The sequence below is a fragment of the Rhinichthys klamathensis genome, unplaced genomic scaffold, assembly GCF_029890125.1.
Source record: "Rhinichthys klamathensis goyatoka isolate OS25496 unplaced genomic scaffold, OSU_Roscu_1.1 h1tg000009l_1, whole genome shotgun sequence".
Classification (NCBI taxonomy): domain Eukaryota; kingdom Metazoa; phylum Chordata; class Actinopteri; order Cypriniformes; family Leuciscidae; genus Rhinichthys; species Rhinichthys klamathensis.
The window spans coordinates 79,700-151,788 of NW_026606562.1; the positions used below are offsets into that span (position 1 = coordinate 79,700).

Below are 72,089 nucleotides of genomic sequence, written 5' to 3' on the forward strand. Positions count from 1 at the left end.
AAGTGTTTGCATTGTTACCCAATTGCTAGGATGATCTCAGCGTTTTATTGCATTTTTTTTTTTTTTTTTTCAGTTACTTGGCGCTGCTAAGCAGTTTCTCTGGTGTTTTCATTTTTTTTTTTTTTACCATCAGTGTGTGGTTGCATTAAGCCCCTGCTAATGTGTTGTCAGTGTTTTTATTGCATTGTTTTGTGGTTTCTAATGGGTTATGGGTGGTTGCTAGAGTAATGCAGTTGATCTCAAGTGTTGAACAGCGTTGAACGTTCAAGGTCTCTCAGCGTTGAACGTTGAAGGTGTTCTCAGTTGTTTGTAGAGCATTGCTGTGCAGTAGCTAGGGTGTTCTGGGTGATTGCCAGGATGTTGCCAAGCAGTTATTAAAGTGTTTTTGTGCACAGTGTTTAGGTTACCAAGGTGTTCTGGGCAGTTGCTTGGCCGCTGCTAATTATTTGTTGCTGTGTTTTCAGTGTTTTTATCCATAGTTTTGCAGTTGCCGGGTGTTTTTAGTGCATTGTTTTTGCAGTTTCTGAGGAGTTATGGGTCGTTGTTAGAGTAAAGCAGTTGCTGTTCTCAGTTGTTTGTCTAGCATTGCTATACATTAGCTAGGGTGTTCTGGGTGGTTGCCAGGGTATTGCTAAGCAGTTACAAAGGTGTTATCAATGTTTTTAGTCCATTGTTTTTTAAGGTAAGGGTGTTCTGGGTGTTTGCCAGGGTGTTCCTCAACAGTTGTTACAGTGTTTTTAGTGCATGGTTTTTAGGTTACTATGGTGTTCTGGGTGGTTTCCAGGGTGTTGCTAAGCCGTTTTTCAGTGTTTTTATCCATCGCTTTGCAGTTGCCAGGGTGTTCTGCGTGTTTGCCAGGGCTTTGCTGAGCAGTTGCTAAGGTGTTCTCTGTGTTTTTTTAGTTTATTGCTATAAGGTTGCTAGGATGGTCTGGGTGGTTGCCAGAGTGTTGCTACAGTAAGATTGATACAGTGTTTTTTTTATCCATCATGCGGTTCCTGGGGTGTTCTGGGTGGTTGCCATGGCATTGCTAAGCAGTTGCTAAGGTGTTCTCTGTGTTTTTAGTGCATTGCTATGTGGTTGCATTCATGTCCAGTGAGACTGGGGAAATATTCTTCACCCCAGACGTTACATATAAATATTTTGTTATTATTGTGGCAGAGGAATGGCAGCATCCTTTCATTCATTCACAGAATCTGTTGGAAAGAGACCCTGGATATCCTAACATAGACTCAAGCACCCTGCCATCAGCCCCTGCCAGTCATCAGTGTTGCCATGGCTACTGTATAATCAGTTGTGCCATTATTTATGCTATTCAATTGTACCCTTGATGTACATTTAATATCAGTTACTTTAATAATTTTGCCAAGTATTAAAATAAGTGATGTTAAATATCTTACAAGTATTTTTCTCATGTACTGCTTTAACTCTTTCATACATGAATTATGACAACCTCAGTCAGAATTTTTAGGGCATGAAAAACAAGATAACTTTTTTTTTTCTTTTTCTTTTTTTACATACATTTTTTTAATAGATTTTCAGATATCCACTTGAGTGGACAATGTGCGCTTTTGGTTTTAACTGAAGAGATACTGTAATAAACATAATACAGTAATAACAAAGTGATACTGTGTGTATTTAACCAACCAATTAATACAATTATATAAAAATTATTTAAGTTCCAGATTAAGAACTTCATTCAAGTTGAACTTTGACATCAGAACATGAGGACGTGATTCCATCAAAGATCTCTACAACCGGTGAAGGTCCAACTGTGAAACCCAATGCTGGCGAGTATGCTCACGCTCCCTACAAGAGTACCGCCATTCACCCTTATTAGCTGATCATTCTGACTATGTTCTCAGACTGATATCTACATTGATCTATTGATGTTTTCAGACTGTGGAAAAACTAGTGACCAGGTGTTTTCAAATCTCATCTGAAATGTGAAGCATTACAAGTAAAATGCATAATGTATTATAGATTACTTTCTGATGTAACGAATAAAGCATTACAAGTAACATAATCACATCATTTTTCTGATGTAACAAACAAAGCATTACAAGTAACATAATCACATCATTTTTCTAATGTAACGAATAAAGCATTACAAGTAACGTGCATAATGTAATCAGATTACTTTCTGATGTAACGAGTAAAGTAACGCATTACAAGTAACATGCATTACATAATTACATTGCTTTTTTAAAGTGTAGATAACTGCAAATTGCATTAATAACATATACACTCACCTAAAGGATTACTAGGAACACCATACTAATACTGTGTTTGACCCCATTTCGCCTTCAGAACTGCCTTAATTCTACGTGGCATTGATTCAACAAGGTGCTGAAAGTATTCTTTAGAAATGTTGGCCCATATTGATAGGATAGCATCTTGCAGTTGATGGAGATTTGTGGGATGCACATCCAGGGCACGAAGCTCCCGTTCCACCATATCCCAAAGATGCTCTATTGGGTTGAGATCTGGTGACTGTGGGGGCTATTTTAGTACAGTGAACTCATTGTCATGTTCAAGAAACCAATTTGAAATGATTCGAGCTTTGTGACATGGTGCATTATCCTGCTGGAGGTAGCCATCAGAGGATGGGTACAAGGTGGCCATAAAGGGATGGACATGGTCAGAAACAATGCTCAGGTAGGCCGTGGCATTTAAATGATGCCCAATTGGCACTAAGGGGCCTAAAGTGTGCCAAGAAAACATCCCCCACACCATTACACCACCACCACCAGCCTGCACAGTGGTAACAAGGCATGATGGATCCATGTTCTCATTCTGTTTACGCCAAATTCTGACTCTACCATCTGAATGTCTCAACAGAAATCGAGATTCATCAGATCAGGCAACATTTTTCCAGTCTTCAACTGTCCAATTTTGGTGAGCTCTTGCAAATTGTAGCCTCTTTTTCCTATTTGTAGTGGAGATGAGTGGTACCCGGTGGAGTCTTCTGCTGTTGTAGCCCATCCGCCTCAAGGTTGTGCGTGTTGTGGCTTCACAAATGCTTTGCTGCATACCTCGGTTGTAACGAGTGGTTATTTCAGTCAAAGTTGCTCTTCTATCAGCTTGAATCAGTCGGCCCATTCTCCTCTGACCTCTAGCATCAACAAGGCATTTTCGCCCACAGGACTGCCGCATACTGGATGTTTTTCCCTTTACACACCATTCTTTGTAAACCCTAGAAATGGTTGTGCGTGAAAATCCCAGTAACTGAGCAGATTGTGAAATACTCAGACCAACAACCATGCCACGCTCAAAATGGCTTAAATCACCTTTCTTTCCCATTCTGACATTCAGTTTGGAGTTTAGGAGATTGTCTTGACCAGGACCACACCCCTAAATGCATTGAAGCAACTGCCATGTGATTGATTGATTGATTAGATAATTGCATTAATGAGAAATTGAACAGGTGTTCCTAATAATCCTTTAGGTGAGTGTATATAGCTACATTTTTTTACATCCAAAAAAAGTTACTTCAGCTGAAGTATTATTAAAGTCCCTGTAAAGGCAATTTAAAAAAAAATGCTAAACACATTATAAATGTTAGAAATGTATTGCTAAAACATATTACAAAGACTGTGAACTGTGAAGTACTGAATTGTGGAGTTAGACGGTTAAACAGTTTTTCACCATTGATATTTTACGGATTTTTTGGGCGGGGCTAAAACGGGGCTCGATGACGCACTGGAGCCCTTGAGCTCCTGGACACGCCCCTACTTGATGACGCACTGGAGCCACTGAGGCTGTCCGCTCCCCTAACAATAGGCCTATTTCACAAAAATGGCCGCCGAGACCGGAAGTAGGGTAAACTCTTTTCCGGTGAAAGCCATAGACAGGGTGAAAGCGCTAGCAGTTACAGTCGGAGGACAAATGCGGAGATTAAAAGCGGTTGCTTACCTTTTTATGTTTCAACCCAAAGAAGAAACAACCCTATTGATCACTTCACAGCTTTTCGTGTTTTGCGGGTTTTCATGGGAGAAGTTAAATCACGCCAGACGCGTGTGAAGAAGGAAGCAGATGTTGAAATGGAGTGTTGATGCCGGTTCGGGACTGATGCCCTCCACAAAACATGTTTAAATTGCACTTGATTGTTATCCGATTTGCACGTCATGCACTTTTTTTTATTATTATTAACTGTTGGCAAATTAAAATTGTTTGTAGAAGTTGTTTTCTGTAACTTTCTTTCCCTTTTACCTGGGTGCGCTTTGCCAGGCCTGTTTACTTGTGCAAGCAAGGGCAGCTGGGACATTTATTAAACGTATAAAATACTTTCCAAACCGTTACATATAGTCTTATAAATTCAGACGTTTGTGATATAAAAAAATAAACATATTGGAATAATTTTTAAAGTTGTTTGAACACGGAGCAGTTTTTCCCGTGAGTGGGACTGGAAAACCCGGAGTGGATCAGGAGCGGAGTGAAAATAGAACGCTTCTGTGCAGAGAGGAACGGGCTTTTGCTCCAGTCCAGGCTTTGATCACATCTCCCTAAGCGGGTGAACACCTCGTACTTCCGACCCATTCGAACTAAAATTAAGACATTTATTACACTATTTGAGAAAAAAGCATATTTACGGCCTTAAAATAATGAAAAGGGTAATTTAAGAAACAGGGGGAACCTGATATTAACGGAAGTCCGTCGTAGCGACGGATAACTTTAATCCCTGTATATATTATTTAGTGTATTGAATATAAAATTACATTATATATTAGTAAATATATTCTCACATTTTTAAATATATGAAAATGACTTGTTTCTTTGTAAAAAGTGACTTGACATGTTTCATTCAATATATTGTAATATATTAACACCATATATTATTCTGTATGTTTTCAAATATACCGTACTGTTAAACCATTTCATATATTGATAATTCATATATAGGGAATATTTTCTTTTCATAAGGGGACCCCAGACAGTTAAATATTATTTTGTAACATGATTTTTTTTTAACAACATGTAATATCAATCACTTCATTCATGTTTTTAGTCTAACTATTTTTGTAATTTCATTATTAGACATAGCAACGTGAGATCAAATTCACTGTAAAGATGTACAATTCTTAGTTTCATTCATGGTAACATGAAAAAAGGAGCCATAATCTAGTGGAAGATTACTGCAATCTCCTGGACTAACACTTAATAACATGATTTTTTTTTTAACAAAAGCCACTAGATTTCACTCATAGCCTACAATCAGACATCATTTCAATTTATTTATTTATTGTTTTTCGATATATTAACGTTAAATGTGAGCTTAGTCATCAAGTGTCATGCCATTTAAATGAATGGAACTTTTTTTATGTGAGCACTAACCCAGATAGCAATGAGTCGGCGGACCACCGTCGGTTCTCCGGCGGCAGTAGAAGCGTCAGAATGGCGACATCGCAAACACGTTGGACGGCGCACCGCCGGCGGCAGCCGCTTTTTAAAAGCGGCAGCCGCCTTCCTACCGCCTTCGTTAAGCGGCCGGCCCGCGGGCCAACCGCCGTTCCGCCGCGCTTTATATTGAAGGCCGTCCTTCCGCGGCCCGCCGGAGGCAAACGCTATTTTCGAGCGCTCTGCCGCCGCTTATTCTGGCTAGATATATATATATATATATATATTTTATTTATAGCATGCAGTTTATCAAGAATAATGATTGCTCAAACCAGACAAATTTACAATTGGCATTTTTATTCCACGTTTCAAAGTACAGTAACTGTCATTTAAACAAGATGTTTCAGATCACTGAAACATAACAGAAAAATAAATCAATATACTAACATGCAGGTTTCCAATTCAATTTTGGATTCAAAAGGCTGCAATTACAACACTTACAATAAGTTTTCATATAAAAAGGACAGCTCTAGGGTAACAAATTACCAGTAAACATTATGACAAGTAAAGAGGATATTTGATACCAAATAATGTGCAAGATACCAAATAAATAAAAGTATAACTACATTTACAAGCCATTTCTAACAATATGATAAGTGGTAGTAATTTATAGTAAAGCTCTGGAGTAGAATAGGCCATTATAACGGCAATGCTGACCTGTGGCACAAGGATTTACAAGCTTTATTTGAAAAAGAAAAAAAGAAAGTAATTTCCACAGTGAGTGAGTGTAGTCTGACACTTCTGACTTCTTTAGGGGTCTTGATTCTACTGACTGCAAGATAAAGAAAGGATTCCAGTTGTCAGTGATTCTGGGGTGTCAATAGTCAGTCTAGTTTTAAGTGGTCGGCTGTGGGTCCCTCTCAGCTGTGCGGCGCCTTTTTCTGCCTTCACGGTCAGATGCTCCTTTCAGGTAACGCGTAACGTTAACCTGGACCGCCTCATCAGTGCATCCTGGGTTGCCGGGTCCTTCCGGATGGCTAATATAGAAAATACAGATCTGTCATTTAATTTGAATTGCATGAGGACAATAGGACACATACACATCTACTTAAATAAAAAAAAAATATCCAACTTACTTTGAACAATGGTCTTCAGGAACATGTCTCTAAAACATGCTTTATCCCCTACACCAAGCTGAAAATCCAAAAAAGTGTTACAAATTACATTTCTCTGAAGCTTCTCATAAATAAATAAAAATGTGAAAGGCTAAGGATTCAGACTGTAATATATGCAGTATACAATCTTAAATTTTACTTTATATCTAGGTCTACTACATGTACAGGTAGCCCCAGTGGGAATTAAACCGACAGCCACAGGTGCTGTTTGCAAGTTGTACCTAATTGCTCAGTGCAAGCAAACGTCTTCAACATTGTTTGTTGAACTTGCTTCACCTGCTCTTGAAGTAAGATTTTACAATTCGTATTTTTATATGTAATATTGTAGTGTTTATTATAAATGATTTATCTGTGCACTTCATTATTCTTTTAAAATTCATGTAGCCTTATAATCTTTAATCAAATACGTTACCCTTCCCTCCCCCTCGAAACGACTTCTCTTCTCTTCCGGTCATGTGCTATGGCGCGAGGGCGTGGCAACTCCCCTCAAACCGTGCTATGAGCAGAGATGGAGAAGAGGAGCGCTAGAGTAAAACCCTGCCCTCCGTTCAATATACCGTTTCATTTTTAAATACGTCACAACACTGGAGAAAAGTCGTTTGTAACTTCCGGTTCATGCCGACTTCAAATAGAAGCAATAGTTTCCAAGACAAAAAACTTCACAAATAACATCACTTACTTGTACTCAAACTCTTGGCTCTGTGAAGTGGAGTCTGGATTACTGGGGAGAAACCTGGTTGCGAGAAAGAGGAAACAGAAATTTGAAAATCTAACAAATGGTATAGTTTAGTGGCAGGATCACAAATCCAGCATAACAGCAATAGATTTTACATACCAGTTCAGCATTTTCCTGGTTTTCTGGAATCGATGCATCTTTCTAGAGTTTTTTTTCTTGAGACTTCCAAGATTCTAGAGTAGGGAATAATGAATGAAAGAGTCAGTTATCCACAATAAACAGAAAATAAATTACACAGATGAAATACAGGAAAATCAAATACACAAGTCAGACCCATTTACCTGCTCCCTTCATGAACTTAAAATGATGTTTCTCCCAGGTGCTGTGTGGAGGTGTGCAGAGGATGGCTAAATTGTTGCCTTCGTCTTTTTGGTGAGGTTAAATGGGGGCCAATGGCACATGCTCTCGCTGAGCCACTCTTGCGGAACCACTGCAAATGGCAGATCCTCCTCGTTGATAAACTGAACAATGTGAACCATCTAAAATAGAAGAACATTTTGCATAAAGTATACTTTTTGATTAATTTCCAGCCAAAATCAATAACATTAAAATGCTCACCCCTTCAAAAAACGAGTCATTTTCACAAGTGGATCAACAGAAAACCATGTTCAGACAAACACAATCATATACATATACACACATATATACATATACACACATATATACATATATATACATATATATATATATATATATATATATATATATATATATATATATATATATACACACACACATACATCGTTATTTTTGTAAGAAAACACCAAAAGTTAAACTTTCTAGATGTAAAGCTTTCTTTCTAGATGTAAAGCTTTGGCGATCTACTGTAGCTAGATACATTTCAACATGTCGAACATGCTTGAATTCAGTGAGTAAAAAAGGCGAAGCAGCATGTGTTAGCTAACACTGTAAGTTAATCTAGACTAGCAGCATGGTTGTCGAATCAAACAAAACATCATTATGTTTAGTTAGAAAACAACACAAGTTATACTGATCAGTCTTTCTTGTTGTAAAGATTTTGCTAACGTTACCATTCCCACGTGGGCGGGAGAATTGTCCTTCAGGATTTGGTTACGTAAGTTAGTTAATTATTCGACTGACCAATACTATCTTAAACCACATACTGTAGTACTCACACTTGCATAAACATACGTAAATATAGTTAAAAGAAGAAAAGAAAAAACTAACGCCAGGAAGAAACTAAGTAACGTTAGCTATGTCAGAAACATGACGAAAACTTTGTAAACAAGGCTAACTTACTAGCTTGACTAGTAAGGCAAGAACATATTTGAAAAAGCTGAACTAAAAATGTAAAAAATGAACATAATATTGCGTTACACAAAAAGGAAAAATGTACTTACTTTAAAGATCGTAGTCAATGACTAGATAGGATATCCTCTCCAAATACTGAAATCGTGTGACGAGTGGCCACTGTTGTGTTGGTAAATCTGCTTCCGTTTTTTAGGTACTGCCCCTCTCGGCCGGTGGAGGTACTTCTCTGTTTGTGCTTTAATACTTTCTTAAACATTTGTACAGATTGCAAAACTCGCAATTGCAAATTAATCCCTTACCTGTAAAAGGTAAAATAAAAATAAAAAAATCGAGCTTGTAAAAAAATGAAAGACATAAACGAAATTTCCTGGGGTGACAGAGAGACTAAATATTTCTAAATATTTCACTTTATCTTTCAGGTCAAAACAGGGATTTTCATGTTTATTATAAATATTAGGCTACCATGGTTGCAAATTAATAAAAAAAATCTAAAGCATACCCAAGCTTTTGGCCAAGTTGCAGATGTCTTTCACTGTTCACTGATTTCAGGCATTGGTGAAAAGTCTAACTTCATCCATTTATTCTGCTAAATTGTTCATACCATGAATGAAATATTTATTTTAAAACCTAATCAGAATCAGAAAGATATTTATTGCCAAGTAAGTTTAACAAAAGGAATTCTTTTTGGACTATTTGTGCATCTCAATTGTGCATAAATCAAAGAAATGTAAAGAATTGTAACCTTATGTGAATAAAACAATATATTTTACATAGGCCTATCACTGAATCGCTTCAGAGTTTCAACGTAATTTAAATGTATTTTCCTAAACCTTATCATGGAATCAGACTGAGTCAAATCTGTTATAAACCCTAATGACTTTGGAGCAACAACAATAACAAAATTTGATATAATTCACATAATAATTATAATCGCTTTAAATGTGAAAGTTAAAATGCTGTCAGTTCCACTCATGCCAATGACATGGCTGGTCGATTTCAATGCGGCTTGCCGCCAGCCGGCCGCGGTTCATTTAGACGGCGGCAACCGCCAGAGAGAATGAAGTCGGCGGCCCGGCGGCTGTTCGTCGGCGGCATCTCGCAAGAAATGGGAGTGACGTATTCGGCGGCAAACGTTTCATCTCCGCCAGCGGGGCGCACCTATAGCCGACAGTTTGGGGCCGGCGGCAAAAAGAAGCCGTGCCGATATTTTTTGCTATCTGGGAAGCAAACGTCAAGAATTTGTCCAATTTCGATCTTTTCACAACTCCCTGAAAACTATCAACAAAACGGACAACATCTGATATTCTTACTTTTGTCAGATAACGTTATATGAATGACTTAGAGAGAAAACAAGCTGTTCAAAGTCCATTTTAAAAATAAATGAATGGCGATCGTAGCGGGCGGCAGCGCGACCAGAAGTCTTTTTGCCGTCTGTGTCTGGCGTGATTTAACCTCTCCCCAGTTGTTCCATGAAAACCCGTAAAACACGGAAAGCTGTGAAGTGATAAATAGGGTTGTTTCTTCTTTGGGTTGACATAAACACCATAAAAAGGTAAGCAACAGGACTAAACCGCTAACAGTTTCCGCATTTGTCCTTCGACTGTAACTGCTTGCGCTTTCACCGGAAAAGAGTTTACCCTACTTCCGGTCTCGGGGGCCATTTTGTGAAATAGGCCTATATAGAGCACATTCACATCAGTTTTGCCGCTCAATCGTGAGTTACGGTCAGTACTATTAGTTACTACAGCAGCCTACAGATTGCTCGCTAGCTATGCCTTCGTCACAGAAAAGCGTAATGTTAGGCCTACTACCTGGATGCGATCACCGGATCACATACAAAACAGATCGGTGTCCTTATTTAAATTTCCGAAAAACGATTACATCAAGAAGAAGTGGATTAATTTTGTGAAGAGCCAACCTTGATGGAGAGCTGAGGATCACTACCAAAACCCGCCTCTGTAAGTGATCATTTTACACGGGATAGTTTTATAAACTTTCGTCGGAGACAAGACAACTGAGACATTCACTGATAATCCGTTGTTACCGGTGAATGGGGCCGAACCGACTATCTTCTGACTCGGCATTCATCCTCCCGTCATGGCAGCTTTCCCGCGAGTGGGCGTGGTTTCAGCGCATGCAGTGGACACGCCCCCAGCGTTTGAGAGCAGAGACTACTGCTCATTTTTTCAAGATTTTGATAGCTTATTTTATGTACTTGCTGGCTTTTTTTATCATTCAAATTTGGCAGGGTGGCTAATAACACATTTTTCTGTGGTGTGACAAACTCAGAACACATACAAAATTTTGACTATACAGGGACTTTAAGAACAACAGTCACATAATTTAGCTGAAATATAGTGATGCATGATGTCCAATTTAGTGGACAGATGATTAATCAGAATTTCCTCCCGATCTAAAATGTAACTACTTTTTTTTTTTTTTTTACTTGCAAAATTATAGTAATTATAATAATCAACTTGGCATTTCTGGCATTTAGGTTTGGAGAAACAAAAAATCCACATACAACGGCTTGCCACTTGAAGGCAATGTATAGGATGATGCACTGTAGTGGTTGATGTGCAACTATGCCATCAAAACACATGCATGCATATGCAAGAAAATGCTTTTTTTATATATCTGTAGTGACCTCTGTGCATGAAAGGGTTAAACAGATTTCCATAACTGTATCTTTACATTTATTTAAGTATGATGCACTTACTAATTACTCTGGTCCTCTATTATGCACATATTCCACACATCATACAATGCATATTTTAAACATTTACAACCTTATTTTATCTTTTTACAAACAAAACAAAACATCTTCATTTTGGCTGTCATTTTAATGATGAAATTATATAACAATGAGTATAAAACCAACTAAATATTCCGTGTTCTGGATATGACACATTTAAATATCCATTAAGATGACCTGGAATGGCATCATGGGCCAAAATGTTATCTGATGTATTTTATACATTTAGTTCAAGTAGACTTTGTTGATAAACTGATCTTAAGCAAAATGAGATCACAAACCAAGTGCAAGAAAAATATGAAAAATAGGGAAAATCTGATGCTGACATCTAGTGGTGAAATACCAATAATTTTATTTGGATATTCTCATACACTGATACCAGCCACTAATATTTGATTTAAAAAGAGAAAGTTTGAAAAATAATAACAGATTGTCAAGCAAAATATAGTTATGTATGCCTATATTCATATATATTAATGTATAATTAGTACACACTTTTAGCATTACTTAGGCTAAAATGTTAACATTGATTATTAATAGATTAAAAAAATTGAAGTCTGTTCACATAATTCTTTACTTGAATAGGCAAGGTCACCTAAAACTAAATTTAGCTACATATTTGATTTACAGAACACTCATTCACCAAAGATTTATATTCATATTTGATATGCATTAAGCATTTACATGCATTATCATGTTTGGGTGCCCAAAGCTCAGACAAATTTATTCAGCAAATGTTATTCATCATGAGAGCCTCATGTTTCTGGGAATAAATATTTGGGGCAAGGTCCCCGCAATCACTCGCACCCCAGATGTGTAAAATCTCCAGGCAAATAACCTCCAGCGTGTGCGGTGCAGATGTTGGACTGGTGCACCAGTGCTCCGCCATATAAGCGTTTATGGTCTGACTGATAGTATAGCCCCATGTTCAGACTTAAACCAGTTTACGAATTCCATTATGCTAAGCCCGAGCACTCTCACCGCTGATGAATGATTATAAAAATACATAATCTCCCGTGGTACCATCATTGCACTATGACAGGGAAATTTCATTCATTCTATCCAATTTTTCCCTTATTTAAAAAAGAAATTACTGGCCGCCAGTAATCAGATATACAGGCAGGCTGTTTCTGGAGTTAAGCCCAACTTCTATTAGGATTTCGTCTTCTCTCATTTTTAGGAAACACGCGTACACACTGAGATACTCCAGGGCTCATTTGGCCAAGCCCCTTCCTTAGTTTCAATGGTTTTAATGCGTTTATATGCTGAAATCCATCTTCAATATTTCCGTCAGAGTGCTGACAGTCTTAGATGCTGACAAAAAAAATCATTATTAGTAAACTAACAATCTAATAGCATTTCCTTTGTGGAAAAAGAAGTGCACTTTAGCTTACTTTTACTTGATCTATATACTTTAAAAGAATATACTTCAGTGCAAACTGAATGTAATGTTTGCAGACACTTAATTGCATGTTAATTGCAATTACATAAAAATGTATTATAGGTTACATTTATATTAAATGCAATTAGCTGAACTTTAAAGTGTTTTCTGGCACACTTAAGTAGGACCTAAGTACATCTTTATATACAATTTCATAATTTACAATTTTTCATAATTCCTTCTATTGCCTTTAAGTTAAAGTGTTGCTGAATGAACTGACAAGCATGTATAGTAAACTAAAATATACTTTAATGTCATTTCTATTGAAACTTGAATGCCATATATTTAAATATATTTGTAAATTTGTAATGATGAAGTTGCAATTTAGTACATTTTAAATATATTACCTTTAAATGTAATTTCAGAGAACACCAGTGTTGGGGAAGGTTAGTTGTAAAAGAAAAACCTTGAAAGTAACTAACTGTGTTACTTAGTTCCTTTGGTAACCCTAAACCAAACCCTCATCCTAACCAGAACCCTAAGTACATGTATTAAATTAATATTATTTAGTACTTAAATGTATCACTGTAACACGGACACCTTAAAATAAAGGGTAACCGTTTATTTTTTATAGAAAGTTAGTACATTACATTTGCGTTACTTTTTCTCACCAGGGCTGTGCTTGGTTACTTTATTTTAATAACTAAGATTTTGTTGCAAATTTAAAAGTAATGCATTACTCTCTTGTTGCTTGAAAAAAGTAATCTGATTACATAACTCATGTTACTTGTAACCCCAACACTGGATAACACACCACAGTTCAAATTATAATAAATGACTTTTAGTGTACTTAAGTGTACTTATTTAAAGCATGACAAAAGTTTATTATACATGATCATTTAAAATGAACTTTACACAAAAAAATTGCATTTGAGTGCACATATTTATGTGTGCTAAGAAACGCAATCATGAAAGTGACTATTTAAGTGCACTTAAGTGACCTTTTATTTCATTAATATTATATTATCTGGTACAGGGTTTTTTTTTTTTACAATATACTTTCAAGATTTGAAGTACACTAAGGGAACATTCAATACAATCAAGTGCACTTCTTTTGCCCAAGGGTGCATCTGCTCTGGCTCAAACACACCTCAATACTTCTGTCAGAGCCAGACATTTTCAGCTATTCATTTTAAATGAAAATCCTTTGTTATGCAAAAACGAATGTCTTATTATTATTATTATTATTAAATAAACTCGATTCACATTTTCTCAGATTTCATAACACTTTGGTATTGTTGCATGTAAGTTTGTAAACATCAATATTTTGAGCTATGCCCATTTTAGAGTATGTAACTGAAAAAAAATATATCTTCCTCAGTGAAAAATGATAATTATTTTCTCATAATCAGACAAAACTGAAGAGGGTGACACGGGAGCGAGCGTATCTATTAGTTTGTGCCCCGCACATGTCCAATTTCTCTTCAATCTGTGATGCATTTTTAGCTATAATTGAAAATTAGCCGTACATCTTTTTTTTGGGGAAGGGTAATTTATCACGGCCCATTGTTCCTCCATGACACTTTAGCCCAGCCGCTAACAAGGCTTCGGGAGCCGAGGGGTTGAGCCATGACGAGCAATTCTGGTGTACGGATGCATTTTCCCTGCTTTGTTGCTAATTGTGGCCTCCTTTCTATTGAATAGTGAGTCGAGTAAAAGAGCTTGTTGGCTCGATGCAGTGGAGCTCTCCGGCCCTCTCCGGCTATTATCAAAGATACTCTTGATCTTTTCAAAAGCAGGAAATAGATTTTTTCCCTCCTGTACAGAAAAAAAAAAAAAAGAAGTAATTTGCAATGCATCCATTAGTTCTTCATTAAAGCAAGATTAAATTGCACTGCAAATCACATCTGCCTTTGGATGATTAAAGGGTGGCATTTTATAGGCCAAAACTAATTACTAGTCCAAATGAATGAGAGTAAAAAAAACAGGCATGTTTTTACATTAGATAGTGTGGCTTGTAATTAGATTGAAGCTAATTCCACTATTTCATCTCTTTTAATGAGATGAGACTGTCCTCATCTTTCCCCCCGTTTTTGTCGAGCCACACTATAACGGCTCCAAATGTATAATTTCGATAATACTGAGAGTTTATAATAATGAAATTTTCCAAGTAACCTGCTGCAAGGTTCCATCTGGTATTGAATTATTACACACGGGAAATGAGGGGGAATGGTTTTAAGGTCGTGAAATGATGTTTCCAGCCGGGATATAACCACATGATGCTGTCAGAGGAAGCCTCTTGTTATGCAGCTGGAATGTGTGATATGGTGGTTGCTCTGTCATTGGTTGCTAGGGTCTTCTGGGTGGTTGCTAGGGCACTGCTAAAGTGTTGTGCATTGTTATGTGGTTGCTTAGGCATCCTGGTTGGTTTCCAAGTTCTGGGTGACTACTAAAGTGTTGCTAAGTGATTGTTATGGTGTTCAAGGTGGTATTTGTAGTCGATGCGATGTTTTGGGTCAGTGCTAGAGCATTAGTAGACCGTTGCTAAGGTGGTCTGGGCTGTTGCTGTGGTGAGTGACTGGTAAAGTGTTACTATGTGGCCTATACAACATTCGGAGTTGTTAGGATATGTCGGATTTCCAAGGAAACTTCTCTTCACCATCATCAGTCTGCAAGTTTGAGTTTAGTTGTGCTAAGTGGTTGCTAGGGTGTTGCTAAGTGGTTGTTATGGTGTTCTTGGTGGTTGCTAAGCCACTGATATGAGTTGATAAGGTGTTCTGTGTGGTGTTCACCATGTTTGCTAAGCTTTTGCTTTCCGGCTGGAAGGTATAATGGGTAGTTTCTCGATATTTTCTGAGTGGTTAAGGAGGTGTTCTGTGTGGTTGCTAGGGTGTTGCTAAGTGGTTGTTATTGTGTTATTGGTGGTTGCTAGCTTGGTAACTGATATTAGTTGATAAGGTGTTCAACTTCATGGTGATTGAAGGTATAATGGCTGGTTATTCTAGCGATGCTGAGTGGTTGCTAAAGTTATTCTGCGTGGTTGCTAGGGTGTTGCTAAGTGGCTATTTTAGTGTTCGGGTGGTTGCTAATGTGTTCAAGGTGGTTGCTCTAGCGTTGTTGAATGGTAACAGGGGTGTTCTGTGTAGTTGCTAGGGTGCTGCTGAGTGGTTGTTTTAGTGTTCAGGGTAGTTGTTAAGGTGTTGTTGAGTGATAAATAATGTGTACTGTGTGGTTGCTAGGGTGTTGATAAGTGGTTATTATGGGGTTTGAGGTGGTTACTCTAGCATTGCTAAGCGTGCCATTCAAAGTGGTTGCAACATTGTTGGTTACTAAGGTGTTCTGTGTGGCTGCTAGGGTTATACTAAGTGGTTGTTATCACGTTCTTAGTGGTTGCTAGAGCATTAGGTAGGCCTAATGATTGCTAAGGCTTTGCTATGTGGTTTAAGATATGATGAGTGGTTGCTAGGTGGTTGCTTTAGCATTGCAAAGTGGGTACCAAGGTGTTCTGCATGGTTGATAGGGTGTTGCTAAGTGGTTGTTAGGGTGTTTAGTTTTATGGTTATTAGTGGTTGTTCTGGGTGGTTGCCAGGGCTTTGCGGCTGCTATGTCAAAGGTATGATGCCTGGTAGATTCTATGGTGTTGCTATGTGATTACTAGAGTATTGGAGCATTTCTAACGGATTGTTATGGCGTTCATGGTCATTGGTACTGTTTTGCTATGAGGTTGCTAAGGTGTAATGGCTGATTGGTCTAGTGTTGCTAAGTGGTTGCTAGGGTGTTGATAAAAAGTTGATGGTTGCTACAGTCCTCATGGTGGTTGATAGAGCAATGCAGTTGGAAGGTGTGATGGGTAGTTGTTTGGGAATTGTTACTTGGTTGCTAGAGCATACGTTGATGGTTGTTAGGGCACTGCTAAAGTGTTCTGCATTCCTATGTGTGCAGGGTGGTTTCTAGTGTGTTCTGGGTGTTTCTATGTGGTCACTAAGGTGTTTTGGGTGGTTGCTATGGAATTGATAGTTGATAAGATGTTCTAGGTTTATGGTAGGGCATTAGTAGACTGTTACTATATAGTTCTGGTATGTTACTAGGAAATTTCTATGCAGTTGCTAAGGTGCTGTGGTGAGTGATTACTAGGGTGCTACTAAGTATGTATTTGATACAACATTCACGCTGGGCGTTTGCCAGGATATTTAATACGGTTGCTGTGGTCCTCTGGGTGATTTTTAGGGCATTGCTACGTGGTTGCTTAGGTCTGCTAGGTGCATTTTAGCTATGTGGTTGCTAGGGATTTCTGAATGAATGCTAGGTGGTTGCTTACTAGCCAAGGTCAAAAGAGCCGACACACAAGTCTATGATATTCTGCTCTTTAAATATGGTGCAGGTCGCTCCTTCAGTGTAAGTATATCATTGTGCGGTTGTTGTTGTTGTAGTTGTATAATCCACCAGGCAAAAAACACAAGTGTTCTCTTAGAAAAGTAAAAATGCCTCATTATTTGAGGTTCAAGTCTTTGTTCAGATAACACACCCAAAATATGAGCCGCCTTACTAATGATTTAATAAATTCCCTTAATCACATAATCTACAATGATTGAATTGGTTAATCTGCTATTTTTTTCTGCAATAAAGATACACCAACTCATGCAAAATTCAGCTCAGTAATGATTAGAGTGGAAAAGAGTTGACTTTCCCTAAATGTATGAACATGGCATTTTCCCCAGCAAGGCCCAGACTACCTTTCCTTGCAAAAAAAAAAAAAAAAAAAATGCAGTAGCACTAATTTTTACAGCCGGAATTGCCCCATTTCTGCTGAAGCGAGATTTTGCGCCACAGTCCGCAGTCGTTCCAGGAATCCAAACCTCATAAGGTTTCAGCAGAAGCTTATGCTAAGCTTGTTAGTGTTTCTGATGCCACGTGTGATAGCGCCACAGAATTACCATAAATCAGCAGAATTAACTATGATCTTCAACGGCGTGTTTAAAACTGGCCAACACAAGTTTGCAATATGCTGCACAGAATATTATGATAACAAACCATTCTAAATGCCCATAATCTGCTTATGTCCGGGGTTCATATATATTCCGAATTAGCACTTTTCCCCGTCCCACACATGTTCCCGCACAACCACAACAGACGGAAACATGCACATTTAGATATAAAAACAAGTTTTTAGATGGCACAGTTTTAACGTCGACACACATGCGATAACACATAATGTAATATGTTTCTGCTGGCTGTTAACAAGGTTTGAGTTTGGAGGCGGTGAAGGGGGAGCGCGACTAATGATACAAAGGACGTCCTGCATTTCATCAGATCTGAATCCTAATGTCACTTTAACTCGGAGCAAATGAATCTGTGCTGTAATAAGAAGCTTCCAGAATTAGGTTGGGGTGGCAGAAAATTGCAAACGGCTGGCACTTTTATCTTTGAATTTCACTTGTGCACAAGCCTTCATACATTATTTGGTTACATTCCATCAGTGTGAGGAATAACATTGTGAAAATTGTATGCATGCTAATGATAAATAGAAATTCACCTGCTTTACGATAAAATGAGTTTAATTTGTCCATGCCCGGTGCCGACCGGCCTTTCATAAATTACTTATGCACAGCTATTATTAAAATAGGGGGGAAGCAAATTAGAAAGTGTTCATATCTCTGCACTGGATTTAGCCCAGAATCCGGAGTCAGCACTTTTTCCTCCTCCCTGTCTCGGAAATTCTGCTCTCTTGAAATCTCCATCCTCGTTTCTGCGTTTTCTATAGCGCTGTTGAGAGTCTGTGTTTGCCAAATTAACCCAAATCGTTTCCAGGGTACAAGTGTAATGCAATTCACAGACTTTTCTAAACCTGTACATATTCAATCGCGTTTGAATACATTGGAGGGCGCTGTACAAAATGTCAGCGCTCAGAAAAGCGTGTTTGGCGCTAATCGTGTTGCATCATCGGTTATTGCCACAACAACAAGCCTGGAGACGCCGCGCAAGGACGGCACAATATCTGCTCATTTGCATAGTGATTTGTTGCAAGTGGATTTGCTTAGTGTAATTTTTCTTGAGTTTGATGGGATGCTTTTTTTTTTTTTTTTTTTGGAAAGTAGTTTAAACTGAAACGTATGAATGCACTTTTTAAAACGTGTCGAGTAAAGTAATGTTTCGCTGATAAGAAAAACATTTCAACAAGAAAGTATCCTTCCTTTGAATGCGATGTCACTCATTTTTTCTTGATCTGATTTAAAAAAAACAGCGTGAATGTACGTACCTTATGAAGAACGGTGTTCTATACAACACTCTGTGCAAAAAGATTTCGACTTTTTTTGTTATAGTTTTTCTTTTTATTTATTTTACTTTTTCCCCCACTTTTTGCTGTTTATCAAATGCACAGAGAGAGAGAGAGAGAGAGAGAGAGAGAGAGAGAGAGAGAGAGAGAGAGAGAGAGAGAGAGAGAGAGAGAGAGAGAGAGAGAGAGAGAGAGAGAGAGAGAGAGAGAGAGAGAGAGAGACTCTGACTGAATCTGACTATTTAAATGGTCAGCAAGCAATCTCATTGGCTGCAGGATCAGAAGAGGCCAATCAGCTTGTCCATGTCGTAATGATGTGATTGCTTGCAGATTGCATGTAAAGGATATATTCCGTGCAGGTTTACAATAAGCTTTACAATAAGGTTCATAAGTTAACATTAGTTAATGTACATGAACTAACCATGAGCAATACATTTGTTAGGCCTACTGTATTTGTTAATCTTTGTTAACATTAGTTAATAAAAATACAGCTGTTCATTGTTTGTTAATGTTATAGTTCACAGTGCATTAACTAATGTTAACAAGACTTGAATAAAGTATAAGTAAATGTTGAAATTAACATTAACAAACATTAATAAATGCTGTATAGGCTACGTGCAGTTCATTATTAGTTCATGCTAACTAATGTTAACTAATGAACCTTATTGTAAGGTGTTACCAAAATATCTTTATGAAATGTATGTTTTTTCTCCAATACTCTTTGGCCACCACTAATGGCACCCTTTTATTCAATACTTTTTGCAACCTCCTTTTGCTAAGACAACAGCTCTGAGGTTTCTCCTATAATGGCTGATGAGTTTGGAGATGAGCATTCCTCCACACAGAAGCTCTCCAGATCCTGCAGATTCCCAGATCCATGCTGGCGCTTCTCCTCTTCAGTTCAGCCACTCATCTTCTATGGGTGCAGGTCAGGGGAACTGAGGCGGTCATGGCTGAAGCTTCGTGCTCAGTGACACAGCTTTGTGTTGATTTTGTTTGTTTTGGATCGTTTTCCTGATGGAAGATCCACGGCCCATTATAAGATTTCTATCAGAGCCCGTCAGGTTTTTTTTTTTTTTTATCTGTTGGTATTTGCTAGAATTCATGATACCATGCATCTGAAAAAGAAGTCCAGGACCTCCAGCACAAAAAAAAATAGGCCCACAGCATTATAGATCCAGCAGTGTATGGGCATGGGGTGCTTTTCATCCATTTGCACCAAATCCATCTGGACTCGAAGACTATTTTCTGCAATTCTCCATCTGTGATCCGGGGAGAGTGTTTCGCCACTCTTCGCCGTGCATTACTACATGAATACGCCGTGCCTCTTCCCGGCAGATTCGTATCATCTAGTCGATTGAGTCTATTGCCCTAATGGTGGAAATGCTTTAGCCACGCACTATTTTGCTCATCAATCGTTTTTCAGAACTATATTTCTGTGGTTTTACTCATTGTGATGAATGATTAAGGGAATTTGGCCTTTGTGTTTCTTATATTTACTCCTGTCATGGCTGGACAATGTATCGTCACCCTGGTGTGCTAAAAAAAATGTAAATATGAAGGAGAATATTCTTCAGAGATATCATTTCTATAGGGCACCAACAATAGAGAAAAACGTTTAAAACATGTATTCCATAATCACCCCCTCCCACACTTTCCATTGTTTTACTTTAATGAAAGATTCGATTTTTGGGATTGTTTTAATGAATAATCAAAAGTAAACAATACAGATTATTTTCACATCCTTCTTTGTTTATTTGTACCAAGGGTGCCAATAATTCTGATCATAAATATTATGTAATATTAACTTTAGCCATTTCAAGACATAATAGCCAGCCATTTTTATTTCAAAATGCCGTCAAAAGTGGCAAAATATTTCCAGTGTGTTTTTCACTATATAATTCTATTAAAAACAGTAAATAATTTGAGATGCGGTAACAGAATGAACTAATGTGACGGTAACACGTGTAGCCCAATGTTTACACCTTAAACAATCACAAAGTTTGTGTTTTAATGTCTATCTCGCCACACATAAACCCACAAAGGACGGATGAGATTTGGTTCTCTGAAGTTGGCAAAGCAAAATGATTCATTCTTGCTATTTATATCTAATGTATTCCTTTGTCCGGCCTTTACGTTCGGATTTTACTCATTTTCCCTCCGAACATGAAGTCATGCTCCAAGAACTCGGCGGTCCTTCCTTTAGTTTAACCAGAAGACGTCTTTTCCCTGTTTCAGCTGGAATTGAAAGCCTCTTCATAGTCAGCATGTTCCTCCGTCTGATTATCCCCTCAGAGAATAGCTTCATACAAACCAAATTTCTCCTCTGAAAGGACCTGTCCAGGTTTCCATCACTGAGTGCATGGCAGAGGGGGATGATGGGTAATTCCTGGACGGAAAATCTGCCATTTCATCAAACGCAGTCATGTCTGTCCTGAAGGCCCAGACTCAAGGACTAGTGGACCTCTAGAGCCATATGTGCCTCTGCTGCATATGTGCTCACATTCATATTGATCACTGGCCCCAAAAAGTATTAAGTCATGTTTACAATTTCATGACATTAGATACACATATCTAACTGGCATTTATTAAAAGAAAGATGCTGCAAAAAGAAGTGCATGTAATTGTGTTGAATGTGCAATCGTAGTTTTTGACTCGCAGATAATATATTAGTGAAGTACACTTTCAAGACTGAACACACTCAAGTTCACTTTTACAAATTTAGCTAATTTCAATTGAAATCATTGTTTTAATAATCTTATGTATTGATTTAAAGTGCAATGATTTTGATGTGTTGACTAACATACTAAAGCACGTGTAAAGCACTTGCTTCTAATTTTGAAATTAAATTAAAATGTATTGAATTTTGAAATGTATTGAATTGAATTTAATTCAAATGTAATTACATGTGTGTAAATACATTACACACAAGTTTCAGTAACACTATATTTTACAATGTCATTGTTACAGATGTTCCATGTAGTTACTATAAATTATGCAACTAAACCTAATCTTAACCCTACAGTAAGTACACGCAGTTACTTACTATATTAATTACAGTATAACAGGGACAGCTTCAAATAAAGTGCAGTACATTCGGCTGAAACTTTAACCATTTACTCAAGTCCTACTTAACTGAGCCGAAAAGCACTCTAAAGTTCAGATAATACAATTCCACTTATTTGCAATTAAGCATCACATTACTTCAGTATATTCTTTAAAAGTATATACATAAGAACTTCTTTGGAAAATTTCCAAACAACAACACGCCAATGTATGAGATCAAACCGACTGACTTTCTTAATGCACATTCATAGTCTTTATTTAATTCAATTTCTCACTTAATTTAAAATGACCAGTGTGTATTGCATCTTGAGCTTAATAGAGTGAGCTAAGATGTGTTATCACAGCACTATAAGAGAGCAGACGGACATTAAAAGCCATTCTAGAGGAAGCCCAGGGTTACACTGCCCTCTGATGGACTACACACTGTATTTGAGAAAAAGATGGCATTTTGAATTAATATTTCATGAGTACAGTGGCAATAAGCTAGAAACAGTAATCCGATAAATACCTCAAATGTTACTATAGCACTTTCTTTAAACTACATCATTGTTTTTACCCAAGTCATGCAGTTTGTCTCGTGTCTTAAAAACCTAAAAAAGCTTTAATAATGTTTGCTTTTTATTCACAATATGAATCAAACATGGGTTGAATTTTAAATCATTTCAGTTACTTATTGCTGGACGCATTTCTAATATCCAAACCAAACATGTTGTCTTTTGAATATTGCTTTAATTGCACTGCAAAATCTAACATTGTTCTTACTAAGAATTTTTAAGTTAACTTTACTTAATGTCTAATAATTTGTTGAACTTAGTTAAAATTTCTTAGTAATCTGTACTATTTGCATGCTATGCCTTTGTTACTCAGAAAAACCTATTAAACATTACTTGACTGGTTTGGGTACCATTTTGCCAAAGCAAAAAAACAAACAAACAAAAAAACAGCCGGGGCAAATGGTTTATGAGGCCTTAATAGACCTTTCACTCATTTCTTCCACTTCTGCGGTCATCATTCTTATTTGCATTCGCTCATTGTGCAGTCATCTTGAATATTATTGTCAATACACCTACAAATTTTAAGAGAACATCAAAATTCTTTAGTTGACTTCATAAATTCATGTTGATTTATTGTGATCACCATTATTGTGATTAATGTTCCCTTTGGTTGGGCACTTGGAACTTAATTTATGTTATTGTAATTATCTTCCAATTGATGCAGTGATGCAACATGAAATCACAAATATTTGATTTCAAAGGAAGTGAAGTAATAAATATTATATATATATTTATACTTAAATTATTTCCATGTTATGAATGAATGTATTAATTATAACATAGCTATATTTCATGTATAATAATGATCTTTTAACATTTTATTGCTAACACTTATGGCATAAATCTTTCATTGGGTTAATATAATCCCTCTATATTTGGACGATATCTTGTAATTTTGCTTGAGTCACACACAGACTTCAACATTCAGCATGCAAACCACAACAGTGGTAACAATTGTTTTTTAAAATAATTGAATTAATTAGACCATTACAATTTTATTTGCTGTCTCTTGTCACTATAACCCCAATAACGATAGCAAATAAAATTGTAATGGTAAAACAAAGCCAAAAATAGTAAAACAAAGCAATTCATTTATTCATGCCGCAATGCACTCGGAGTACGCTTCCTCAGATCACAGATAGAATTAAGTTGACAAAACTTAAATGGATTAAGTAAGAATAACTTGATGCAATTAAGTTATGCTTACTTGATGAAATTAAGGCAACGAGTTTGCATAATTAAATTAAGTAAACTGAACTAATTGTTTTTTACAGTGTGGTTATATTTTAGTGTTTGAGTATTTATTTGTAAATCCCTTAAAACCAATATGAAAACCCCCAGAGTTAATATAATTACTGACTGATGTTTGTGCTCTTGTTCTCCCTCCAAAATGACGCGCGTTTCTTCCTTTGGGTATTTAATACATTTCATTGAGTTTTAAAAATATACATAGTTCAGTAAGTATACCAAAAAGAGCAATAAAACTAACCTCAAGTTGACACACGTTAGTTAACTGTAAAGTATGGAAGCTTGTTTCCGCCACTGAATAAAAAATAAAAAATTGCGACTTTTTATCTCACAATTGCGAGATATGAAGTCAAAATTGTGAGAAATAAAGTCGCAATTACGAGATACAAAGTCGCAATTAAGAGAAATAAAGTCGCAATTGCGAGAAAAAAAGCCAGAATTGCGACAATTCTGACTTTTTTTCTCACAATTGCGAGTTTACATCTCGCAATTCTGACTTTATATCATAATTGCGAGTTTATATCTCGAAATTCTGACATCTTTTCTCAGAATTGTGAGATATAATCTCGCAAATTGCGAGTTATCAGGCCAATTGTAAGGGGGGAAAAAGACTAACTTTTTTCCCCCTCAGAATTGTTTATATCTCACAATTCTGACTTTACAACACGTAATTTCGACCTTTTATCTCGCAATTCTGACTTTATAACACGCAATTGCGATTTTATATCACGCAATTCTGACTTTATATCTCGCAATTCTGACTTTATAACACGCAATTGCGATTTTATATCACGCAATTCTGACTTTATATCTCGCAATTCTGACTTTATAACACGCAATTGCGACGTTATTTCAATCAATTCTGACTTTATATCTCGCAATTGCGATTTTATATCATGCAATTCTGACTTTATATCTCACAATTGTGAGAAAAAAAGTCAGAATTGTGAGATAAAAAGTCGCAATTACCTTTTTTATTTTTCATTCTGTGGCGGAAACAAGCTTCCATAGTAAAGTGCCATTGAGCAAATAATCAAAGATATAGTTGTTATAAAGATATAGTGTTTTAGCTTGACCAGAGCATATTTCTGAAACATCTGCATTACAATTTCGTGTGCTAACCTCGAACTTAAATATGGCTCATAGAATATCCCATTCCCAGTCAAACCCTGACCGATTATAGCATCAATATTCAAGGAACATCTACACAGTCGCACTTGTTTGCTCATTACACTTGTTTATTTGAACAGTACACTGAAGGCAGTTTATAACACTGGGGCATCATTCGCACCACACGTTTTGGCCATTGCTCTTAATGTTTTCAGGCTGCTTCACCCAAAGCAAATTTAATCAAACCTGAAATTATGAAAATAAACAGTTTTAAATCAACTTAATCTATCATACAGTTAAATCACTATAATTGAAACTTAAACCTGCTAGTACTAGTGTTACTCTCGCCACATCGGTAAGAGAATGGGACTTGAACCCTAAAGAGCGACTCTTTTACTACTTCGGCTTTTTGTCCTTCTTAAATTCGGCGATTTGACTAAAAATGTCCACCAAATTGGAAGGAAGATCTTTCTTGAGGCTTCCGACCGAAGAGCGTCGCTCCTCTTGACCGCGGCTGTTTCTCTCCGCTCTCTCCATCTTCTCGTCCCCGCTTCGCTCCGACACGCAGCGGTTTCTGCCCTGCGAGGAGCACTCCTTGGAGTAGCGGTCAGATTGGTGAGAGTATTCGGATTGGCTCGAGGAGGAAGAATCCCTCCTGCTTCTGGCACGATCTGCGGTGCCGTGCGTCCCACCGTTTGCATCCGCTCCTCCCAGTCTAGACCCATCTTTGACGTTCTCCGGACTCCTGTCGGTAACGTCTTCAAACCTACCTCTCCCGTCTTCGCTCCGGCCTTTTCCCCAGGGCTGTTCTCCTTCGCCGAGGAGTTTGGTTATGGACTGTTTCTGGTTGATGTAAGAGGCCGAGGTGTTCGCAGGAGCCGGGAACCAGTCGTCCTCGAGCGTCTTATCGCTACAAGACGACACCCTCCGCTTGTGTTTCTTACTGCCGTGAGACGAGCGCCGGCGCTTGTGCTTCCGTTTCTTCGACTTCTTCCGACTCGTTGAAGGGGAGTCGTCGCCCGTGGTTGAAGACGAGTCTGAGGACGTGGAGGAAGAGGTCGACCGCTTTCTTTTCTTCTTCTTAATTCTACATGGGAGCAAACATCACACTGAAACTCGCATGGGACATCAACAGTGATTAAAAGAGTAAAACACAAGAGAGCTCTTACCTTGCTTTGATGGACGAAACACTCAGATGGTCACGTACACAATGCGAAGTGTTTAGAGTGAGAACACATGTTTAAATCAGGGCTAGGCGATAGTTTAATAATGTTCACATTTTGAGGATATTCAACATGCATCTCATTAGGTGACGCAGCGAAGTCATTTTATTTTTTAAATCGAAAATTTTTAACCGGACATTAAACCAGTCATAGTAAAGTTCTTGGTCAACGAGTCCACTTTCGATATTTCAGCTGAACACATTTTTTTGATATTTCTACCCTAGCACCATTTTCGGTCAGCACGTTTTCAATTGATGATTTCAGTTCTCCAAAACTATGTCGGCCGAAACAGAAAACAAAATGTCGTTGATTATCTCCTAAAAAGGACACATGTCAGGGTCTGGGCAGATTAGATGGTGAGAGAACAATCATTCCTTGTAGAAAACATGTACTAATCACAAGCAAGTGACAGAACTGATTTACACCAATTAAACTTACCAACTAAAATGCTTATGTTCCAAGTTTAAATCAGAGGGGCTAATAAAATATCCAGTAGCACTTTATTTTACAGTCCTGTTCCCCATGTACATACTATGATGTACTACTACTTGTATTAATTACACTGACTGGGTAATAACTAGGTACTACCCCTAAACCTAACCGTAACACATGTTTATTACCTTATAATACCAGTGCTTTCTTAGGCAAGTATCCTGTGAGCACACGCACTGTAAAACAAAGAACATCAACCTAAAATCCTCATATTTCAGAGTAGAAAAACAAGATAGGACTGTAAAACTACTCTGACACAATCTTTTGGAAAAATAACAGGCAAATAATAATTTTATTTAAAAAAAACTAAACAATAATAAGTGCATTAAAATCATCATGGTGTTTGTAAGGTTGCTTAAATTTATATCACGCAAATATAGGGTGAATATTTAGGTATATTGCCCAGCCCTAATTTAAATCCTGGACTTAAGGACCAAAATTATCGTTTTAAAATGATAAAAATTCTGATCTCAGTCCATCCATTGTTTCCCATAAGACATATGTACATAAGAAACCACAATGCAGATTTAATGTAAATTTAGTTGTTAAGGCTGTTGACACCAAGAACAATAATGCTAAATATATCACCGTCCACATTATTATTAGCACAATGCATTTATGACTTTATATGCTCACTCTTTAAAGTGGGGTGGATTCTGATTGGCTGGCAATGTTTTTATAATTAATTAGCCTGGGAAAAATAAAAGATTCTCAAAGTTATTCCAACAATATCAATATCGTTCCTCTGTGTTGTTGTAGTGTGGACTACACTATTCGTATAGAATTAGAACGATTATTAGAACGTAATAGATATAGTTATTGTCTTTGGTGTGAACAGGACTTTACTTCCTGATTTCGAATGAACAGTGTGTACGTGACCAAATATGTGCTTGACAGGAATAAGAACGTGAATCAAGATGGTGGTGTTGACATTACCTTTTCTCTTCTTTTAGGATTTTACGCAATTTCTCTGCACTTGTCTCCACGGTCTTAGATCTTTCCTGCTCTTTGGCAGCTTCCTGTTCTTTCAATTTAAGCGATTTCTTTAAAGCAGTTCATTTACAGGGTAAAATTGGAAAAATGATCAGGAAATTCATCAAGCATGCATGCGTGCAGCACACAGGACGAGCAATTTCACACAAGTGCCGTTTTCACACCCCAAGCGAAGTATTCAGCGTCAGGATGTTAAGCAATGACAAAAAAGCGAAAAAAAAAACATTTTTTATATTCAGCAAGATGCAGTTACCGTAGTACCAGGAGCAGAATACAAACCAAAGGTGGTGGGGTTTATGTCCACATGGGGAAATTATGTCAACCCAGTGCAATCAGGGTTAAAGGTCCCATCAGTCAGGTTTCACAGGTCCAAGATCAGATAGATACATAAATAACAAAAATACTTCATCAGTACTTCAATACTTATCAGTTGCAAAACCTCATGCAAGTTTGTTTTTGATAACGAAAAAGTAAAAATGCAGTGTATTAAAGTCCCCCTGTGGTGAAAATCACGTTTTTAATGCTGTTTGTGTTTTTAATATGCTTTAAGACAAACCGTGTGTAAATTCATAAGTCGACAGCATTGCTGAGTATTTCCTCCTTAAAACTGCAGTGAACCAAAGACAGTCTCAAAAACACGGTTTGAAATCGCTGGTGTTTCTGACGTCACAAACGACCTTGTAACCAATCAGATCAACGTCTGATCGTCAACCAGTGGATCTCTGAGCTGAGTGAGTGAGTGGAGGCGGGGCTCATTTGCATATTCATAGAACCGCGCATACTAAATGAGGCAAGGGTGTCGAGTTACATTCAAGATATTTTAAGGCATGAAGAGATTTTGTTCAAGGAAAGAACGCTTAAATATGTCATTTTGGTGATTAAAGGTGATTTTTAAGATTTATAAAATGATTGACTACAGGGGGACTCTAACACATGTCCCTGAAATACTAGAAGCTAACTGTGGGATTAAATCTGCAGCGGCAGCCAATCATGTATTAGTGCCGGTCAGGTTTATCCAGCTCACCTGGATGCGTATCTGAAGCTTCTCCAGCGCCTCGGCTGCCTCTCGAAACGTGTCGTCCAACACCACGGCTCTTTTGTACAGACCCTCGGCGGTCACCAACTTCTCTTCCTCTTCAAGTCTGCGCAGAAAAGATCAGATCAAAACTAAAATGATTATGAAACTGCTAAAAGGATGCACAGGTGTTAATGCATATTGATATCAATGCAGTGAGTTTTCCAAGCCACAATGTCTATATTGATATTTGGCAAATATTGTCCATAATAATGTAAAAAAAGAGTGTTGCTGATGTTGGGGCATTGCTACGTGTCGTGTTTTGGCAGCATCTGGGGCATTAATATTCAGTTGTTAATAATATTAAAGGCCCCAATATACTACAAGCGAAATTGAAGAATGAAATGGTGTGGCGACGAACAAATTTATAGTAGAAATTGAAGTGTAATTCTAATTGAAAGCAACACTAACACGGTTTATTTTCATGTTTAATACTGTAAAGCTGTTTGGTTTAAAGCAATGTTTTTACCCCTAAGCGAAGAACAAAACTAAAAATGTTGCTGAAATGTTCTTAAGAGTCTACTTCCAAGTCTATGTGACATGCAGGTCACTAGACAGGGCACTTACTCTTCATCTGGAGTTACACTTTTGAAGTGTAATTCTTACAGGTAGGGGTTTGTTCAAATTATAGGCGGCTGCTAGGGTTTTTTTGGGTGGATGCCCAGTTCAGACGAGCCCAACCCAAGTCTCGATGATACTGCAATTACACTGCACAGTTTAATACACCACTGATGGAACAAGCGAGCATCCCCGGCATTTCCAGAAGTGAAGCAAGAGCAAGAACAAAAGCAGGCACGACACTTATCCGGGAATCTTCTGAATAGATGTTCCCCTTACAGAGACGTACTTATGAAAACATAACCGGAATAATCACTTTAATTGTGATGGGCATGTAAATGCGGTTAATGCTACGCCACAGGCGGGTTGGGTCTAGTCTGAAACGATCACCTGCCGCTCAGGTAATGAATGCAAGGGAATTCCTACAGGTGAATCACACATGCATTCTTGAGATGGTTTGGGATTAAAAACATAAAATAAATGCCATTTAGGGGCATAAATGCCTGACAGCATAGTGCGTCTTCAAAAAAAAAAGTCAAAACATTGGATCTGATCATTAATTTGGCCATGTAAATGCAGCGCAGATAATGGTAAAATCACTGTTTTCCACTGAAGAACTAGAGTTTGTTGATGACATACTGTCCTCCTCTTTCCACTAGCGTCTGGCAGAGGTATTTCTTAGCATTCCTGTGCGTGGGACAGCTCTCCAAGGCCAGCTCAAAGTCACCGATAGCTTTCATCAAGCTTCCTTTGGTTGCATATCTACAATAAAATAAGAACAGCTTCAGTAATGATGCAACACGAGCCAGAAACATGAGTCTTTATATCGAGGTGTTGTGACTTACAGCGCTCCGCGAGCCACGAGCGCCTCCACGTTGTTGGTGTCGATCTCTAAGGCCTTGTTGTACTCGTTCATTGCGTCTACGTGACGACCCGATTTGAAATGGTCCACACCGGTTTTAACACTATAATGATTTGAAGAAATGATACGGTCAGTTCTAGTTTATTGAACTTAAATATTTAGTAAATGAAAAATAAAAGTCATTAAAAAAAAGATAAATAAATTCTTAAATTTGTACTATTTGCATATATGCTTGTTTATGTGAATTTATGTTTCCAACTTAAACAGCATTTTCAAGAAACATTTCAATTTATTAACTGTAGTAATAACGTTTTCCTTGAAAAACCTTGATCTTAATTTAAAAAAATATATATTCACTTTAAAAAAAGGTTTCATTAGTTAAACTAACAATGAAAAATAGTTATACCGCATTTATAAGTCTTAGTTAATTAAAAAAATTACTAATACAGTTTTTTTTATTAAAAGTTGTATTTGTTAACATTAGTTAATGCCCTGTGAAATAACATGACCAAACAATTATATGTTTTATTAACTAACATTGACAAAGATAATTAAATGCTGTAACAAATATATTACTCACTGTTAGTTCATGTTAGATAACACATTAACTAATTTTAACAAATGAGACCTTGTTGTACAGTTACCAAAAATAATTATATATTTTAAAATAATAAGTTCCTTTTAAAAGTAATGCATTACAATAATGTGATACTCCCTAAAAAAAAAGTAGCTAATTGCATTAGCTACTTTTCATGGAAAGCAATGCGTTGTTAAATTTGTTACTTTTCACCTGGGCTGGGACTTGGTTATTTGTTTTTAATAACAACAAAACAAGTTGTCCTTCCAAAGCAAAAGTGAAACTAATAAAGCCTCATGCTGAAGAAAATGGTTTTGTTTATTAGTATGGTTGAACTGAAGGTCATCGAAGGTCAGCAACAAAGACACTGGTTAATAAAGTGAGATTAAATAAAGTATATTTGTGTTGATTAACATTTAATTATTTCAGGCTTGCATTATATACTGAGTTTGCATTTCACTGTTTTTATTAATTTTGAGGAATACCGAATCTGTTTCTTTTGCTATCTGATCATGTACTGTAACTCACATTAGTTTAATGCATTTACCCCCAACACTGATACTGAATATCATGAAAATATTTGTTTTACACAAACCAGGTTAGGGTGTAGAGAAGGTTTAGGGGTTAACATCTGTTGTAGAAATATGTAGGCGATCAGCACTGAGATTGACATCAGTAATGAGTAATTTATGATATAATATATATATATATATATATATATAAAAATATTAGTGCTGTCAAACGATTAAAATATTTAATCGCGATTAATCGCATTGATGTCATAGTTAACTCGCGATTAATCGCACATTTTTATCTATTCTAAATGTCTCTTGATTTCTTTTTGTCCCATTATTTTTTCTCATTTTAATGCTCTTATCAACATGGAAAAGTGGATCGGCTTGCTTTGTGCAAATGTTTTTTATTGAAAACAACATTGGCTGTGTTCAATTTCACACTAACATTCTCACTTGGAGCAAATAATCTCTCACACAATGTAACACTGTCCATCAATAAAAGGGTGAAAGAAATACTGACGAGGTCCTGATATTGACGAGGGGGCGGAGAATTCGCATCAGCTGTGTGTGTGTGTCTGTGTGTGTGTGTGTGCTTGGCCATCATCAAGTGGTATTTCAGACTGGACGTGCTGTGATGATGATAGCTCAGTTCACAACGACTAAACACACAGATCACTTTGGTCTTGTAAACTTTCCATTCAGAATCTTATTGGCATCCATTTCGGCGTCTCGCGCTCGTCATCCACTCAAAACGTAACGTTAACCAACTATTTGGCCGGCTCGCAAGCTCAAACAAGTGTGTGTGCAGCGTGCCTGTTGTTTTGTTTCCGGTGTAGCTAGATCCGCTTGCGCTTTGGTCGACGAAGCAACAAAACGTCCTCGCGCATGCCGCGTCCTGTTGCAAAAGCATGTGAAAAAAAACTACAAAGTTTGCTAGGCCAAAAAGACCATTAATCGCGTGATAAAAAAATTGACGCCGTTAAAATGGGTTCACGTTAACGCCGTTAATAACGCGTTTAACTGACAGCCCTAATATATATATATATATATATATATATATATATATCAGTAATGAAATCTTTAGAATCAACTAAAGAGTTTGCACTAAGAAGATTTGAGAAATAAAAATCACGCGTCCACTACGCATTGGATTGAATGCAGTAAGTCTCAAAAACTTTGTAAAAACAAACCATTTCAAGGCCCAGGATACAGATTGCTTCTTCCGAATAGCTGTTCCAAAATCCTCTTCTTTGAAGCGCTTGCTGTACATATAATAAATCCATTTAACTGAGAAAACACCAATGCAACTGGGAATGACATAAGTGTGTAAGAGAGAACATACCTCTGAAGCCCCCTCATTAGTGAAGGAGTTTGAGTACCACTTATTCCCAGCTTTCCCAGGAGGTAGTCCACATTTAAGGGGTTGGACAAGCCAAGCGAGTCGTCCAAAAGCTTCTCATAAGTCTCGTTGCAATCCGTGGCCACGTTTTCACCCCGGCTGAAAGAGTGGAAGTAACAATAAACAACAGGAAGTCTGAGATACATGACTAAATGTTCGTTTTCTTGATTCAACATACGTATAATGAAGAGGAAGATCTTCTTTGCTTATGACACCCAGTTTGACTTTATTCAAGTGAGTAGCCAGCGAAGAGGAGTACAGGGATAGCGTCAGCTTCTCGTGGTAGCGGTCAATGTCCTTCACCCCAGCTGTGGCATAAACATCACTTTATCCAATCTAATAATCCGTTTATATACTAATATAATCACTGATCTTCCTTTTTAAAAAGAGTTAAAAAAAACACCATACCTCTGATTAAATCCCCAATCTGGTAATAAGACAAAGGATCATCATGATTTCCAGTCGAAGGCACATTTCTTACTGGACAGAGGGCCTTTTGATAGACAACATTAATTTTTAGAATCGCATTTGACTGACATATGGTTTCATATGGGCTTGAAAAACTTTTACACAATTTTTAGCAAAAGTTTCCATTTAAAGACTCAAGTAAAAAGTAATATATTCCTTACATTTTACACTTAATCAGATGGAAGCTTGTTTCCGCCACAGAATAAAAAAAATAGAAAAGACAACTACGACTATTTATCTTGCAATTCTGACTTTACAACTCGCAATTATGAGTTAATTATGAGCAAGACTTCACATTTTTGAGAAAAAATTCAATATAAACTTATTGTTGAATTTGTGAGTTATAAATACAGCTCACAATTCAGATTTTTCTTTATATCCCCACAATTCAATTTTTTTAACTTTACTGTGAAGCCAAACCCCCTCATGAAAGAAGAACGCCGTCATGTTTACAACAGTGACGATGAGCGCTTATCAGGATCAACTAAACGCAGGCTTTTTTCACGTATTGTTGCAGTAAACACAACACTCTTGAATGAGTAATTTATTAAGATGCACGCCGCTCTGTTGTCATAGGGAAATCAACATTTTCATTAACATGAAAACTGTGATTGGTTGATTTACATGTCAGTCAGACGTCCTCTTGGCCAATGAAAGCTGCGATAGAATCCAGATCTTTGATATTTGATATATATAAATGGATATCCCTACTGACAACCCTATTTGAGAGTAGTTTAGCCTATATTATTTTTTGTTATGTTTTTTCCTCAGGATTGAGATTTGAAATAATAATTGAGATCCAAGTGTCCTTTTTAATTATTTTATTACATGGTGGAGACACGCTTCCATATAATCATTAATTGCAAAAAAGGATAGCATAAAAACATCATGAATTCTTTATTAAAAATACATCTGTATTTGGAATTCTGTTGCTGATGCATTACTGGTGTCGAATTACACACTTTAGAGAAGAAATAAATGAATCAACTCAACCTTTATCTCAAGATCCTCGATATCCCTCTCCAGTCCACCAGCGGTGCAGAGAAGCGTTACAAATAAACCGAAGTCTCGTACTGAATTGATCCTTCCGATAAGCATGTCTCCACGCTCCACGTCCCTGTAGAAGAGCTCACGCCTCTCTTCAAACGACACCTCCATGAACTGCTCCAGCGGGGGCATGATGGCGTACGCCTCTGAAACAACAACACACTCAATCATTAGAGAAAGAGTTTTAGAAGTATTTCCTGGTTGCTCATTTCCATACAATTAAAGTGAATTGGGACTGGGGCTGTCAAGCTAGCTACAATGGAACACAACACATAAATCATAAAGACTACTTGGACTTTTGGTGCCCATTCACTTTATATGGAAAAGAGCGAACAGGAGTAGGTGACGGGTTTGGAACTAAATTAGTGTGAATAAATCTTTTTGAGAGAAATATTCCTTAAACAGAAATAAGATTTTGAATTTCATTTGAAGGTAATGATGACAGTCCACCTCCAGATTCCTCCTGCCATTCATCTGCTGGTGTGGATGATTTCCATGATGGTGCAAACAGAAGATCAGCTTTCCTTGCTATGTACTGTTCCAGAACAGGACTTGTATCTTCTGTATCCCTGTTTTAAACCAAGAACGACATCCACCAATCAGAGATGTCTCTTACACGTGAGTGTGTGTGTGTGTGTTTATTTCTTATAGTGTATTTTAATTATAGTATTTGAGACAGACCCCTGGGGTATAAATGATAACAGTAAGTTAAAATAATATTTCCCATCAAATTATGTAATTAAAGTAAACAAAAAAAACTTACTTAAATTGCATGACTTCAGATGTGTATGGAAGGCCATTTCTGCCACATAAGAAAACAAAATCATGCTTTGATAAATCATAAAACTAAGTTATACTTATTAAAAAAAAGTCGCAATTCTGACGTACTAAGTCGTATTTATGAGATGAACAGTGGAAATTATTACAAACCAAGTCATAATTCTGACATAAAATAGTTGAAATTATGACATATTAAAGCGAAAAATGAAAATTCTGACATCATTTACTCACCCTCATGTCGTTCCAAAACCATAAGACTTTCATCCGTCTTCGGAACACACATAAATATATATTTATTTTTTATATATATATATATATTAATATTTTTGGGAGATTCTGTCAATCCATTGACAGCTACGCAACTTTGACGCTTCAATAAGTTCATAAAGAGATCGTAAAACTAATCCATATGGTTTAGTACAAATTTTCTAAAGAGACTCGATCGCTTTATATGATTAACTGATTAAATTTAGGCTTTTAATCACATATAAACATGCATCAACGCAAACATCAGTTATAGTAAGCAGAAGCTCAAGCATGTTCGCTTGACGTGCGAAAACCAATGAGGTTCATTCTCGTGTTACGCAGCACGTTTGAGCTTCAGCAAGAGCCAATGAGGTTCATTCTCGTGTTACGCAGCACGTTTGAGCTTCAGCAAGAACCAATGAGGTTCATTCTCGTGTTACGCAGCACGTTTGAGCTTCAGCAAGAACCAATGAGGTTCATTCTCGTGTTACGCAGCACGTTTGAGCTTCAGCAAGAACCAATGAGGTTCATTCTCGTGTTACGCAGCATGTTTGAGCTTCAGCAAGAGCCAATGAGGTTCATTCTCGTGTTACGCAGCACGTTTGAGCTTCAGCAAGAGCCAATGAGGTTCATTCTCGTGTTACGCAGCACGTTTGAGCTTCTCCAAGAACCAATGAGGTTCATTCTCGTGTTACGCAGCACGTTTGAGCTTCTGCAAGAACCAATGAGGTTCATTCTCGTGTTACGCAGCACGTTTGAGCTTCTCCAAGAACCAATGAGGTTCATTCTCGTGTTACGCAGCACGTTTGAGCTTCTGCAAGAACCAATGAGGTTCATTCTCGTGTTACGCAGCACGTTTGAGCTTCAGCAAGAGCCAATGAGGTTCATTCTCGTGTTACGCAGCACGTTTGAGCTTCTCCAAGAACCAATGAGGTTCATTCTCGTGTTACGCAGCACGTTTGAGCTTCTGCAAGAACCAATGAGGTTCATTCTCGTGTTACGCAGCACGTTTGAGCTTCTGCAAGAACCAATGAGGTTCATTCTCGTGTTACGCAGCACGTTTGAGCTTCAGCAAGAGCCAATGAGGTTCATTCTCGTGTTACGCAGCACGTTTGAGCTTCTGCAAGAACCAATGAGGTTCATTCTCGTGTTACGCAGCACGTTTGAGCTTCTCCAAGAACCAATGAGGTTCATTCTCGTGTTACGCAGCACGTTTGAGCTTCAGCAAGAGCCAATGAGGTTCATTCTCGTGTTACGCAGCACGTTTGAGCTTCTCCAAGAACCAATGAGGTTCATTCTCGTGTTACGCAGCACGTTTGAGCTTCTGCAAGAACCAATGAGGTTCATTCTCGTGTTACGCAGCACGTTTGAGCTTCAGCAAGAGCCAATGAGGTTCATTCTCGTGTTACGCAGCACGTTTGAGCTTCTGCAAGAACCAATGAGGTTCATTCTCGTGTTACGCAGCACGTTTGATCTTCAGCAAGAACCAATGAGGTTCATTCTCGTGTTACGCAGCACGTTTGAGCTTCTGCAAGAACCAATGAGGTTCATTCTCGTGTTACGCAGCACGTTTGAGCTTCTGCAAGAACCAATGAGGTTCATTCTCGTGTTACGCAGCACGTTTGATCTTCAGCAAGAACCAATGAGGTTCATTCTCGTGTTACGCAGCACGTTTGAGCTTCAGCAAGAACCAATGAGGTTCATTCTCGTGTTACGCAGCACGTTTGAGCTTCAGCAAGAACCAATGAGTTTCATTCTCGTGTTACGCATCACGTTTGAGCTTCAGCAAGAGCCAATGAGGTTCATTCTCGTGTTACGCAGCACGTTTGAGCTTCAGCAAGAGCCAATGAGGTTCACTCTCGTGTTACGCAGCACGTTTGAGCTTCTGCAAGAACCAATGAGGTTCATTCTCGTGTTACGCAGCACGTTTGATCTTCAGCAAGAACCAATGAGGTTCATTCTCGTGTTACGCAGCACGTTTGATCTTCAGCAAGAACCAATGAGGTTCATTCTCGTGTTACGCAGCACGTTTGAGCTTCAGCAAGAACCAATGAGTTTCATTCTCGTGTTACGCATCACGTTTGAGCTTCAGCAAGAGCCAATGAGGTTCATTCTCGTGTTACGCAGCACGTTTGAGCTTCAGCAAGAGCCAATGAGGTTCACTCTCGTGTTACGCAGCACGTTTGAGCTTCAGCGAGAGCCAATGAGGTTCATTCTCGTGTTACGCAGCACGTTTGAGCTTCTCCAAGAACCAATGAGGTTCATTCTCGTGTTACGCAGCACGTTTGAGCTTCAGCAAGAGCCAATGAGGTTCATTCTCGTGTTACGCAGCACGTTTGAGCTTCTCCAAGAACCAATGAGGTTCATTCTCGTGTTACGCAGCACGTTTGAGCTTCAGCGAGAACCAATGAGTTTCATTCTCGTGTTACGCATCACGTTTGAACTTCAGCAAGAGCCAATGAGGTTCATTCTCGTGTTACGCATCACGTTTGAGCTTCAGCAAGAGCCAATGAGGTTCACTCTCGTGTTACGCAGCACGTTTTAACCAATGAGGTTCATTCTCGTGTTACGCAGCACGTTTGATCTTCAGCAAGAACCAATGAGGTTCATTCTCGTGTTACGCAGCACGTTTGATCTTCAGCAAGAACCAATGAGGTTCATTCTCGTGTTACGCAGCACGTTTGATCTTCAGCAAGAACCAATGAGGTTCATTCTTGTGTTACGCAGCACGTTTGATCTTCAGCAAGAACCAATGAGATTCATTCTTGTGTTACGCAGCACGTTTGATCTTCAGCAAGAACCAATGAGGTTCATTCTCGTGTTACGCAGCACGTTTTAACCAATGAGGTTTATTCTCGTGTTACGCAGCACGTTTGATCTTCAGCAAGAACCAATGAGGTTCATTCTCGTGTTACGCAGCACGTTTGAGCTTCAGCAAGAACCAATGAGTTTCATTCTCGTGTTACGCATCACGTTTGAGCTTCAGCAAGAGCCAATGAGGTTCATTCTCGTGTTACGCAGCACGTTTGAGCTTCAGCAAGAACCAATGAGGTTCACTCTCGTGTTACGCAGCACGTTTGAGCTTCAGCAAGAGCCAATGAGGTTCATTCTCATGTTACGCAGCACGTTTGATCTTCAGCAAGAACCAATGAGGTTCATTCTCGTGTTACGCAGCACGTTTGAGCTTCAGCAAGAACCAATGAGGTTCATTCTCGTGTTACGCAGCACGTTTGAGCTTCAGCAAGAACCAATGAGGTTCATTCTCGTGTTACGCAGCACGTTTTAACCAATGAGGTTCATTCTCGTGTTACGCAGCACGTTTGAGCTTCAGCAAGAACCAATGAGGTTCATTCTCGTGTTACGCAGCACGTTTTAACCAATGAGGTTCATTCTCGAGTTACGCAGCACGTTTGAGCTTCAGCAAGAACCAATGGGGTTCATTCTTGTGTTACGCAGCACGTTTGATCTTCAGCAAGAACCAATGAGGTTCATTCTCGTGTTACGCAGCACGTTTGATCTTCAGCAAGAACCAATGAGGTTCATTCTCGTGTTACGCATCACGTTTGAGCTTCAGCAAGAGCCAATGAGGTTCATTCTCGTGTTACGCAGCACGTTTGAGCTTCAGCAAGAGCCAATGAGGTTCATTCTCGTGTTACGCAGCACGTTTGAGCTTCAGCAAGAACCAATGAGGTTCAATCTCGTGTTATGCAGCACGTTTGAGCTTCAGCAAGAACCAATGAGGTTCACTCTCGTGTTACGCAGCACGTTTGAGCTTCAGCAAGAGCCAATGAGGTTCATTCTCGTGTTACGCAGCACGTTTGAGCTTCAGCAAGAGCCAATGAGGTTCATTCTCGTGTTACGCAGCACGTTTGAGCTTCAGCAAGAACCAATGAGGTTCATTCTCGTGTTACGCAGCATGTTTGAGCTTCAGCAAGAACCAATGAGGTTCATTCTCGTGTTACGCAGCACGTTTGATCTTCAGCAAGAACCAATGAGGTTCATTCTCGTGTTACGCAGCACGTTTTAACCAATGAGGTTCATTCTCGGGTTACGCAGCACGTTTGAGCTTCAGCAAGAACCAATGAGGTTCATTCTCGTGTTACGCAGCACGTTTTAACCAATGAGGTTCATTCTCGTGTTACGCAGCACGTTTGATCTTCAGCAAGAACCAATGAGGTTCATTCTCGTGTTACGCAGCACGTTTGATCTTCAGCAAGAACCAATGAGGTTCATTCTCGTGTTACGCAGCACGTTTGATCTTCAGCAAGAACCAATGAGATTCATTCTTGTGTTACGCAGCACGTTTGATCTTCAGCAAGAACCAATAAGGTTCATTCTCGTGTTACGCAGCACGTTTTAACCAATGAGGTTCATTCTCGTGTTACGCAGCACGTTTGATCTTCAGCAAGAACCAATGAGGTTCATTCTCGTGTTACGCAGCACGTTTGAGCTTCAGCAAGAACCAATGAGGTTCATTCTTGTGTTACGCAGCATGTTTGATCTTCAGCAAGAACCAATGAGGTTCATTCTCGTGTTACGCAGCACGTTTGAGCTTCTGCAAGAACCAATGAGGTTCATTCTCGTGTTACGCAGCACGTTTGATCTTCAGCAAGAACCAATGAGGTTCATTCTTGTGTTACGCAGCACGTTTGATCTTCTGCAAGAACCAATGAGGTTCATTCTCGTGTTACGCAGCACGTTTGAGCTTCAGCAAGAACCAATGAGGTTCATTCTCGTGTTACGCAGCACGTTTGAGATTCAGCAAGAACCAATGAGGTTCATTCTCGTGTTACGCAGCACGTTTGAGCTTCAGCAAGAGCCAATGAGGTTCAGTCTCGTGTTACACAGCACGTTTGATCTTCAGCAAGAACCAATGAGGTTCATTCTCGTGTTACGCAGCACGTTTGAGCTTCAGCAAGAACCAATGAGGTTCATTCTCGTGTTACGCAGCACGTTTGAGCTTCAGCAAGAGCCAATGAGGTTCATTCTCGTGTTACGCAGCACGTTTGAACTTCAAGAACCAATAAGGTCAAGCACGTACGGTTGAGCTTTTATGTTTACTGATTAATGTGAATAAAAGCCTAAATTGAATCTGTTTGTCATGTAAAACAATCCCGTCTTTAATTTTTTTTTACTAAACCGCTGAACAATCTCTTTATGAACTTTTTGAAGCTTCAAAGTGGTTGTTGTGTAGCTGTAAATGGAGGGACAGAAACCTCTCAGATTTCATTTAAAAAAATCATTTTTAAAAAGAACCAAAGTCTTACGGCTGTGGAACAATATGAGGGTGAGTAAATGATGCAATAGTTTTCATTTTTAGATGAACTAACTCTTTAAGTAATAACTAAAAGCTTAAAAAGTCGAAATTATGAGATACAAAGTCGAAACTATGACTTTCTATATCATAATTATGACTTTTTATGTCAATGTTTTCTTAAGTGGCAGAAAAGATTTATATTGTAGTAATACAAGTCATATCGTATGGACTACTTTTAAGCTGCTTTTAAAGCTGCAGTCCGCAGTTTTTCCTCTTTGTCGCCATCTCCGTTTGAAATCTGCAATTGCAGTCATTCGCGGAATTATCAACTTTAGGTGAGTTGTGCCTCGGCACGGCACAGCGCGGATGTATCCAATGTTTTGAGGAGAATGTGCGGCTGTCAGTCACCGTGCCGGTGTGGATACTGGCATTCAGAATCACAGATTCTACTTTTTGGAAGTATGACCAGCATAAGAGTTTTCACCGGAAAATGTCTGAACAAGTGAGTAACATCCACTTTTTTTCTTCTGACCAACTAACTGAAAAAAAGCATTGCAGTAAATCACGCTGATTAAATCTAACAATCGCTTATCATATCACGTCAAACCGTGCAAATTTTACTTTGTTCTCAAATTGTTAATGTTAACAACATTAGCATTGCGTGACTACATTTAAAGCCCTTCAGATATTTATCCGTGTTTTCGCATGGGCCGGTTGCAGTCTTTTGCATTTTACAACGGGTGAATCTCTAGTTGTCACTGGTGATTGTTGTTTGAACCTTTCTAGATCCGCCATCAAATTAATAAGTTTAATTATATCAAGTGCTGTGAGAAAAGGCTATACAAATCCACACGCAACATAGCCTACTAGCCGAGACTCTTCTTTATGTGTACAGATGTGACGTAATGACTCAATATAGTCTACTAGCCAAGACTCTTCTTTATGTGTACAGATGTGACTTAATGACTCAATATAGCCTACTAGCCGAGACTCTTCTTTATGTGTACAGATGTGACGTAATGACTCAATATAGTCTACTAGCCGAGACTCTTCTTTATGTGTACAGATGTGACGTAATGACTCAATATAGCCTACTAGCCGAGACTCTTCTTTATGTGTACAGATGTGACGTAATGACTCAATATAGTCTACTAGCCGAGACTCTTCTTTATGTGTACAGATGTGACGTAATGACTCAATATAGCCTACTAGCCAAGACTCTTCTTTATGTGTACAGATGTGACGTAATGACTCAATATAGTCTACTAGCCGAGACTCTTCTTTATGTGTACAGATGTGACGTAATGACTCAATATAGCCTACTAGCCGAGACTCTTCTTTATGTGTACAGATGTGACGTAATGACTCAATATAGCCTACTAGCCGAGACTCTTCTTTATGTGTACAGATGTGACGTAATGACTCAATATAGCCTACTAGCCGAGACTCTTCTTTATGTGTACAGATGTGACGTAATGACTCAATATAGCCTACTAGCTGAGACTCTTCTTTATGTGTACAGATGTGATGTAATGACTCAATATAGTCTACTAGCCGATACTCTTCTTTATGTGTACAGATGTGACGTAATGGCTCAATATAGCCTACTAGCCGAGACTCTTCTTTATGTGTACAGATGTGACGTAATGACTCAATATAGTCTACTAGCCGAGACTCTTCTTTATGTGTGCAGATGTGACGTAATGACTCAATATAGTCTACTAGCCGAGACTCTTCTTTATGTGTACAGATGTGATGTAATGACTCAATATAGTCTACTAGCCGAGACTCTTCTTTATGTGTACAGATGTGACGTAATGACTCAATATAGTCTACTAGCCGAGACTCTTCTTTATGTGTACAGATGTGACGTAATGACTCAATATAGTCTACTAGCCGAGACTCTTCTTTATGTGTGCAGATGTGACGTAATGACTCAATATAGCCTACTAGCTGAGACTCTTCTTTATGTGTACATATGTGACGTAATGACTCAATATAGTCTACTAGCCGCGACTCTTCTTTATGTGTGCAGATGTGACGTAATGACTCAATATAGTCTACTAGCCGAGACTCTTCTTTATGTGTACATATGTGACGTAATGACTCAATATAGCCTACTAGCCGAGACTCTACTTTATGTGTACAGATGTGACGTAATGACTCAATATAGTCTACTAGCCGAGACTCTTCTTTATGTGTGCAGATGTGACGTAATGACTCAATATAGCCTACTAGCCGAGACTCTTCTTTATGTGTACAGATGTGACGTAATGACTCAATATAGCCTACTAGCCGAGACTCTTCTTTATGCGTGCAGATGTGACGTAATGACTCAATATAGCCAACTAGCCGAGACTCTTCTTTATGTGTACAGATGTGACGTAATGACTCAATATAGCCTACTAGCTGAGACTCTTCTTTATGTGTACAGATGTGACGTAATGACTCAATATAGCCTACTAGCCGATACTCTTCTTTATGTGTACAGATGTGACGTAATGACTCAATATAGCCTACTAGCTGAGACTCTTCTTTATGTGTACAGATGTGACGTAATGACTCAATATAGCCTACTAGCCGATACTCTTCATTATGTGTACAGATGTGACGTAATGGCTCAATATAGCCTACTAGCCGATACTCTTCTTTATGTGTACAGATGTGACGTAATGGCTCAATATAGCCTACTAGCCGAGACTCTTCTTTATGTGTACAGATGTGACGTAATGACTCAATATAGCCTACTAGCTGAGACTCTTCTTTATGTGTACAGATGTGACGTAATGACTCAATATAGCCTACTAGCCGATACTCTTCTTTATGTGTACAGATGTGACGTAATGGCTCAATATAGCCTACTAGCCGATACTCTTCTTTATGTGTACAGATGTGACGTAATGGCTCAATATAGCCTACTAGCCGAGACTCTTCTTTATGTGTACAGATGTGACGTAATGACTCAATATAGCCAACTAGCCGAGACTCTTCTTTATGTGTACAGATGTGACGTAATGACTCAATATAGCCTACTAGCTGAGACTCTTCTTTATGTGTACAGATGTGACGTAATGACTCAATATAGCCTACTAGCCGATACTCTTCTTTATGTGTACAGATGTGACGTAATGGCTCAATATAGCCTACTAGCCGATACTCTTCTTTATGTGTACAGATGTGACGTAATGGCTCAATATAGCCTACTAGCCGAGACTCTTCTTTATGTGTACAGATGTGACGTAATGACTCAATATAGTCTACTAGCCGAGACTCTTCTTTATGTGTACAGATGTGACGTAATGACTCAATATAGCCTACTAGCCGAGACTCTTCTTTATGTGTACAGATGTGACGTAATGACTCAATATAGCCTACTAGCCGCGACTCTTCTTTATGTGTGCAGATGTGACGTAATGACTCAATATAGTCTACTAGCCGCGACTCTTCTTTATGTGTGCAGATGTGACGTAATGACTCAATATAGTCTACTAGCCGCGACTCTTCTTTATGTGTACAGATGTGACGTAATGACTCAATATAGTCTACTAGCCGATACTCTTCTTTATGTGTACAGATGTGACGTAATGACTCAATATAGCCTACTAGCCAAGACTCTTCTTTATGTGTGCAGATGTGACGTAATGACTCAATATAGTCTACTAGCCGAGACTCTTCTTTATGTGTGCAGATGTGACGTAATGACTCAATATAGCCTACTAGCCAATACTCTTCTTTATGTGTACAGATGTGACGTAATGACTCAATATAGCCTACTAGCCGAGACTCTTCTTTATGTGTACAGATGTGACGTAATGACGCAAAGACATGCTCGAATCTCCCGCGGAAATCCACCAGTACCACTGGAATTAAAAACATTATTACAAGCTTACCGTTTTGAATCGAGCTAAGGCAAGCAGATAGTTTTGAACACTGGCTGGTTATGTACTGGCACAAAATTATTAGAATAATTTTTAACACAAAAAAGTTACAGACTGCAGCTTTAAATATAATAAAGCTCTAGTCTCCATTCACTTTCATTGTACGGAAAAGAACAACACGAACGTTCTGTTAAATGTCTCAATTCGCGTTCCACAGGAGTAAAAAATACATGTCATTCATGTTTGAAACGACATGCAGTCGAGTAGCTAATTGATTAAAGAGCATTATAATTATTCAATTATTTTGGACAGAATAGCTATTTCTTTAAGTACGTTAGCCTAACGAGCTATTTATAGGGACTTGGGGTCTCAACGCAAACATGATATAGGGATCAAATGAAGCATGCACAATGATCAGAAACGACTCTTACCTTTGGTTAAGAGTTTTGGTGAGATCAGCAGCCACATGTTTAAAGTCTGGGTTTTCATTCTGTTCACATTTTAACAGTGACAACAGGTTTTCACCATGATACGATACAGATTGTCTGAGCAAATCTCTCTCCATTATAAGTGTCTCCAACACCACATTTTCACACTAAATGTGTGCAGAAATATCACCCAAATATTAACACAGATAATAAAAGGAGAGGATCTTCAACTTAACTGATTGAGTAAGTAACTATTAACTATTAGCATCTGTTAACCTTTCAGATACTAGCTGAAACCCCGACAAAGATTGTAGAGAATAACACTGTCTGAAATTGAGCAGAAATAGCTGCAACTGTAAACGTGTGCCTATGCCAAACGCGAGACGTGGAAACCGGAAGAGAACCGGAAAAAGACTTTACTTCAAACATTTTTGGACATTCTTAAAGATATATCTTTTTTTAAATCTTCGAAATTGCATTAAAATACAGCTTTTTAGAATGTAGTTTGCTTCGCTTAAACGGAGCATTAGCCAAACAAGAAGCACACGAGAGGAGGCACAAACGGGAAACGTTTTGTTGTTGTCTTGTTTTCAAAATTAAAGTCGGTGGTAAAAAACAAGCATCAGGTTGCGTGGTTTTCAAAATAAAAGTTACACAGGAATGCTTTTTGTTTTCAAAATGAAAGCTATTCCACTACTAACACACAAAATACAAACTACATTTTTTTTTTAATTCAAACTACAATCACATTTAATCCCAAATGCTCTGAATTCTAAAGACTACTGTAGAATATACATCAATAAATAAATAAATACATTTTGAGAGGAATGGAAATGAGGCTTACTTAGGACCTTTACACAGTGCATGCCATTGTAAGACTGTACATCCATCCCTCAAAGCTTCATTTTCATCTGTTTTAAATTCTATATGGCATTTAACCACCAGAGGATTTATAAATGACAGTGAAGCACACAACTGATGCTGGTAGGTCACATGATTATGACAACATGACGCTGTAATGTGCCCAGATTACATTCACACTACACACACTCATACTATATATAAAACATACTCTATTTTTTAGCAGTTTTACTAAAGACTACTCACTAAGAGTGCCTACTCAAGAGAGTATGTGACTTTGGCAGCAGCCTAGGTCTATAACACCTCAAGAGTCCCTCAGTCATGTGACAGCAAAGGCATCAAGCTTAGCTGAGCAATAACTATAAACTCCATTTCATTCTCATTTCAATACAAACTTGAAATGATATAATTGTGATTAATATAAAGATATTTTAGGGGTAGAAGAATGTTTAGGTGTCCCGTTCACACAAGGACGATAACTACGCATAAATATTTAGTTTTAAAACTCGTTCTAAATTTAAAAGAGTGCAGAGTCCATAACACAACTACAACAATATCGACACCGAGAAACAATATCATGGGAATCACTTTCAGAACGATTCTTTCCAGATGATAAAAAAAAAAAAATAATTAACATTGACAGCCAATCAGAATCCATCCTGCTTTGAAGAGATCGAGCATTTAAAGTGGCAGATGGCAAAAAAATGCAGCGCGCTTATAATAAACAGAACATTATCATGCATTGGTTTCTATGCTAATATACATTATAGTTAGCCTATTGTAGTTATCTTTATTTTTATTGTGCTTGGTGGGAAAAGGCCGATCGTTTATGCTTTGCTATCGGCTTTATAAAGACTCTTACATAATACATATTATTAACTATAAATAGTTCATCATATGCAAATTCCATCTAAGAACAATGCAAATTAAATGGGAGAAATTGTTTATAATCAAATCCATGCACTAACAGAAAAATAGTCTGATCTCTCTCTGTAGAACAGCATGGCATATTTATATTGTATGAGTCACTAGGCTTGTTTGAGATGAGCAAAATCTGCGCAGAACCGATCACCGGTGATCAGCGCGAGATGCATGCCGGTTAGAAATGTGTCCGAGTGCGGTCCGCCTTGCTCTGACAAATGAAACAACTCTAACAGAGTATTAATTTCGTTCGTTTGTGTTAAATAAAAGGCGAACTGTGCTGAAATGTGTTGCTTTTGAAAGCAGGCTTTGCTCGCTTTTGCTGCTGTCAGTTTATTGACAAGCAGTTTCTCTAAGCTGGCTAGCATTGTTATTTACTCTCTCCCGATAGAACCCCTTTCATTTCTCTTCCTTCTCCATATCTTCCAAAGAAACTGCGGCGTATCGGTTACATGTAAAATGTAAACAAATACTAAGCTGCGCTGTCTCTCTTTCGCTATTTCTGGATGAATGTTTAGTCGCGCCTCAGTGAAGTTCTGAAGGCGTTGCCCCTGGCAACCGATAGCGTCTCCTACCATCATGGCCGACCGGCTCAGACCCCGCCCAAATCGGCACGTGACTCCTCACTCTCAATACAGTGTAACTGTCCACTGGGTTGTGTTGCGAAAGACACGCAAGCTCGCTTAATCACCTCTCTGTCGTGTGCGCGTGCGCGGTTAGGAGCGCGCCGTTAGGAGCTTAACACATCTGTCTCGCATGCACGCTCGCTCGCTATAGATTACAGGATATTTTAACTAATTTGCGGTAAAACTATAGTCAATAGATCGCACTGTCAGAGAGTTTGGGGATATCCACACATAATCTATACACATAAAACATGATATCAGAGTTTTAAAATCAAACATTTTAAAAGAGAACAATACATCACGGTTGTTTAAACCAATGAGCATTAAGCTGTGTCGTCAGCAAGTCGTTTCCCATCATGCTTTTGATCAGCGCAGTCGGTGGAGAGCAACTGCGCGCGACTGCAGAATCCGACACGTGCGCCTTGCGGTCGCGAGACTTTTTTGACTCACGTCAGCATGACATCAGAGCAAGGCGGACCGCACTCGGACACATTTCTAACCGGCATGCATCTCGCGCTGATCACCGGTGATCGGTTCTGCGCAGATTTTGCTCATCTCAAACAAGCCTTGTTTTTATGCTTTCAGGTTAACACATGGAATGCAAGCAAACACCCGTGACCCAGAACCATAATTTAATAGAAACACCTATCAGAAGAATTCATATTCACTCAAAGCCAGGAAATAAACAGGAGAAATAGTTTCTCCATTCCACTCCAACTACACAATCAGATGGAAATATGAACTGTTTATTAACAATTTTTACAATAGGGTTCAATTTGTTAATGTTGGTTATGCTTATTAATTTTTATTTTATTTTTTATTGAGCCTTATCAGATATCTTACAAGACAAGCACAAATAATAATAATCATGTTTTATGCCGTGCATCTCCAAACATGTATCAACAGGGCACTTTCTTGTTCCTTACAGTAAAGGAGTGGTTCATTAATGGGAAGGGTGGTATGTATTCACAACAACAATGCAGCCAGATATTTTAAGTGATCTGTTGTATCAGTACAATTAAAAAGTTAAACTAGTTGTTATTTTTAACAGTAGATTTGATAACCTGTTATATAAGTATATAATATGGGTGGAGTTTAAGAACAGTTTTAGTCTGATGTCAAAACATATCAGTCCTCCGTCAGTTTCCATATCAATCAATCAGAAGATGATCAGTCATTAATAAGCATTATTCACATTAGGTTGCTTCTCAGAGGTCGTTTTTTCTCACTTTAGTTTCATTAGCAAACTCTTGAAAGATGTATCGATTTATTGTATTCGCTGGATTGGCTTCACTGATTGGTAGATCAATACTAACAGGTAAGAGGTCTATTTAAATCTAAATATGTGATGTGATACTGAAATATAACCATGACTAAAACGTTGATGCTAAAAAGCACTAAATATGTATGTGTATACATTACTCATTTATTTATAAATATGTTTATATAATATACTGCATATAAGTCAATTATATCTAGGATACAAAATACATCTGTTTGTTTTATGTTTATATTATTACTACATATTAAACTATATTATACACTGTAATATTTAACTTTGGCACATAATCAAGCAAAAAAAAAAAAAAAAAACATTTTAGAGTAGAATTTGATTTCATGGTAGAAATTGTATCAATGATTGTTCAAACCACAATAATGTTAATGAATATAAAGATTGCAAAATGTCTTACTTGGGTGACTTAAACAGCTAAAATTATCCACTGTGGCAAATGTAATAATAAAAATGATTATTCTGCAAATTAAGATATAAAGGTATTTTATAATATAATATTTATATCAGAGATTTAACACAGCAAGACTTTGGTTGCCTTCTTAAATAATGCAATAAATAAAGGGTCAATGGTGCAAATGTCTCATATACAGCAGTGATCTGTGATCTGAGACTAAGTTAATCTGTTAATCTGATATCAGATCAGCTTGAGCAGTTTTTAGAATGAAAAATGAATCAATTATTGCATTAAAAGACATTAATATAACATTCACACATAAGAAATACATTTTGTAAAATATTTTATGTCTCTTCAATTTTCTGTGGTCCAGCTAGCACATTTATTGGATGTGTAGATGTTTCTTTTAGTGATACTGCATAAAAACTCACAAATAAGTGAGGCAAACAACCCTGTGGTTCTATTAGACTTTGCTCCATTGGTTTGAGCATTACCAAACAGAGTAACATTAGCTCAACCAATCACAATCTGTTTGCCTGACCAGAGGAAGACCCGTCATTATTTTTGCAATTATAACATACAAGATGATAGACTTCTCTCTAAAATTTGAAATAAAAAAAGCTAGCGTACAGAACTCCGGGGAGTGAATTAAAGGAACCGTATGTAAGAAATGTATTTCAATTAATCATAAAATGGCCCTGATATGTCACTAGACATTAAGAAATCATGTTCATTTCAAATACTTATATCAGTAGTACGGCCAGGATATTGTCATTTAAAAAGTGAAGTTGCAGCCCTCAACTGATGTTGATGTTGTCATGTTGTGTTTTGGTCTGATGCTCCACCCTCCACCTATCTACCAATCACAAAGTCAGTAGTGTTGCGGCATCCGGGTTGCCAGCTCTGCTGTAGTTACCACAGCTGCAGCTACAAACGTGTCGGATTAAAAAATGTCTAACGTTACGAATAAAAAAAAACCTCGTTATGATTCCGAAATACTTTGTGACAAAGTCCGAAATAAAACAAGGATTTGTATAGGAGATGCCATTGAAAGATTGAATAATTTGTCCCACTTGGAACGTTTTGTAGCCTACTTGTTTATCATGCAAGTTCTACAGCCAAAAATAGTAGAATGACATGTAATCTTTCACATCACATATTTTAGCATTATGGACGTGTACTGCAGGGTAACTTAAAAAATACACCGCTCTACAGTAATTTGAAAGTGATTGCAGTACCAGTTTTGGCCACAATCTTACATACGGTTCCTTTAAAGGGATAGTTCACCCAAAAATGAAAATTCTGTCAGTAATTACTCGCCCTCATGTTGTTCCAACCCCGTAAGACTTTCGTTCATCTTTGGAACACAAATTAAGATATTTTTGATTAAATCTGAGACCTGGATCACTCGAGGCCCACAGAGAAGGAAATTAATATTTGAAAAAAGTCGTTATTTTTGTTTGTTTTTTTGCGCACAAAAAGTATTCTCGTTGCTTGATAAACTTAAGATTCAGCCACTGTAGTCACTTGGACTATTTTAACGATGTTTTTACTAACTTTTCTGGGCTGGCAAGTTTCAATCCCTTAGAAGCCTATGGAGGAGTGATCCAGCTCACTATTGTCTGTTGTCTGCAATCTATAAATGCTTATTTTCTATCTCATCTATTAACGTTTTGCTGTTGTATTTTCTTTTACATCACCAGCTGCACAAACATCTGATACAACTACTACCTCAACTACCCCAGAATCTACATCTGAGCCAACAACAATCGATACAAGTCAAACAACATTTCCTGCTCCAACAACAACATCACCATCAACAACAGCTGAAACCACATTTACAACTGGACCAGAAACATCAACTACACCAGAATCTACATCTGAACCATTGACAACCGCTGAACCAACAACTGCAGTTCAAACAATGGCAGCATCTACATCTGAACCAGGGACAATGGCTACAACTCAACCAACATTGCCTGGACCAGCATCACCACCACCAACAACAACTGAAACTGCAACTCACTCGACAACCCCTGAACCAACATCTACATCAAATACACAAACATCTACAGTTCAGTCAACAACAACTACCCCTGCACCAACAACAACACCATCAACTACAACCGGACCAACAACTGAAACTATAACTACAACTGAACCAGAAGTATCAACTACATTAGTGTCTACATCTGAAACAACGACAAAGGCTGAGTCAACAACTGTAGTTGAACCAACAACTGAAACCACATCAACAGCTCAATCAGAAACAACAACTCAATCAACAACAATGCCTGCACCAACATCTACATCAACTACAGAAACATCTACCATTCAATCAACAACAATGCCTGCACCAACATCTACATCAACTATACCAGCATCTACAGCTCAGTCAACAACACCATCACCGTCATCTACATCAACTGCACTGACATCAACAACTCAATCAACAACACTTGCAACAACAACTTTAGCAACATCTACATCATCTGTACCAGCATCTACAACTGAAACAACAACTGTCCTAACATCTACTTCAACTGCACAAACTTCTGCAACTGAAACAACAACTGCACCAACATCTACATCTGAACCAATAACGCCCGAGTCAACAACTGCAGTTGAATCAACAGCAGCAACTGAACCAGAAACATCAACTCACTCGACAACCCCTGAACTAACATCCATATCAAATACACAAACATCTACAGCTCAGTCAACAACAACTACCCCTGCACTAACAACACCACCACCAACTACAAACGGACTATCAACTACATCAGTGTCTACATCTGAAACAACGACAATGGCTGAGTCAACAACTGTAGTTGAACCAACAACTGAAACCACATCAACAGCTCAATCAGAAACAACAACTCAATTAACAACCCCTGCACCAACATCTACATCTACATCAACTATACCAGCATCTACAGCTCAGTCAACAACACCATCACCGTCATCTACATCAACTGCACTGACATCTACAACTCAATCAACAACACTTGCAACAACAACTTTAGCAACATCTACAACATCTGTACCAGCATCTACAACTGAAACATCAACTGTCCTAACATCTACTTCAACTGCACAAACTTATGGAACTGAAACAACAACTGCACCAACATCTACATCTGAACCAATAACGCCCGAGTCAACAACTGCAGCAACTGAACCAGAAAGTACAACAACAATTACAACTCAATTAACAACACCCACAGCTCAATCAACATCTGCACCAACATCCACAACTCAATCAACATCTGCACCAACATCTATATCAACACCCACAGCTCAATCAACATCTGCACCAACATCCACAACTCAATCAACATCTGCACCAACATCTATATCAACATCTACAGCTCAATCAACATCTGCACCAACATCTATATCAACATCTACAGCTCAATCAACATCTGCACCAACATCCACAACTCAATCAACATCTGCACCAACATCTATATCAACATCTACAGCTCAATCAACATCTGCACCAACATCTATATCCACATCCACAACTCAATCAACTGCACCAACATCTGCACCAACATCTATATTCACATCCACAGCTCAATCATCTGCACCAACATCTATATTCACATCTACAGCTCAATCAACATCTGCACCAACATCTATATCCACATCTACAGCTCAATCAACTGCACCAACATCTACAGCTCAATCAACTGCACCAACATCTATATCCACATCTACAGCTCAATCAACTGCACCAACATCTATATCCACATCCACAACTCAATCAACTGCACCAACATCTATATCCACATCTACAGCTCAATCAACTGCACCAACATCTGCAGCAACATCCACAACTCAATCAACATCTGCACCAACATCTATATCCACATCTACAGCTCAATCAACTGCACCAACATCTGCAGCAACATCCACAACTCAATCAACATCTGCACCAACATCTATATCCACATCCACAACTCAATCAACTGCACCAACATCCACAACTCAATCAACTGCACCAACATCCACAACTCAATCAACTGCACCAACATCCACAACTCAATCAACTGCACCAACATCTATATCCACATCTACAGCTCAATCAACATCTGCACCAACATCTATATCCACATCCACAACTCAATCAACTGCACCAACATCTACAGCTCAATCAACTGCACCAACATCTATATCCACATCTACAGCTCAATCAACATCTGCACCAACATCTATATCCACATCCACAACTCAATCAACTGCACCAACATCTACAGCTCAATCATCTGCACCAACATCTATATTCACATCCACAGCTCAATCATCTGCACCAACATCTATATTCACATCTACAGCTCAATCAACATCTGCACCAACATCTATATCCACATCTACAGCTCAATCAACTGCACCAACATCTACAGCTCAATCAACTGCACCAACATCTATATCCACATCTACAGCTCAATCAACATCTGCACCAACATCTATATCCACATCTACAGCTCAATCAACTGCACCAACATCTACAGCTCAATCAACTGCACCAACATCTATATCCACATCTACAGCTCAATCAACTGCACCAACATCTGCAGCAACATCCACAACTCAATCAACATCTGCACCAACATCTATATCCACATCCACAACTCAATCAACTGCACCAACATCTACAGCTCAATCATCTGCACCAACATCTATATTCACATCCACAGCTCAATCATCTGCACCAACATCTATATTCACATCTACAGCTCAATCAACATCTGCACCAACATCTATATCCACATCTACAGCTCAATCAACTGCACCAACATCTACAGCTCAACCAACATCTGCACAGTGGATGTTGACAACATCTATATCAACATCCACAGCTCAATCAACTGCACCAACATCTGCAGCAACATCCACAACTCAATCAACATCTGCACCAACATCTATATCCACATCCACAACTCAATCAACATCTGCACCAACATCTATATCCACATCCACAGCTCAATCAACTGCACCAACATCCACAGCTCAATCAACTGCACCAACATCTATATCAACATCCACAGCTCAATCAACTGCACCAACATCCACAGCTCAATCAACTGCACCTACATCTACAGCTCAATCAACATCTGCACCAACATCTATATCAACATCCACAGCTCAATCAACTGCACCAACATCTACAGCTCAATCAACATCTGCACCTACATCTACATCAACAGCTCAATCAACTACATCAACATCCACTTCAATATCTACAACTCAAACAACAGCTACACTTGCACCAATATCTACATCAACTGTATCGACATCTAAAGCTCAAACAACATCTGCACCAACGACATCAACTGCACCAACATCCACACAGGCTCAATCAACAATTGTACCAACATCTTCAACTCAATCAACAACAGCAGCACAGCAGAACCATGTTCTTCCCCAAAGTAAGCTAAATTTACTTGATCTTTCATGCATTTTTTACTCATTAATTGTTTTATTTGATTAAAGTTGTATTCACCTGCACTGAAATGAATCTAATTTAAATTTAAATGTTTTAGATGCGACAGCATTTGCTTATGCAACTTTCAAAATGAGATCCTTTGTTCTGCTGAGCAATGATGAGATCATTACATATATTGAAAAGGTAAGTTAATATTTTGTCATTAACGCTTTTTGTCTAATTGTAAGCATTAACTTGTTGTCGAACAACTGAGCACAGATAGGTCAGGGACGACCTCCATAGCTGTGACGGGGAACATAGAGAGTTCAGCAACGGCTCCTGTGGCCGTGACAGAAAGCACCATAACCACAGACTTGGGACTGCTAAAGAGTGTAAAAACACCGGATTGTAGAACGCTGAGAAGGCGAACAAGATGAGATTAAACTGTTGTTGCTGGATCCATATAGCAGACTAGTGGTCTGTAACGAGGGTTAACTCGGAGACGAAATGCATGGAGTAGGATCCAAGTGCAACCTAAAACATTTATTAATAAAAATGACAAAAGTAAATCCAGAGAACTACAAAAGGACTACTAGAAACAGGAAATTAACCTAAAACTAAACATATAGCCCAAGTAAGAGACATGACACAATTAAAATGGAAATGTACCAATGGCAGGAAGAAAACAATAACCCTCTTAAGGCCTGTTTGGAATCTGACATTTGAGAAAGAGTTGGCTGAGAGTAGAATAACCCGCAGCTACGACTCTAAAATGTCTCCGTTTGTTATGTTTTAGAATTTTAATTTCCATGGCAGTGAAAATACTATATGCTTAAATATTAGCAATCAACAGTTTCTGATTTACTGCTAACAACAGAAACTACTCTCAATAGATAGGGTGCTTTTTAGAGTATAGACCAATCATAGCTGGACTAATTATTCAGAGTAATAATCATGGCTACCAAATACTGCCTAAACTGGTTAAAAGCTGGTTACTGATTAATACTGTCATCTTCTCATCTCACAAGGTTGAAAACCTAGAAATAAATGAGCTGAATCAAATTGCTGGCAGTAGCTTTGCCTTTTAATTAACATAAAACTACAAAAACAAAACACCCAGAGAACGAACACGCTAAACAGGAACAAAACAACTGGTATAATGTGGCAATAATGAACAATGAACTAAACAAAACTCAGAGTTTAAGAGGTTAAATAGACTTCACCAAGCAAACCAATCAAAGAAATAGAGAACAGGTGCAACTGATTATCAAATCAATGCTGTCATGGCAGAGCAACCGTTTAAGGCTATGTTTACACGTAAACGATCTGAAGAGAAAACGCAAAAGTGGCGTTGCGTTGTCACTTTTTATTCTGCGTTTAGACGAGCGTTATGGTTGGGAAATCCGCGTGCATATGGTGACGTAAAAGTGTGTGAAATTCGATGTAGTGTGCTCTCCAGGCGGCTAGGTGGCAATGTGAAGCACTGCCACACAACAACACCAATATCTTAGAATATTCTGTACAACTGCTGAAAAGACTCTTGTATGTTTTTCAGAGCTGCTAGGGCAACTTGAAGGTCCGACGTATGGAAATGATCTGACATGTTGGTTGTTATTTTCCTGTACATGCCTGTGACGTAAACGCGTACGCAACGAGAGCCACCGTGAGCAGATTTGCGTTTTTACCGTAGACGGGAATGCGGCGGTGGAGCGTTTTTAAGATTTCCACTCTGGAGGGTGGTTTCACTTTTTTGCGTTTTTAAGCCCCCAAAACGCCGTTGCCGTGTAAATGAAAGGCACATCCGATAAAATAGTTTTTTACGTTTTCACCCGGAATCGTTCTCGTGTAAACGGGGCCTAAGAGAATCTGGCTAAGCATATTATCACAAACAATATTTTTTATATGCTCAGACTGACTGTACCTAAATGCTGTAATAATTTCCAGTATCTTAACTAGGCTGAAAAATTTTGATCAAGTAATAAGATATAGAGGCTTTTTTTTTTTTTTTTTTTGGGAGTAAATTAACCAATTTTACTATACATTTAACTGTAATGCATGTATAAAATTGTCAATTTTCATTTCAGTTTGCCAATTACTTTCAACCAAACATTAACGGGACCATCAGGATTACTGTGAAGAAATCAAGAAAACTGTTGGTTTAAGGATCTGATATGGAAAACTTCTGTCCGTCCACATGCAAGCCTCTACAACCTCAGAATGAAGTTGTTACTTTGCAGATTAAACTAGTTTTATCAAGTCAGTTCAAATAAATTTGTTGCACACTTGAATGTTATTTCTTCATTTATTTTTAGAGATATATTTTCAGTGTGTAACTAACAGCAAACCCATAAACTGTGATTATAAGGGATTATTGTAGTCACAGTTAAAAAGTTAACAGCTATTTTAGTATTTAGCTATTTTAGTTTATTTTAATTAGTTTATTCTTGCACTTTTTTCATTGTGAACTCAATAACTTGAGCTGTGTTGTGTAATATGAAATGTTATGTAACTTCTGCTCCCTTCAGTGATTAAAGTGACTCAAAGTGTCTGCCTACCAAGCACAATCAAATGTGTTTTTGAAAATGCGTAAATCTACATAAATTGTAGAAGTCTCCTACTATACGTTTCTATAATATATGTGAAATATCTGAATAAAACCTGACTGTAACATGTTAGACACACAAACAAAGAGGAATAAAAATACTTATTTATTAAACAAAGAGAAAACGCTAGGAGATAGATATAGCAATGACACATTTACATAAATGATACCTAACATGGAACAGACTAAACTAAAGGCTTTAATACACAAGGGAGGAATCAACGGAAAAAAGAAAAGGTGTAGAACTAATTCAAATCAAGGAAACACACAAGGTACTAAAACTCAGGTAAGGGCACAGGGAAAACTAAACTCATTTTGATTAGCAGTTTTTTGAGTGTTGCAATTTTTTATTCTAATCATACTTTTTGATATGCAATAATCTGAAGCGAATTTATAAGCGATGTGATATATTTCAAATATATTGTAAATATATAGTTAAAAGAAAAAACTACCCCAGAAGTTTGCACTTACATCTATCTAATTAGGAAGAAGCTAGTCACTATATGTTGAGATGTCACACTTGGTAACAATCTGCACCTTTAAAAAGATTGAGTAAATACCTTTTATTGCTTGTAGAACTACTTGGCACTTTTCAAGTTAGTTACTTAAAGCTGCAGTCCGCAGTTTTTCCTCTTTGTTGCCATCTCTGTTCAATAAACAAACGTCATCGCACACCTGTAGGTGATAGGTGCGTAGGATAGGAAGACCAAGATTGGCCGACAATCTACAAATAGGAACTCCCGCACACTATCAGTACTTGCAAATAAAACTTTAATTTAGCGGCAACGTTTCGGTCTCACGACCTTCATCAGGCAAGCCTACTAGCTGAGACTCTTCTGTATGTGTACAGATGTGACGTAATGACTCAATATAGTCTACTAGCCGAGACTCTTCTTTATGTGTACAGATGTGACGTAATGACTCAATATAGCCTACTAGCCGAGACTCTTCTTTATGTGTTCAGATGTGACGTAATGACTCAATATAGCCTACTAGCCGAGACTCTTCTTTATGTGTACAGATGTGACGTAATGACTCAATATAGCCTACTAGCCGAGACTCTTCTTTATGTGTACAGATGTGACGTAATGACTCAATATAGCCGACTAGCCGAGACTCTTCTTTATGTGTACAGATGTGACGTAATGACTCAATATAGCCGACTAGCCGAGACTCTTCTTTATGTGTACAGATGTGACGTAATGACTCAATATAGTCTACTAGCCGAGACCCTTCTTTATGTGTACAGATGTGACGTAATGACTCAATATAGCCGACTAGCCGAGACTCTTCTTTATGTGTACAGATGTGACGTAATGTTTAATATAGTCTACTAGCCGAGACTCTTCTTTATGTGTACAGATGTGACGTAATGACTCAATATAGCCGACTAGCCGAGACTCTTCTTTATGTGTACAGATGTGACGTAATGACTCAATATAGCCGACTAGCCGAGACTCTTCTTTATGTGTACAGATGTGACGTAATGTTTAATATAGTCTACTAGCCGAGACTCTTCTTTATGTGTACAGATGTGACGTAATGACTCAATATAGCCTACTAGCCGAGACTACTTCTTTGTGTGTACAGATGTGACATAATGACTCAATATAGCCTACTAGCCGAGACTCTTCTTTATGTGTACAGATGTGACGTAATGACTCAATATAGTCTACTAGCCGAGACTCTTCTTTATGTGTACAGATGTGACGTAATGACTCAATATAGCCTACTAGCTGAGACTCTTCTTTATGTGTACAGATGTGACGTAATGACTCAATATACCCTACTAGCCGAGACTCTTCTTTATGTGTACAGATGTGACGAAATGGCTCAATATAGTCTACTAGCCGAGACTCTTGTTTATGTGTACAGATGTGACGTAATGACTCAATATTCCCTACTAGCCGAGACTCTTCTTTATGTGTACAGATGTGACGTAATGACTCAATATAACCTACTAGCCGAGACTCTTCTTTATGTGTACAGATGTGACGTAATGACTCAATATAGTCTACTAGCCGAGACTCTTCTTTATGTGTACAGATGTGACGTAATGACTCAATATAGTCTACTAGCCGAGACTCTTCTTTATGTGTACAGATGTGACGTAATGACTCAATATACCCTACTAGCCGAGACTCTTCTTTATGTGTACAGATGTGACGTAATGACTCAATATAGCCTACTAGCCGAGACTCTTCTTTGTGTGTACAGATGTGACGTAATGACTCAATATAGTATACTAGCCGAGACTCTTCTTTATGTGTACAGATGTGACGTAATGACTCAATATAGCCTACTAGCCGAGACTCTTCTTTATGTGTACAGATGTGACGTGATGACTCAATATAGCCTACTAGCCGAGACTCTTCTTTATGTGTACAGATGTGACGTAATGACTCAATATAGCCTACTAGCCGAGACTCTTCTTTATGTGTACAGATGTGACGTAATGGCTCAATATAGCCTACTAGCCGAGACTCTTCTTTATGTGTACAGATGTGACGTAATGACTCAATATAGCCTACTAGCCGAGACTCTTCTTTATGTGTACAGATGTGACGTAATGACTCAATATAGCCTACTAGCCAAGACTCTTCTTTATGCGTGCAGATGTGACGTAATGACTCAATATAGCCTACTAGCCGAGACTCTTCTTTATGTGTACAGATGTGACGTAATGACTCAATATAGTCTACTAGCCGAGACCCTTCTTTATGTGTACAGATGTGACGTAATGACTCAATATAGCCTACTAGCCGAGACTCTTCTTTATGTGTACAGATGTGACGTAATGACTCAATATAGCCTACTAGCCGAGACTCTTCTTTGTGTGTACAGATGTGACATAATGACTCAATATAGTATACTAGCCGAGACTCTTCTTTATGTGTACAGATGTGACGTAATGACTCAATATAGCCTACTAGCCGAGACTCTTCTTTATGTGTACAGATGTGACGTAATGACTCAATATAGTCTACTAGCCGAGACTCTTCTTTATGCGTGCAGATGTGACGTAATGACTCAATATAGCCTACTAGCCGAGACTCTTCTTTATGTGTACAGATGTGACGTAATGACTCAATATAGTATACTAGCCGAGACTCTTCTTTATGTGTACAGATGTGACGTAATGACTCAATATAGCCTACTAGCCGAGACTCTTCTTTATGTGTACAGATGTGACGTAATGACTCAATATAGTCTACTAGCCAAGACTCTTCTTTATGCGTGCAGATGTGACGTAATGACTCAATATAGCCTACTAGCCGAGACTCTTCTTTATGCGTGCAGATGTGACGTAATGACTCAATATAGCCTACTAGCCGAGACTCTTCTTTATGCGTACATATGTGACGTAATGACTCAATATAGCCTACTAGCCGAGACTCTTCTTTATGTGTACAGATGTGACGTAATGACTCAATATAGTCTACTAGCCGAGACTCTTCTTTATGTGTACAGATGTGACGTAATGACTCAATATAGCCTACTAGCCGAGACTCTTCTTTGTGTGTACAGATGTGACGTAATGACTCAATATAGCCGACTAGCCGAGACTCTTCTTTATGTGTACAGATGTGACGTAATGACTCAATATAGCCGACTAGCCGAGACTCTTCTTTATGTGTACAGATGTGACGTAATGTTTAATATAGTCTACTAGCCGAGACTCTTCTTTATGTGTACAGATGTGACGTAATGACTCAATATAGCCTACTAGCCGAGACTACTTCTTTGTGTGTACAGATGTGACATAATGACTCAATATAGCCTACTAGCCGAGACTCTTCTTTATGTGTACAGATGTGACGTAATGACTCAATATAGTCTACTAGCCGAGACTCTTCTTTATGTGTACAGATGTGACGTAATGACTCAATATAGCCTACTAGCTGAGACTCTTCTTTATGTGTACAGATGTGACGTAATGACTCAATATACCCTACTAGCCGAGACTCTTCTTTATGTGTACAGATGTGACGTAATGGCTCAATATAGTCTACTAGCCGAGACTCTTGTTTATGTGTACAGATGTGACGTAATGACTCAATATTCCCTACTAGCCGAGACTCTTCTTTATGTGTACAGATGTGACGTAATGACTCAATATAGCCTACTAGCCGAGACTCTTCTTTATGTGTACAGATGTGACGTAATGACTCAATATAGTCTACTAGCCGAGACTCTTCTTTATGTGTACAGATGTGACGTAATGACTCAATATACCCTACTAGCCGAGACTCTTCTTTATGTGTACAGATGTGACGTAATGACTCAATATAGCCTACTAGCCGAGACTCTTCTTTATGTGTACAGATGTGACGTAATGACTCAATATAGCCTACTAGCCGAGACTCTTCTTTATGTGTACAGATGTGACGTAATGACTCAATATAGTCTACTAGCCGAGACTCTTCTTTATGTGTACAGATGTGACGTAATGACGCAATATAGCCTACTAGCCGAGACTCTTCTTTATGTGTACAGATGTGACGTAATGACTCAATATAGTCTACTAGCCGAGAATCTTCTTTATGTGTACAGATGTGACGTAATGACTCAATATAGCCTACTAGCCGAGACTCTTCTTTGTGTGTACAGATGTGACGTAATGACTCAATATAGTATACTAGCCGAGACTCTTCTTTATGTGTACAGATGTGACGTAATGACTCAATATAGCCTACTAGCCGAGACTCTTCTTTATGTGTACAGATGTGACGTAATGACTCAATATAGCCTACTAGCCAAGACTCTTCTTTATGCGTGCAGATGTGACGTAATGACTCAATATAGCCTACTAGCCGAGACTCTTCTTTATGTGTACAGATGTGATGTAATGACTCAATATAGTCTACTAGCCGAGACCCTTCTTTATGTGTACAGATGTGACGTAATGACTCAATATAGCCTACTAGCCGAGACTCTTCTTTATGTGTACAGATGTGACGTAATGACTCAATATAGCCTTCTAGCCGAGACTCTTCTTTGTGTGTACAGATGTGACATAATGACTCAATATAGTATACTAGCCGAGACTCTTCTTTATGTGTACAGATGTGACGTAATGACTCAATATAGCCTACTAGCCGAGACTCTTCTTTATGTGTACAGATGTGACGTAATGACTCAATATAGTCTACTAGCCAAGACTCTTCTTTATGCGTGCAGATGTGACGTAATGACTCAATATAGCCTACTAGCCGAGACTCTTCTTTATGGGTGCAGATGTGACGTAATGACTCAATATAGCCTACTAGCCGAGACTCTTCTTTATGTGTACAGATGTGACGTAATGACTCAATATAGTATACTAGCCGAGACTCTTCTTTATGTGTACAGATGTGACGTAATGACTCAATATAGCCTACTAGCCGAGACTCTTCTTTATGTGTACAGATGTGACGTAATGACTCAATATAGTCTACTAGCCAAGACTCTTCTTTATGCGTGCAGATGTGACGTAATGACTCAATATAGCCTACTAGCCGAGACTCTTCTTTATGCGTGCAGATGTGACGTAATGACTCAATATAGCCTACTAGCCGAGACTCTTCTTTATGCGTACATATGTGACGTAATGACTCAATATAGCCTACTAGCCGAGACTCTTCTTTATGTGTACAGATGTGACGTAATGACTCAATATAGTCTACTAGCCGAGACTCTTCTTTATGTGTACAGATGTGACGTAATGACTCAATATAGCCTACTAGCCGAGACTCTTCTTTGTGTGTACAGATGTGACGTAATGACTCAATATAGTATACTAGCCGAGACTCTTCTTTATGTGTACAGATGTGACGTAATGACTCAATATAGCCTACTAGCCGAGACTCTTCTTTATGTGTACAGATGTGACGTAATGACTCAATATAGCCTACTAGCCGAGACTCTTCTTTATGTGTACAGATGTGACGTAATGACTCAATGTAGTCTACTAGCCAAGACTCTTCTTTATGCGTGCAGATGTGACGTAATGACTCAATATAGCCTACTAGCCGAGACTCTTCTTTATGTGTACAGATGTGACGTAATGACTCAATATAGCCGACTAGCCGAGACTCTTCTTTATGTGTACAGATGTGACGTAATGACTCAATATAGTCTACTAGCCGAGACCCTTCTTTATGTGTACAGATGTGACGTAATGAATCAATATAGCCTACTAGCCGAAACCCTTCTTTATGTGTACAGATGTGACGTAATGACTCAATATAGCCTACTGGCCGTGACTCTTCTTTATGTGTACAGATGTGACGTAATGACACAATATAGCCGACTAGCCGAGACTCTTCTTTATGTGTAGAGATGTGACGTAATGACTCAATATAGCCGACTGGCCGAGACTCTTCTTTATGTGTACAGATGTGACGTAATGACTCAATATAGTATACTAGCCGAGACAGTTCTTTATGTGTACAGATGTGACGTAATGACTCAATATAGTCTACTAGCCGAGACTCTTCTTTATGTGTACAGATGTGACGTAATGACTCAATATAGCCTACTAGCCGAGACTCTTCTTTATGTGTACAGATGTGACGTAATGACTCAATATAGTCTACTAGCCGAGACTCCTCTTTATGTGTACAGATGTGACGTAATGGCTCAATATAGCCTACTAGCCGAGACTCTTCTTTATGTGTACAGATGTGACGTAATGACTCAATATAGTCTACTAGCCAAGACTCTTCTTTATGTGTACAGATGTGACGTAATGACTCAATATAGTCTACTAGCCGAGACTCTTCTTTATGTGTACAGATGTGACGTAATGACTCAATATAGCCTACTAGCCGAGACTCTTCTTTATGTGTACAGATGTGACGTAATGGCTCAATATAGCCTACTAGCCGAGACTCTTCTTTATGTGTACAGATGTGACGTAATGACACAATATAGTCTACTAGCCGAGACTCTTCTTTATGTGTACAGATGTGACGTAATGACTCAATATAGCCGACTGGCCGAGACTCTTCTTTATGTGTACAGATGTGACGTAATGACTCAATATAGTATACTAGCCGAGACCCTTCTTTATGTGTACAGATGTGACGTAATGACTCAATATAGTATACTAGCCGAGACCCTTCTTTATGTGTACAGATGTGACGTAATGACTCAATATAGTCTACTAGCCGAGACTCCTCTTTATGTGTACAGATGTGACGTAATGACTCAATATAGCCTACTAGCCGAGACTCTTCTTTATGTGTACAGATGTGACGTAATGACTCAATATAGTCTACTAGCCGAGACTCCTCTTTATGTGTACAGATGTGACGTAATGGCTCAATATAGCCTACTAGCCGAGACTCTTCTTTATGTGTACAGATGTGACGTAATGACTCAATATAGCCTACTAGCCGAGACTCTTCTTTATGTGTACAGATGTGACGTAATGACTCAATATAGTCTACTAGCCAAGACTCTTCTTTATGTGTACAGATGTGACGTAATGACTCAATATAGCCTACTAGCCGAGACTCTTCTTTATGTGTATAGATGTGACGTAATGACTCAATATAGCCTACTAGCCGAGACTCCTCTTTATGTGTACAGATGTGACGTAATGGCTCAATATAGCCTACTAGCCGAGACTCTTCTTTATGTGTACAGATGTGACGTAATGACTCAATATAGTCTACTAGCCAAGACTCTTCTTTATGTGTACAGATGTGACGTAATGACTCAATATAGTCTACTAGCCAAGACTCTTCTTTATGTGTACAGATGTGACGTAATGACTCAATATAGCCTACTAGCCGAGACTCTTCTTGATGTGTACAGATGTGACATAATGACTCAATATAGCCTACTAGCCGAGACTCTTCTTTATGTGTACAGATGTGACGTAATGACTCAATATAGCCGACTAGCCGAGACTCTTCTTTATGTGTACAGATGTGACGTAATGACTCAATATAGCCGACTAGCCGAGACTCTTCTTTATGTGTACAGATGTGACGTAATGGCTCAATATAGCCTACTAGCCGAGACTCTTCTTTGTGTGTACAGATGTGACGTAATGACTCAATATAGTCTACTAGCCGAGACCCTTCTTTATGTGTACAGATGTGACGTAATGACTCAATATAGCCTACTAGCCGAGACTCTTCTTTATGTGTACAGATGTGACGTAATGGCTCAATATAGCCTACTAGCCGAGACTCTTCTTTATGTGTACAGATGTGACGTAATGACTCAATATAGTCTACTAGCCGAGACTCTTCTTTATGTGTACAGATGTGACGTAATGACTCAATATAGCCTACTAGCCGAGACTCTTCTTTGTGTGTACAGATGTGACGTAATGACTCAATATAGTATACTAGCCAAGACTCTTCTTTATGTGTACAGATGTGACGTAATGACTCAATTTAGCCTACTAGCCGAGACTCTTCTTTATGTGTACAGATGTGACGTAATGACTCAATATAGCCTACTAGCCGAGACTCTTCTTTATGTGTACAGATGTGACGTAATGACTCAATATAGTCTACTAGCCAAGACTCTTCTTTATGCGTGCAGATGTGACGTAATGACTCAATATAGCCTACTAGCCGAGACTCTTCTTTGTGTACAGATGTGACGTAATGACTCAATATAGTCTATTAGCCAAGACTCTTCTTTATGTGTACAGATGTGACGTAATGACTGAATATAGCCGACTAGCCGAGACTCTTCTTTATGTGTACAGATGTGACGTAATGACTCAATATAGCCGACTAGCCGAGACTCTTCTTTATGTGTACAGATGTGACGTAATGACTCAATATAGTCTACTAGCCGAGACCCTTCTTTATGTGTACAGATGTGACGTAATGAATCAATATAGCCTACTAGCCGAAACCCTTCTTTATGTGTACAGATGTGACGTAATGACTCAATATAGCCGACTGGCCGAGACTCTTCTTTATGTGTACAGATGTGACGTAATGACACAATATAGCCGACTAGCCGAGACTCTTCTTTATGTGTAGAGATGTGACGTAATGACTCAATATAGCCGACTGGCCGAGACTCTTCTTTATGTGTACAGATGTGACGTAATGACTCAATATAGTATACTAGCCGAGACAGTTCTTTATGTGTACAGATGTGACGTAATGACTCAATATAGTCTACTAGCCGAGACTCTTCTTTATGTGTACAGATGTGACGTAATGACTCAATATAGCCTACTAGCCGAGACTCTTCTTTATGTGTACAGATGTGACGTAATGACTCAATATAGTCTACTAGCCGAGACTCCTCTTTATGTGTACAGATGTGACGTAATGGCTCAATATAGCCTACTAGCCGAGACTCTTCTTTATGTGTACAGATGTGACGTAATGACTCAATATAGTCTACTAGCCAAGACTCTTCTTTATGTGTACAGATGTGACGTAATGACTCAATATAGTCTACTAGCCGAGACTCTTCTTTATGTGTACAGATGTGACGTAATGACTCAATATAGCCTACTAGCCGAGACTCTTCTTTATGTGTACAGATGTGACGTAATGGCTCAATATAGCCTACTAGCCGAGACTCTTCTTTATGTGTACAGATGTGACGTAATGACACAATATAGCCTACTAGCCGAGACTCTTCTTTATGTGTACAGATGTGACGTAATGACTCAATATAGCCGACTGGCCGAGACTCTTCTTTATGTGTACAGATGTGACGTAATGACTCAATATAGTATACTAGCCGAGACCCTTCTTTATGTGTACAGATGTGACGTAATGACTCAATATAGTATACTAGCCGAGACCCTTCTTTATGTGTACAGATGTGACGTAATGACTCAATATAGTCTACTAGCCGAGACTCCTCTTTATGTGTACAGATGTGACGTAATGACTCAATATAGCCTACTAGCCGAGACTCTTCTTTATGTGTACAGATGTGACGTAATGACTCAATATAGTCTACTAGCCGAGACTCCTCTTTATGTGTACAGATGTGACGTAATGGCTCAATATAGCCTACTAGCCGAGACTCTTCTTTATGTGTACAGATGTGACGTAATGACTCAATATAGCCTACTAGCCAAGACTCTTCTTTATGTGTACAGATGTGACGTAATGACTCAATATAGTCTACTAGCCAAGACTCTTCTTTATGTGTACAGATGTGACGTAATAACTCAATATAGCCTACTAGCCAAGACTCTTCTTTATGTGTATAGATGTGACGTAATGACTCAATATAGCCTACTAGCCGAGACTCCTCTTTATGTGTACAGATGTGACGTAATGGCTCAATATAGCCTACTAGCCGAGACTCTTCTTTATGTGTACAGATGTGACGTAATGACTCAATATAGTCTACTAGCCAAGACTCTTCTTTATGTGTACAGATGTGACGTAATGACTTAATATAGTCTACTAGCCAAGACTCTTCTTTATGTGTATAGATGTGACGTAATGACTCAATATAGCCTACTAGCCGAGACCCTTCTTGATGTGTACAGATGTGACATAATGACTCAATATAGCCTACTAGCCGAGACTCTTCTTTATGTGTACAGATGTGACGTAATGACTCAATAAAGCCGACTAGCCGAGACTCTTCTTTATGTGTACAGATGTGACGTAATGACTCAATATAGCCGACTAGCCGAGACTCTTCTTTATGTGTACAGATGTGACGTAATGAATCAATATAGCCTACTAGCCGAAACCCTTCTTTATGTGTACAGATGTGACGTAATGACTCAATATAGCCGACTAGCCGAGACTCTTCTTTATGTGTACAGATGTGACGTAATGACACAATATAGCCTACTAGCCGAGACTCTTCTTTATGTGTACAGATGTGACGTAATGAATCAATATAGCCGACTGGCCGAGACTCTTCTTTATGTGTACAGATGTGACGTAATGACTCAATATAGTATACTAGCCGAGACCCTTCTTTATGTGTACAGATGTGACGTAATGACTCAATATAGTCTACTAGCCGAGACCCTTCTTTATGTGTACAGATGTGACGTAATGGCTCAATATAGTCTACTAGCCGAGACTCTTTTTTATGTGTACAGATGTGACGTAATGACTCAATATAGCTTACTAGCCGAGACTCTTCTTTATGTGTACAGATGTGACGTAATGACTCAATATAGCCTACTGGCCGAGACTCTTCTTCATGTGTACAGATGTGACGTAATGGCTCAATATAGTCTACTGGCCGAGACTCTTCTTTATGTGTACAGATGTGACGTAATGACTCAATATAGTCTACTAGCCGAGACTCTTCTTTATGTGTACAGATGTGACGTAATGGCTCAATATAGTCTACTAGCCGAGACTCTTCTTTATGTGTACAGATGTGACGTAATGACTCAATATAGTCTACTAGCCGAGACTCTTCTTTATATATACAGATGTGACGTAATGGCTCAATATAGCCTACTAGCCGAGACTCTTCTTTATGTGTACAGATGTGACGTAATGGCTCAATATAGTTTACTAGCCGAGACTCTTCTTTATGTGTACAGATGTGACGTAATGACTCAATATAGTCTACTAGCCGAGACTCTTCTTTATGTGTACAGATGTGACGTAATGACTCAATATAGCCTACTAGCCGAGACTCTTCTTTATGTGTACAGATGTGACGTAATGACTCAATATAGTCTACTAGCCGAGACTCTTATTTATGTGTACAGATGTGACGTAATGACTCAATATAGTCTACTAGCCGAGACTCTTCTTTATGTGTACAGATGTGACGTAATGACTCAATATAGCCTACTAGCCGAGACTCTTCTTTATGTGTACAGATGTGACGTAATGACACAAAGACATGCTCGAATTTCCCGCGGAAATCCACCAGTACCACTGGAATTAAAAACATTATTACATGCTTACCGTTTTAATCGAGTTGTTATCAACACTGGCTGGTTGTGTACTTGCTCAAAAAAATTATTTTGGATAATTTTTAACCCAAAAAAGTTACGGACTGGAGCTTTAATAGAATGCTGGTTGACCACAATCAGTTATTTGGATATTTCAAGAAGCCTAAATGACCTCCCCATTCTCTTGAATGGGAATATCTTTGGAAAGTTTTATCTCCACACGTTTACTTTGTGTTCAAAATCAATTTAAACCCATACAGAATGCAGTTTGTCCCGTATAAGCAGTAGTGTAGTCTAGGATACATGTCGGCATCAAACTCTAAATTAAGAATTAATCATTCTTTTTGGACAAATAATTGTTTGCCAGCAATCTACCTGAAGGAAGAAGTGATCAAACAGGGAAGTCGTCTTTCACTATTGTACTACTGTATGTACATATCTTCATGAATAAAACATTTAAATGTGTATCGTATTTTGAAGGGAGCTGATGATATTAAAAATGCGTCTCCCACACTTTTCAGATAGTTCCCACAACCCTGGTTAAAACTGAGCTTTTGTGAGTTATTATTATGTTATTATGAGATTAAAGGTGTATTTTATCTTATTTAATATTAAGTAGCCTCTTATCTTTCCCAATGATATTTGGACAAGGATATTAAGATTTATTTGACTTTGATCTGTCCATGATCACTCCATACAGTGCTGAGGCTTACACACACGCTATTGGCTATTGGCGAACCAATCGGTGTGAAGCCCGCCTAACTGAGCGCAGGGGAATCCCCAGGGAAATTCCAGGGGAATCCGCCTATAAAAGACGCTCAAATTGCCATGGATTCAGATTTAATCTCTTTCAGCGACGATCTTCTGACCTTGCTGATCCTCTCTACATTGAAACCTAGGCCTTCTCGCCAAGTTAAGTGGAGCCTGTTGCAGAACAGCAGCGAGCCAGCAGCTGGCCTGATCCAGTAGCGAGCCAGCGGCCTGACTTATCAGCGCGCTCAATCGGCAGCGATCCCGCAAGCTGTCGCACTGTCTCCCCTGTGCTCTCCGGCGAAACACCGGCGTATCCTTTGTCCTTATAAACTTTCACAAAAAGAGAAACGGCGTTATAATGCCACGCCACACATGTGGCACATGCAGAGCATCTCTGTATGATGACGACGGTCACGGCCAGTGTGTTGTCTGCCTGGGAAAACCCCACGCTGACGCCGCTCTCAGCGAGTCCAGCTGCTCTCACTGCGAGAGTATGCCGCTCGCCTCTCTCAGCTCACGGATAGCGCTTTTTTCAGAGCGCGACCCCGCCCCTCGCGCTCTCCCATTCCCTTTTCCTGCCGAACCTCGAGGAAAAAGGCTACGAGCAGCTACCTCTGCTCGAGGAAGCCGTGGCAGCGCACCTCTGCCCACCCTTCGATGATTGGCTGGAAAGCCAAGGTTTCTCACCTTTCTAAGCCCTGCAGGACGTCCTCTGCCTTAGCGGGTACGGCCTATGCGTCCACTGGCCAGGCAGGCTCCCCCCCCCCCCCCCCACTCGATGGCGGTCCTCCAGGTCTTTCAGGCCAAGCTCCTCCGTGCAATGTATGACCTGACCCAGAGGCTTTCTGCGACCTTCGCAGCACCACAGACCTGGCCCTGCGCGCTTGTGGTGTTCCGTGGCCAGCCTTGTGGTGTTAGAGCTACACCTGTGGCTCAACCTAACTGAGATCAAGGATGGCGACAGAACCGCCTTCCTTGAAAGAGAGAAAATGTTGTTGTTTATGTTGTTGTTGCGAGTGTAAGCAGCGAGCCCGCTCAAATGCGCGCTCCCGTACACTCGACCGTTGTTATAGCGAACCCAATAAAAAACTAAAATCCTGCCATTCGGACTGTCTCTGGCCCCCCACACTTTTACAAAGTGCATGGATGCAGCACTCTCCCATTTAAGACAAATGGGAATGCGCATTTTGAACTACCACGACGACTGGCTCATTCTGGCCCGGTCAGAGGCGGAACTTAATTTCCACAAATCTGTGCTCCTCAGCCATCTAGAATGCCTGCGTCTGAATAAACACAGCCAAGAGCTCGTTGCTGCCCAGGCAGAGGATCTCTTTCCTGGGTGCGATTTTAGACTCAGCCCAAATGAGGGAGTGGCTGTCAGACGAGCGCTCGCTGACAATACAGCGGCCCGCGCGCTCGTTCAGAACGGAATCCAACAGACCCCTCAGAACGTTTCAGAGGATGCTTTGTCTTATGGCCTCAGCTTCATCAATACTCCCACTGGGTATGCTGCAGTACTGGCTGAAACCTCGGGTTCCTCCCCAAGCGTGCTGCTCGAGAAGTCTGTCTATCAGAGTGGGCCACGGCTGTATCAGAGCCCTGGCTCCCTGGTCGACACGACAGTCTCGAGACGAATGGTAGTCACCACAGATGCCTCCAACAGGTTGGGGGGCTCTGTGCGAGGGCGAACCGGCCTTCGGCTCATGGTCGAGCACGGAGGCACGGTTGCACATCAACTGCCTGGAAATGATCGCAGTAGTGCTAGCCCTCAAGACCTTCCCACCACGTCTCTCAGGTCACCATATACTGGTCCGCATGGACAACACGACAGTAATTCCTACATAAACCACCAAGGTGGGCTCAGGTCGAGACGGCTGTACAAACTGGCCAGAAATCTTATTCTATGGGCGATCGGAGCAGCGCACGTGCCGGGCAGACTGAACCATGGGCCAAGTGTCCCCTGGGGAATGGACTCTCCACCCCCAAACGGTTCAAATTATATAGAGTGTTTTTGGGAGGGCAGAGGTTGACCTCTTCGCCTCCGAAAACAATTGTCATTGACCAACATTCTTCTCAAAGGGCAGGGACCCGCTGGCCCACGACTGGCCTAGCCTTCTACTTTATGCTTTTCCTCCGGTCTCGCTCCTCCCCCAAGTCATAAAAAGGATCAGGGAGGGCAGACATACAGTTCTACTAGTGCCCCCTCTCTGGCGGACCCAACCTTGGTTCCCCGAGATGATTCAGCTGCTCGCAGCAGCCCCTTGGCCAATTTTCCTGAGGAAAGACCGCCTTTCCCAGGCAAACAGGACGATCTGGCACCCCCGTCCCAAACTGTGGGCACTACATGTGTGGCCCCTCGACGGGAGCTCTAGGACTTCCCAGCGAGTGTCCTGAGTACTATCAGCGAGGCTAGAGCTCCTTCTACCAGGCGCCTCTATGCTCTTAAGTGGTCTGTGTTCTCTAGCTGGTGCACAGCCAGAAACCAGGACCCGGTCTCGTGTGAAGTATTACAGATACTCTCGTTTCTTTAAGAGCTGTTGGATGCAGGCCGCTCTCCATCCACGCTTAAAGTCTATGTGGAAGCCATCGCAGCTTTTCATGCACCGATGGCTGGCCAGTCAGTTGGTAGGAACGA

General features: G+C 39.0%; 1 protein-coding gene and 1 long non-coding RNA gene across 3 annotated transcripts; both read right to left on the reverse strand.

The window, feature by feature from the left end:
• Positions 1-5,884: 5,884 nt before the first annotated feature.
• LOC130094653 (uncharacterized) lies at positions 5,885-7,722 on the reverse strand. Its single transcript, XR_008807992.1, has 5 exons — positions 7,530-7,722; positions 7,348-7,421; positions 7,192-7,245; positions 6,474-6,531; positions 5,885-6,374 (listed from the first exon to the last, which is right to left on the reverse strand). It is a non-coding gene; the product is annotated as an uncharacterized LOC130094653 (long non-coding RNA).
• A 17,578-nt stretch (positions 7,723-25,300) lies between these two features.
• Positions 25,301-44,940, reverse strand: ttc14 (tetratricopeptide repeat domain 14). Of its 2 annotated transcripts, none has more exons than XM_056260504.1 (12): positions 44,710-44,940; positions 34,568-34,686; positions 34,064-34,263; positions 33,011-33,095; positions 32,781-32,910; positions 32,546-32,701; positions 32,394-32,465; positions 30,095-30,214; positions 29,889-30,011; positions 28,641-28,758; positions 27,560-27,666; positions 25,301-25,995 (listed from the first exon to the last, which is right to left on the reverse strand). In XM_056260504.1, the coding sequence occupies exons 1-12, from the start codon at positions 44,841-44,843 to the stop codon at positions 25,305-25,307; spliced, it is 2,055 nt and encodes a 684-aa protein (XP_056116479.1). In that variant the 5' UTR covers positions 44,844-44,940; the 3' UTR covers positions 25,301-25,304. The 2 variants fall into 2 exon arrangements, with proteins under 2 accessions (XP_056116479.1, XP_056116480.1); XM_056260505.1 differs by lacking the exon at positions 44,710-44,940 and adding an exon at positions 34,881-34,915.
• Positions 44,941-72,089: the final 27,149 nt, after the last annotated feature.

Bases quoted from the DNA above. Each gene is read 5' to 3' on its own strand.
- ttc14 (XM_056260504.1), bottom strand. From the start codon at position 44,843: ATGGAGAGAGATTTGCTCAGACAATCTGTATCGTATCATGGTGAAAAC. The intron at 34,687-44,709 runs GTAAGAGTCGTT...GGTTTAAAACAG, and splicing joins ACCAAAACTCTTAACCAAAG to GGATACAGAAGATACAAGTC. The intron at 32,702-32,780 runs GTATGTTGAATC...CCACTCTTTCAG, and splicing joins GATCTTCCTCTTCATTATAC to CCGGGGTGAAAACGTGGCCA.